A 72,089-nucleotide genomic window follows, 5' to 3' on the forward strand; every position below is an offset into this window, starting at 1 on the left:
CCCTTCAAAACGGCTTAACAGAAGTTAAATATCGACTAAACTAAGTTATAAGTCGAATCCCCCCTCCTGGTTAGCTGAAAATCGACTTTTATAGCCTTTGTAGCCGACTTACGTACGCTGGGCGTACGTAGGATTACGCGGGGCGTACTAAGGATAATTACGCGATTGAACATATCCGAGGCAAGTCTGTACGCGGGGCGTACCCTTAAGGTACGCGGGGCATACTTCAAATTGGTCGTTACACGGCGCGTAATCGCTATGGACGCGGGGCGTACTTGGTTTCTCAACATTCTTTTCTTTCTTTTAGCTTCTAAGCCCGGTTTCCGCTTCAGTCTTTTCTTTTGTGCTTTATCGACAACAAATAGCTGCAAAACATAATTCAAAGCATTATGAGTACTTTTTAGTTCTAAGAGAAAATAAATAAGGCCAAAATATTAAGATAAAGTGCATAAAAATACATATAAAAATACACATATCAAAATACCCCACACTTAGCCTTTGCTTGCCCCCAAGCAAATTTTAATTTTATTTTACCAATATCGCACTAAACAATCCATTTAAAACTCAGCCATTATGCCAAAACCTCAACGCATACATTTGTGTCTAAAATTTTCCTAAAGTACCCCCCCCCCCCCCCATATTTTAAATACTCACAATCTTCATAAACACTCGCCCACTTTTTCCGAACAATGCTCATTTTATGCAACCCTCCGAATCCATCCTCAGAAAACCTCCTAACCTCAAGGTATTTTTAGTTGAGCAACCTAAGCGTACATAATCTAGAATTATAATTTTTTTTTCGATACCACTGTGGAGCTTCTTTTGGAATTCTTCACTTCCTTGATAATTTGATCTTTGATTTCTTTGAATTCACCACCTTATTTGAATTGATTTATGGTATCTTCAACTTTTTGGATTTCTTCAGAATTTTGATCTTTTGATCTTCACTTTATTTGCTCCAAAATTCTTCAAACTTTTTTCGTAATTTTTTTTTTCACATGTAACTCACTTTTTTTTCACTCAAAATCTACATGCTTAAGCAGAAGCGCTCAACCTCAACCTTTATTGGTTAATGATAATAATTTTCCTGGATACATTTCAGGTTTAGGCTGCTAAACATATTGCATCCCTCAACCCAAGCGGGGTTATGTTTTTGTTCCATGATTTCACTAAAATAAGGGAAGCCACAAATGCATTATAACGTATATTGGCTCAACTAAACATTTGAGTTCTCATCTGATCATTTCATACAATATTAGAAAAATTTTAATTATCACTAGATTTTTCTAAATTAAACTATTATTTCAAGTTTTTAAATTTTTAAATTTTCCAAATTCTAGCAATTTCATTTTTTTTCTTTTAATTTTAATTTACTTTTACCGACCCCCTACCCCATACTTATTTCATACAATGCCCTCATTTTATGCTTAAAACTAATTAAGCTCATAAACATAATAAAAACGAAGAAAAAGGAACAGACTCCCCTGGGGTAGTAGTGACGAGATCGAATGGGGCTGCTAAAAGCTGCTCTAAAAATTGCTCGAAGACTGGAAACTGGAACTGTTGCTTCTGAATGTGCCGGAAAATACAAAAGAACATTGACTTCTGAAATGTGGTGCAAACGATTGCAAGCTAAAGCAATATATAGTGACCATGACGTGGGAAAGTGTCAACCACGTCGTGTCGTCGAGTGAGGAAAAATCCATATCGCGAATAATAGCATGGCCACGATGTAGTAAGTGGTGGTCACGTCGTGGTATGTAGAATAGCAGCCTCCTCTCGTGATGAAAAACTCCCCCACGACATAGGAAAGTGTCAACCATGTCATGGCAGCCGGGATGATACTTCTACATTGCGTCAAAATAAAACTCCATGGTGTGGGAACAGCTCATCCATGCCATGGGAATCAATGTATAATTAGAAACGCCACTCTTCGAAATAATAATCCCTCCAAATATCGACGCGCACCCCACACTTATTGAAAGTCATGGCTCTTAAGTGTCGACTTCAAACTCTCACACGGTTTTTTCTCTCGTGACAAATCAACATTCGACCTTAATTATTGAAATTTTTGAAAGTATCTGAAGGGTAAAAGTTTTGCAAAGATCTGAAACATCAAGAGCATCAACATGGAAAACAAAATTTAAACAAACTAAAAATAAAAATAAAAACTCACTAAAATAACAAAAAAAACAAAATAACTAAAAAGGATATCACAATCACTCGTCTTCGTCGAAATCAAGCTACAATTGTTGATTAAATCCCTTGCATGCAAGAGGTGGTTTGTGAAAACAAAAACTTTCAGGACCTGTCAGACTATTTCCTTTGTTTTCTTTGCACCATTAACTAAAAAGTAGAACAAAAGTCGACCCAACTAGTCAAGAGTAGCAAGAGTTCGGTCTTCCACTTAACCACCTCGATACGCCTTGCTATACTACGCCTCGTGGATTGAGTTGGACAAATCACCCAAAGTAGTAGACTAAACAAGTCAAGAATTCCCTAATCGCTTGCAATCTCGAAACCATGCAAAAAGTAAAACCAAACAATGTGTATGATCACGAATTCCTGCACATAGCAACAAAAACCTTCCCGACAAGTAAAATAATATCAACAAAAATAAAACTAAAAAAATAAAATAAAAAACTAACTAAAAACAAATAACGAATAATCAAATAAACTAAATTAATTGAAAGCCGTTCCCCGGCAACGGCGACAAAAACTTGATGTGCACAAAAGTACCCACTAATTTTAATATTTATAACCTAACAAACTTAGACTATCTATGCACTTATAGGCAGTGTACCTAGTCAGATTACAATATAGCTTAGGTAAGTCGGGTGTCGATCACAGGGAACGGTTGATTAATTTAATATATTTAATTATAGGTTATAGGTCACCCGAAAAGAATAAAGAAATAAATTTCAAACTAACAATTAATTAACTACTCTCGATAAACTAACAGGAAAACAAATCTCTTCAGGTACTTTGGTTTAGACAAATTACACCTTAAAAACATAGACAATTGCATATATAAATTCATTTATTCATATTCACCGATTCCTAAAATGATTAGATTCGCGTTCACTATAACTAATCCTTTAGCAAACAAGTCAATTTAAACAGTGATCAGTTGATTAAACTAACATGCTTCCTAGTGTTCAGTTCGTATCAAGCAAGACTTGTAAATATAGTCAATCAAATTAATCATTCAATTAACCTCTTGTTAATGGTCATCAAACAAGGCTCACACATTAACTTTCTTATTCTCAAGTTAATCCTAGTTTCACATTCGTTATTTCTAGACTTATAATCTCGATGGTCATCAAAAATTATAAGAGACAAGCAAATCAAGCAGATGTTCATACAACTTAATTCACTTGACAATTAACAGAAAATAATCATCATTAACACATAAGGATCTTTTAACAAGCTTGGCAAGATAAATTAAACATAAATAAACAATTCAATATAGCAATTAGTCTAATAATCAAAGCTTCATTCAATCATAAACACAAAGTAAAAGGTTTTTACACCCAAATCAGAAATTGAATACAGAAAAGTACCACAATGGAATGCTAAACATGGTCACGTTAGCAACCCATATGATTACCGACATGTATCCGCTCTCCAATCCTTCCGATCTCCACTCCCGTTAGCTTAACGGCCTTCCGGCTGCCTTCTAAACCCTTCAAAACGGCTTAACAGAAATTAAATATCGACTAAACTAAGTTGTAAGTCGAATCCCCCCTCCTGGTTAGCTGAAAATCGACTTTTATAGCCTTTGTAGCCGACTTACGTACGTTGGGCGTACGTAGGATTACACGGGGCGTACTAAGGATAATTACGCGATTGAACATATCCGAGGCAAGTCTGTATGCGGGGCGTACCCTTAAGGTACGTGGGGCGTACTTCAAATTGGTCGTTACGCGGCGCGTAATCGCTATGGACGCGGGGCGTACTTGGTTTCTCAACATTCTTTTCTTTCTTTTAGCTTCTAAGCTCGGTTTCCGCTTCAGTCTTTTCTTTTGTGCTTTATCGACAACAAATAGCTGCAAAACATAATTCAAAGCATTATGAGTACTTTTTAGTTCTAAGAGAAAATAAATAAGGCCAAAATATTAAGATAAAGTGCATAAAAATACATATAAAAATACACATATCATTTATTATATGCATGTAATAACCATGATATCATATGTTTTTAAACTAGAATTATAAAACATATAAAGACCCTTTTTACAAACCTCAAATCTATGCAATCCTTTTGAAGAACACTCGCACATCTTTTGTATGCACTAGTGGGATAAAGGATATCTAACCACTTAGTGTTATCTTTTGATGGTGGGGTGTCTTCGCGATTTCTATTACCAAATTATAGGCCGATTACACAAGTTTTTTAAATTGGACGATTTGATCGTAAATCTTTTGTGATAAAGGATACCTAAGAAAGAGAGTTCTGATGCATAGATGAAATCAAACATGTATAATTAAATTTGTTATTAGTGATCCCATAAATCTAGGAATTTTATAGTGCGATATAATTGATAATCGATATCTACCGGGTTGAATTCAAATTGATGGGATAAAAGATATCTAACCATTTATTTGTTTTGCAACTTGGATCCTAAACTTTGATAATTAATGTTTTTTGAAACTAAAAGGGTATTAATTATTGAAGATTAAATATTGAAAATACTAAAAGAATTTTTAAAAATTTTGTAGTTAAATAATTCATTCTCATTATCATGAATTGTCATTTTCCTTAATGACTAAATGAAACAATAACTTTCAATAGATGCGACTTCAATGAATGGGTTCATGTCTTAAGAGACAATCTCATGAGAATATGAAATTGTATACACCTAAAGGTCCAAGTCCTAAACCATTTGCTTTGAGCAATAAGCCTAAAAAATGATACCTAGTAAAGGCATCACTATGATGCTAAAGATGCTTCTAACATCATACTAGGAATAGTTATTAATGACTTCTAGGAAGTTTTGGATAATTTAAACATATATCTGATGATATAATAGGTCAAGCAATATTCCAATAAATATAGTGATATTTTATTTAAAGCTAGTTTAAACATTGGAATAATGTAAGGCTAAAAGAATCACTTTGTGTGATCCATGAGGCCCATGTTTTATGGACTGAACACATTTAAGCCCAAGAAACCTACTAAAGCCCACATAGATGGATCTTGTTTCTTTTGTGAAGAAACTGGACACTAGAAGAGAAATTACTCCTTTTATTTGGAAAGAAAGTTCGGAAGAGGCTAGTAATTCTTGTATCTAGTAGATAGAACTCATACTTTTCATATAACACTTAGGTACTTGGTACTTAAATGTAAATATAATATTTGTAAATGGCTTACAGATATTTATTGAAGATTAAGGTCAAGAAAGATTTCTGAGGATATATTTGGAGGGACACATAAAATGAATGTTGTTAAAAAGAAGTGGGGAAGTGTTTATGAAGATTTTGATTATTTAGGATTGCGGAAGTTCTTAGGAAAATGTAGACACAAATACATGCATTGCGTTCTTAATGTAATGGAGAGGCTCAAAATGAATTGTCTTGTGCGATGTTGGTAACTAGGGCTTTGATGTGATAATAATAAAACCAGTTTTGCTTAAGGGTAAGCAAAAGATAAGTGTGGGGTATTTTAATATAACCATATTTAACTATATATTTTAGGTCATTATCTTAATATATTCGATTATAATGCTATATTTTTAGATATATGATACTTAATATGCTTGAAAATGTTCAATTATAGTTAAAATGGGAGATGGGATGCAAAAGGAGGTGAACAGAGCTGAAAAAGACACAAAAAAAGGATGTTGCTGGTAGCTTGACCCCTCGTTGGTGTTTTCGCCATATCTCATGACTCGTAACTTCGATTGACGAGATTCAAAATTTTCTGAAAACTACAAACAACTTTGGTGTTTTGAGAAAATGCTGATTCTCGATAACCACGACGTGGTGAATGGAATCTTCACGATTCTTGACGCGGATGTGGAGAATACAAGATATACTCGAGTACCATGTCGCGGTGGAGGTCAACCATGATGTGGTGGCCAGATTTTGGTAATTATATATATATATATATATATATATATATATATATATATATATATATATATATATCGTACATTAGGTTGATTCTAGAAGGTAGAGGCCTTTGGGGTGCGACTTTTACTTCGTTTTGAAGTCTAGAAACCCTTTAAGTGTCGATTTTGAAGCTAGAAAGCTAATTGGAGCAAAGATTTGAACAATCAAGCGTTATTGTATCGAGATTTCACTTCGGGTTTGCTTGATGATCGCGTCTTGCATTCTTTTGGTGATGTTTTCATTTTTAGTTTACTGAATATGATGTAAGAACCTTTACTTTCACTAGTTCTTGATGAACCATTGTTGATATGCTTTGATTTCCTTAGTATGATTAATTGAATTTGCTTTTTTACTTGTGTTCGATTGATTGCTTTACCTTTTTTGTTAAAGTTGTGATTTTTATTGTTTATTGTTGAGTATTATTATGATTGGATGATCATTCTATCTTGATGTATTTGAATCATATAAATTTTTGATTATTAGGATTGTATGACTAGGACTTTGATCATAAGCCTAGGGTTAGATAATATTAATTTGTGGATTTGATTATGTTAGAGAGCTTTGGATATTCATGTTATGTTTAAATTGATTGTCATGATCATTGACAAGAAATCACTAGATCATATCGTTAATAGATCGAATATATTTAATGAATTATTTGTTTACTAATTTCATGATTATTGTGTTAATTGTTAATTAATTATTAGTACTAGAAAATCCGATCAAGATAAATAGTCATACTACAATTCGATAATCAATTTATTAATCCATTGCATTTGTAATAAATCAAACATAAAAATTTGGAAGATTCATATTCTAGTGGAAATACTTCTTATTTATCGTTTCTATTTAGTTCTTTAGTTTCGTTGATTAATTAAGCGTTAAAATTAGTTTAATTTAGTTGACACAAAAATCATCTTTTATTTTAATGTTATTAATTTAATTAACATTTGAATTATTTGATATAAAATCATCACGTTCTCTGTGTTCGACACCCTTTATTACTTTAAACTATGTTACTTCACGGCTAGATACATTGTCTATTTGTGTTTAAAACTGGTTGACATTAGATAAGACCAATATAAATTTAAAACTAATGTATAAATAAACACACCACTTTTAGACATTAGTTGAGAAAGTGTAACATATTTGAATACTTTGATCAACAAGGCTTGTTTGAATTAGTCAGTAACTAACCCCTAAAAATTTGTATACGACAAAGGAAAGTATACAAATTCTATCAATAGATACATGTCAAATAATAATAATAATAATAATAATAATAATAATAATAATAACAACGTCAAAAAAAAACTGTTGTAATAGTTTATGTATATGTGATTTTAAACTTTAATGTAACAAGAAGATAGCCCAAAGAGTTTTCATGGAAAAAATTAGCCTGATGGTATATATATACTAAATGGGCCTATTTGATGCTTAATGGGAAATGAAATTCTGCGTTAGGATAGAAAATAATATAGATGCACAAAGAAAGCCCAAGTTAACGAACAAAAGAGAGACTATTAATTTATCAAATTTTAAACCCAATTAAAAATGAAAGAGCATTACAAAATAAAATGCGATTTATGGCGTGTTTGACAAAAGTAGCTGTTAGCTGGTAGCCGGTAGCGGTTAGCTGGTAACGGGTAGCTGGTAGCATGTAGCAGATAGCTGGTAGCAGGAAGCTGTAACTTTTATTTGTTATATGAATTTTGGCAAAAGTAGTTGGAAGCTTTTGAAATATATAAAATTACATAAAAGGACAACTGATTAAAAATAAATAAATATATTTTTAAGGGTAATTATGGAAATTGATTTCAAAAGCTCAGGAGCGTTTTGTTAAACGCTACATGAAGTAGCTTTTAGAATCAGAGCGTTTTGTTAAAACTAAAAGCTAAACGCTCGTACTGTCAAACGAAGTTTTTTGTTTAAATTAGAGTGTTTTATTAAAAGCTAAAACCTAGAAGCTCCTAAACGCTTCTAAAAGCTTCGTGCCAAAAATGCCCTTAAACGTACAAATTTAACAAATATGAATTAAGTTTTAATATTTAAATAAGAAACCATGATAAATGAAGTTTTATATATATATATATATATATATATATATATATATATATATATATATATATATATATATATATATATATATATATATATATATATATATATATATCCTCCTTAATAAATGAATTTTTTTTTTGCTAAATATCAATCTCTCATGAGTTTTGACACTTGTCATTTTATGGTATTTTTGAAATAAATATTATCCACTTGTCAATTTTTGGCTTGTTTCAATTTTTAAAATTAAAGTCATATACTTATATATGCAAAGTATTAAATATCATATATATGATATTAAATTTGCAATAAATACGTTTCTTCTTTTCTTATTTTAAAGTTGTACATTAAAAAATATTTTTTGTTTACACTTTAATGTTTAATTTTTTTTAAATCAACCCGTGTAATACACGGGTTTTAGACAAAGTAATTTCGTAAAAATTAATGTGTTTCTTATATTTATTGTGTGCTAGAATGCACCAATAGTAATTTCGTAAAAATTAAAAAATTATTTAATTAAATAAAGATAAATATTAAATAATTTCCATAATTGTATGTATATTAAATGATATCCATAATTATAATTCTCTTTTTATGGAAACTAATTAAATTCGTTATTAGTGTCAGCAATAACATTCTTTTAGAATGAATTATTATCTAGGTTTTTGTGTATGGGTTCGTTTTTTGTTTCACTACTCACTCACTTAAAATACAATAAAGTTGCATATAATATGAAGAATAAGAGTGTATTCTACTAGAATACACTCTCATTCTTCTAGATACGAATTCATTCTGAAAGAATATTGTTGTTGACATTAATGACGAATTTAATTAGTTTTCATAAAAAGGAATTATAAATATGGATATGTTACTATAAATATAATTTTTACTAAATTTTTATTGGTGCATTCTAGCACACAATAAATGTGATACACATTTGAACCTACCTCCCTCTCTCTCTCTCCATATATATATATATATATATATATATATATATATATATATATATATATATATATATATATATATATATATACATATATGTCTAATTTCAATAATCTATTAAAGGAAATGACCACCAAAATTCAAATCCGAAATAAACATTTTGAAGAGTATTCAATTCATTGTAAAGAATTCTCGGGGATCAAATACAGGCACGATATGGTGATGAATGTTTTGGTCGACATATTTAAACGTGTTGGGGTTTCTGCCAAGAAAGAGGCTCCTATGAATTTCTTGATTGACCTGACAGAAGGAATGTCAACCTTTAGACTGACCGACGTTTTGATTTTTGGATGGGCTTGTGGGAAACACGTATGTGTAGACCTTAGAGGGTATCCTCTTTTTTTAGGCTTAAGGGTCGAGCGTTTCATGGCAGGACAGAATGCATTTAAAGTTGTTACATGCAAGGTCACCAAACATGAAAAATCGTGCATCAAAAATCAACTCATGTTCATACCATTTGCATTTGATACGTTTGGTTTCTTTGCACCGGATGCGATAAAACTTCTTAATAGAGTACAACGGATCATGCGTAACAATGTTATATCCCCTAAATCTATGGATGTAGTCTTCATAAGAATTGACTTTATCATACAAAAAAGTTTAGCTGCTCAATTTATTGTCTGTTTACCTTTTCATTCGTTGTATGATGATAACTAAGATTTATATATTAAATTTGGTTTTAAAAAATTGTGTAGTAATTAGCTAATCGACCATCCGCAACTTTGCTGCAGAAAACGTTTCATATAAAAATTTCGGGGAGAAATAGGTGTTGGAACTTTTCTCTATAAAATTACAATATAGGACTTATCTCACATTGGTGGAAGAGGAAACCTTTCCCCACCTTATAAAGCTTGTCCCAGTCATTTATTCAAATGGACCAAGTAATGGGTTAAGCAAAGTGGGTTTGGGCTGTGGTGTTGGACTAGTCTAATTGGGCTAGTAGTAGGCTTGGATTATTAAATATTAATGGTCAAAGATAGGGCCTTGGGCCTTGGGGCTCTTCTTAACTAAATAATATTTTTTAATATATAATCTGAAATTAATAAGTCCTTAATTAATCTTTTTATTAATTCAGTGAAAAACGAATTCTGTTAAATAAAGGATTAACTGCAGACAGTTTTTGACAGTTAATTTCGGTTGGTGGTTTACAACCACCATTAGAAGCCTATAAATGAAAGGATCTAGACAGAATTTGAAGGCTAATAAACACACAATCTTTCTCTCAAAAATCGTCTATATTTCCAAAGGGATCATGGTGAATTTCGACAGATTCAAGATCTGTTCTTGAATTGGATTGTTGTATCCTCAAGACAGACCCATCCCAGGGAAATTTCTGTCTTATGACACTGCTAAAGCAGGCCTCAATCTCTCCATTTTCATAGTTATATTTCTGTGTAATCATCAAACAAGTATGTTTTCTGTAAATTTGATTCTTGTATATTGAATATATCTGAATTTAGTTTGTTTTATTTCATTACTTTGTTGATTGTGTACTTCTGTATTAACATTCTAAGACAGAAATCAAAGAGTGAAGAATGGATCGAAATTCCATCATCAAAACACATGTGGAAAAGCCTGATAAATTCAAAGGCTCAGATTTTCGGAGATGGCAACAGAAGATGTTGTTTTATCTAACAACTCTTCATGTTTCCAATGTTCTCACTGATGACTCCCCCTCTCCTCCTGTTGGTATAACCACTGCAGAAGGAACAACACCACCCAGTGAAGCCTAATTGACAGAACATCAAAGGGCAGTGGAAACTTGGAACATAAATGAATATAATTGCAGAAATTATATTCTGAATGCTCTGGATGATTCTCTCTATGATATGTACTCTACCATGACTACTGCAAGAGAGATATGGGAATCACTGGAAAAGAAATACAAAACAGAAGTGGCATGTTCCAAGAAATTCGTGATTGGAAAATTCATGAATTTCAAGATGGTGGATACCAAATCTGTCCTCAAACAAGTGGAGGAAATTCAAGTCATTGCACATGATCTTGAAGTTGAAGGTATGGGTATAAACTCTAACTTTCTTGTTGGTTCAATCATTGAAAAACTTCCTCCTTCTTGGAAGAATTTCAAACTATATCTTAAACACTTAACTGATGACATGAGTTTTGAGCAACTTGTGTTGAGAATTCGTGTGGAAAAGATAACAGATTGAATGAGAAGGCAGATGCAAATTCCTTGGAACCAAGTGCAAACTTTGTTGGAGAAACAAGTACTTCAAGGACAAAGCACAACAACAAGAAAGGGAAGCAAGGCTCCAAAAACTCTTCCAAAGATGGCAAAAATCATGGCCCTAAAAAGAAGAATTTCAAGAAGAATTCTGGTCCATGTTATGTTTGTGGCAAAATGGGACACAAGCCCAAAGATTGCAGATTCAGGAGGGGTCAAGGAGGAAATAATGGAGGGAACAATGGAGGGAACAATGGAAACAATGGTGGCAATTCTGGTGGAGGAAATTCTGGTCAAGCCAACATGGTTGAATCACCAAATCAGTTTGTTGCTGTGATTCAAACCAACATGGTTAGCAATTGTGTGGATTGGTGGATTGATACTGGAGCCACAAGGCACATTTGCAACTCCCGTACCATGTTTTCCACATACCATAAAGTCTCGGATTCTGAACCAATGTTTATGGGGAATGGCTCTACTGCAAAAGTTGAAGGAAAGGGAAAAGTGAAGCTACAACTGACTTCTAAAAAAGAACTTGTTTTAAGTGATGTCTTGCATGTTCCTGAAATTACTAAGAATTTGATTTCTGGTCCTATTCTTAGTAACAAAGGTTTCAAACTTGTATTTGAGTCTGATAAGTTTGTTCTCACCAAGGGTGGGGTGTATGTTGGAAAGGGATACCTTAGTGAGGGTCTCTTCAAAGTTAGTGTCTTACCTTTGTACTATGGTGTTGAAACACCAAACAATGATGTAACCAATAATAATGTTAATGCAATAATGGGCACTACTATCCCATCTTCTATGTATATGCATGATCCTTCAGTTTTGTGGCATTCTCGTTTGGGACATGTCAATTTTCGTTCTATTCAAAGAATGGCAAAACTTGGCATGTTACCAAAATGTTCATTAGATAAAAATTTAAAATGTGAGGTTTGTGTAGAATCAAAATTTTCACAACATCCTCATAAATCAGTTGAAAAATCTAATGAAATACTTGGCTTAATCCACTCTGATTTATGTGATTTTAGAGCAACACCTACAAGAGGAGGAAAGAATTATTATATATCCTTTATTGATGATTGTAGCAAGTATTGTTATATTTATTTGTTAAATACCAAAGATGAAGCCTTGAATTATTTTAAGAATTACAAGGCTGAAGTTGAAAATCAACTTAACAAAAAGATCAAAATTCTAAGGTCTGATCGAGGAGGAGAATATGAATCCAAAGACTTTGCTGAGTTTTGTTCTTTAAATGGTATTATACATCAAACAACTGCTCCGTATACTCCCCAACAAAATGGAGTGGCAGAAAGAAAGAATAGAACATTGAAAAACATGATTAATTCAATATTAATTACTTCTGGAGCACCATATAATCCGTGGGGAGAAGCATGTCTTGCAGCAAATTCAATACTTAATAGAATTCCTCATAAAAGGAGTGATAAATCACCCTATCATCTATGGAAAGGGAGGTTACCCTCTTATAAAAGGATGAAAGTGCGGGGTTGCCTTGCTAAGGTACAAGTACCTCTTCCTAAGAGGACTAAACTTGGACCAAAAACCATAGATTGCATCTATCTTGGCCCTGCCATGAATAGTGCAGCCTATAGGTTTCTTTTGTTTAAGTCACAAGTTGATGATATCCATAACCAAACCATCATGGAATCAGCAGAGGCTGAATTCTTTGAAAATATTTTTCCTTTTAAGGATAAAGAGAAAGAGGTTACCTGCTCTAGGAAAAGACCTCTGGATGATGGACTAAATGATACCATTTCATACAAAAGTTTACATCAAATGAAGAGAGCTCTTCTAAGGTTCAAGAAGAGAACTTAGAACCCAGAAGAAGCAAACGGGGCAAAATAGCCAAAGATTTTGGACCTGATTACATAACTTATGTAGTGAATAAGGAACCACAAACCGACAAGGACGCTATGGATTCGTCTGAAGCTCCCTTTTGGAAAGAGGAAATCAAAAGTGAGATTGATTCCATTGTGCAGAATAACACTTGGAAATTGGTAGATTTGCCACCTGGGCAAAAACCAATTGGGCACAAATGGATATTCAAGAAGAAGTTTAGACCTGATGGTACCATTGAGAAGTACAAAGCTCGTTTAGTGGCTAAAGGGTATCGTCAAAAAGAGGGTCAAGACTTCTTTGACACTTATTCACCTGTTACAAGAATTACATCAATTTGCACATTAGTATCAATTGCAGCCATTCACAATTTGGAAATACACCAAATGGATGTGAAAACTGCCTTCTTGTATGGTGAACTAGATGAAGAGATATATATGAACCAACCTAAAGGGTTTGTGGTTAAAGGTCAAGAAAACAAAGTTTGTAAGTTAGTTAGATCACTTTATGGCCTAAAACAGGCTCCAAAGCAATGGCATGAGAAGTTTGACAACACATTACATGAATGTGATAAATATGTTTATGTCAAACAATACAAGAATGCTTGTGTCATCATATGCTTGTATGTGGATGATATGCTTATAATGGGTACTAATTTGGATGTGATCAATGAAACCAAGAAAATGCTAAACTCCTCCTTTTCCATGAAGGACTTGGGAGTAGTAGATGTGATCCTTGGTGTAAGAGTTCAAAAAAGATCTGATGGTTATACTCTAACTCAGTCCCATTATATTGAAAGTGTACTTAAGAAGTTTGGACACTATGATGACAAGCCGGTAGTCACCCCTTTTGATCCTTCAAGTCATCTTAAGAAGAATAAAGGTGATAGTGTAGCTCAGTTAGAATATACTCAAGTTCTTGGTAGCTTAATGTATATTATGAATTGTACTAGACCGGACTTGGCTTATAGTGTAAGTAGATTGATTCGTTACTCCCACAATCCTGGAAAAGATCATTGGTATGCATTAGTGAGAGTGCTTAGATATTTAAAGCATACAATGAATTATGGACTGCATTACACGAAATATCCTCCTGTTCTTGAAGGGTATTGTGATGCAAATTGGATTTCCAATACTTCAGAGGCAAAATCTACAAGTGGATATGTGTTCACTCTTGGTGGAGCTGCTATCTCTTGGAAATCATCTAAGCAAACTGTGAATACTCGTTCTACAATGGAAGCAGAGTTCATTGCTTTAGACAAAGCTGCTGAAGAAGCTGAATGGCTTAAAAGCTTCCTAGAGGGTATTCCTCTGTGGCCTCAACCTGTTACTGCCATTGCCATACATTGTGACAGTATGGCTGCTCTTACTAGAGCACAAAGTCATATATATAATGGCAAGTCGAGACACATTAGGCGCAGACATATTACAATAAGAGACTTGCTGAAGAATGGAATTATTTCCATTAGTTACACGAAGTCAAAGGAAAATATAGTTGATCCCTTGACAAAAGGCCTTAGTAGAGAGCAAGTTCTCTTCACATCGAGGGGAATGGGCTTAAAGCCAACACAATGAGTCACCACCTGGCGGAAACCTAACCTAGCAACATTGGAGATCCCATGGTCTAGGTTCAATAGGACAACAAGTTGGGGAAGACTCAAAGAACAACCAACACCAAGGTATGCTCGCTCCTATGATATTTATTTTGTATTTTTCCATTGATGATATAGGGATGAATTCTTTATTCTTAATAATGCTGATAGCTTCTATAGTGGAATAGTACGGATTGTTCCAGATTAGCATTACCTATGTGAGATGGATGTGAGGTCGCATCTTTGGGAGCTGATATGGCTAAGCTCTCTAAAAGTCTCATGAAGAAAGGATTGTTCACGACCGAAAAGAACACAATGGTAAGAAATGAACCATGCTTAGATATGATATGTGTGATACTTCTTGTTTTTGATTCTACTATAAAAAGTGGTTAGTTCGAGACTCTAGTTCACTACCCACAAAGTAGATCCAAGTAGTACTCACTATGAAAGGTTCAAGTTTTCCAACACCTATTCAGATGCATGTCATATCTTACTTCCCTTATTTGAATATCAAAGTTCACTTATTTTCTATTCAAATGTGGGGTATTCGTGGAGTTTGAATAGAAAATGTGGGGTATTGTTGGAACTTTTCTCTATAAAATTACAATATAGGACTTATCCCACATTGGTGGAAGAGGAAACCTTTCCCCACCTTATAAAGCTTATCCCACTCATTTATTCAAATGGACCAAGTAATGGGTTAAGCAAAGTGGGTTTGGGCTGTGGTGTTGGACTAGTCTAATTGGGCTAGTAGTAGGCTTGGATTATTAAATATTAACGGTCAAAGATAGGGCCTTGGGCCTTGGGGCTCTTGGGATCTTCTTGACTAAATAATATTTTTTAATATATAATCTGAAATTAATTAGTCCTTAATTAATCTTTTTATTAATTCAGTGAAAAACGAATTCTGCTAAATAAAGGATTAACTGCAGACAGTTTTTGACAGTTAATTTCGGTTGGTGGTTTACAACCACCATTAGAAGCCTATAAATGAAAGGATGTGGACAGAATTTGAAGGCTAATAAACACACAATCTTTCTCTCAAAAATCGTCTATCTTTCCAAAGGGATCATGGTGAATTTCGACAGATTCAAGATCTGTTCTTGAATTGGATTGTTGTATCCTCAAGACAGACCCATCCCAGGGAAATTTCTGTCTTATGACACTGCTAAAGCAGGCCTCAATCTCTCGATTTTCGTACTTATATTTCTGTGTAATCATCAAACAAGTATGTTTTCTGTAAATTTGATTCTTGTATATTAAATATATCTGAATTTAGTTTGTTTTATTTCATTACTTTGTTGATTGTGTACTTTTGTATTAACATTCTAAGACAGAAATCAAAGAGTGAAGAATGGATCGAAATTCCATCATCAAAACACATGTGGAAAAGCCTGATAAATTCAAAGGCTCAGATTTCCGGAGATGGCAACAGAAGATGTTGTTTTATCTAACAACTCTTCATGTTTCCAATGTTCTCACTGATGACTCCCCCTATCCTCCTGTTGGTATAACCACTACAGAAGGAACAACACCACCCAGTGAAGCCTAATTGACAGAACATCAAAGGGCAGTGGAAACTTGGAACATAAATGAATATAATTGCAGAAATTATATTCTGAATGCTCTGGATGATTCTCTCTATGATATGTACTCTACCATGACTACTGCAAGAGAGATATGGGAATCACTGGAAAAGAAATACAAAACAGAAGTGGCATGTTCCAAGAAATTCGTGATTGGAAAATTCATGAATTTCAAGATGGTGGATACCAAATCTGTCCTCAAACAAGTGGAGGAAATTCAAGTCATTGCACATGATCTTGAAGTTGAAGGTATGGGTATAAACTCTAACTTTCTTGTTGGTTCAATCATTGAAAAACTTCCTCCTTCTTGGAAGAATTTCAAACTATATCTTAAACACTTAACTGATGACATGAGTTTTGAGCAACTTGTGTTGAGAATTCGTGTGGAAAAGATAACAGATTGAATGAGAAGGCAGATGCAAATTCCTTGGAACCAAGTGCAAACTTTGTTGGAGAAACAAGTACTTCAAGGACAAAGCACAACAACAAGAAAGGGAAGCAAGGCTCCAAAAACTCTTCCAAAGATGGCAAAAATCATGGCCCTAAAAAGAAGAATTTCAAGAAGAATTCTGGTCCATGTTATGTTTGTGGCAAAATGGGACACAAGCCCAAAGATTGCAGATTCAGGAGGGGTCAAGGAGGAAATAATGGAGGGAACAATGGAGGGAACAATGGAAACAATGGTGGCAATTCTGGTGGAGGAAATTCTGGTCAAGCCAACATGGTTGAATCACCAAATCAGTTTGTTGCTGTGATTCAAACCAACATGGTTAGCAATTGTGTGGATTGGTGGATTGATACTGGAGCCACAAGGCACATTTGCAACTCCCGTACCATGTTTTCCACATACCATAAAGTCTCGGATTCTGAACCAATGTTTATGGGGAATGGCTCTACTGCAAAAGTTGAAGGAAAGGGAAAAGTGAAGCTACAACTGACTTCTAAAAAAGAACTTGTTTTAAGTGATGTCTTGCATGTTCCTGAAATTACTAAGAATTTGATTTCTGGTCCTATTCTTAGTAACAAAGGTTTCAAACTTGTATTTGAGTCTGATAAGTTTGTTCTCACCAAGGGTGGGGTGTATGTTGGAAAGGGATACCTTAGTGAGGGTCTCTTCAAAGTTAGTGTCTTACCTTTGTACTATGGTGTTGAAACACCAAACAATGATGTAACCAATAATAATGTTAATGCAATAATGGGCACTACTATCCCATCTTCTATGTATATGCATGATCCTTCAGTTTTGTGGCATTCTCGTTTGGGACATGTCAATTTTCGTTCTATTCAAAGAATGGCAAAACTTGGCATGTTACCAAAATGTTCATTAGATAAAAATTTAAAATGTGAGGTTTGTGTAGAATCAAAATTTTCACAACATCCTCATAAATCAGTTGAAAAATCTAATGAAATACTTGGCTTAATCCACTCTGATTTATGTGATTTTAGAGCAACACCTACAAGAGGAGGAAAGAATTATTATATATCCTTTATTGATGATTGTAGCAAGTATTGTTATATTTATTTGTTAAATACCAAAGATGAAGCCTTGAATTATTTTAAGAATTACAAGGCTGAAGTTGAAAATCAACTTAACAAAAAGATCAAAATTCTAAGGTCTGATCGAGGAGGAGAATATGAATCCAAAGACTTTGCTGAGTTTTGTTCTTTAAATGGTATTATACATCAAACAACTGCTCCGTATACTCCCCAACAAAATGGAGTGGCAGAAAGAAAGAATAGAACATTGAAAAACATGATTAATTCAATATTAATTACTTCTGGAGCACCATATAATCCGTGGGGAGAAGCATGTCTTGCAGCAAATTCAATACTTAATAGAATTCCTCATAAAAGGAGTGATAAATCACCCTATCATCTATGGAAAGGGAGGTTACCCTCTTATAAAAGGATGAAAGTGCGGGGTTGCCTTGCTAAGGTACAAGTACCTCTTCCTAAGAGGACTAAACTTGGACCAAAAACCATAGATTGCATCTATCTTGGCCCTGCCATGAATAGTGCAGCCTATAGGTTTCTTTTGTTTAAGTCACAAGTTGATGATATCCATAACCAAACCATCATGGAATCAGCAGAGGCTGAATTCTTTGAAAATATTTTTCCTTTTAAGGATAAAGAGAAAGAGGTTACCTGCTCTAGGAAAAGACCTCTGGATGATGGACTAAATGATACCATTTCATACAAAAGTTTACATCAAATGAAGAGAGCTCTTCTAAGGTTCAAGAAGAGAACTTAGAACCCAGAAGAAGCAAACGAGGCAAAATAGCCAAAGATTTTGGACCTGATTACATAACTTATGTAGTGAATAAGGAACCACAAACCGACAAGGACGCTATGGATTCGTCTGAAGCTCCCTTTTGGAAAGAGGAAATCAAAAGTGAGATTGATTCCATTGTGCAGAATAACACTTGGAAATTGGTAGATTTGCCACCTGGGCAAAAACCAATTGGGCACAAATGGATATTCAAGAAGAAGTTTAGACCTGATGGTACCATTGAGAAGTACAAAGCTCGTTTAGTGGCTAAAGGGTATCGTCAAAAAGAGGGTCAAGACTTCTTTGACACTTATTCACCTGTTACAAGAATTACATCAATTTGCACATTAGTATCAATTGCAGCCATTCACAATTTGGAAATACACCAAATGGATGTGAAAACTGCCTTCTTGTATGGTTAACTAGATGAAGAGATATATATGTACCAACCTGAAGGGTTTGTGGTTAAAGGTCAAGATAACAAAGTTTATAAGTTAGTTAGATCAATTTATGGACTAAAACAGGCTCCAAAGCAATGGCATGAGAAGTTTGACAACACATTACTCTCTAATGGATTTAGAATTAATGAATGTGATAAATGTGTTTATGTCAAACAATACAAGAATGCTTGTGTCATCATATGCTTGTATGTGGATGATATGCTTATAATGGGTACTAATTTGGACGTGATCAATCAAAACAAGAAAATGCTAAACTCCGCCTTTTCCATGAAGGACTTGGGAGTAGTAGATGTGATCCTTGGTGTAAGAGTTCAAAGAAGATCTGATGGTTATACTCTAACTCAGTCCCATTATATTGAAAGTGTACTTAAGAAGTTTGGACACTATGATGACAAGCCGGTAGTCACCCCTTTTGATCCTTCAAGTCATCTTAAGAAGAATAAAGGTGATAGTGTAGCTCAGTTAGAATATACTCAAGTTCTTGGTAGCTTAATGTATATTATGAATTGTACTAGACCGGACTTGGCTTATAGTGTAAGTAGATTGAGTCGTTACTCCCACAATCCTGGAAAAGATCATTGGTATGCATAAGTGAGAGTACTTAGATATTTAAAGCATACAATGAATTATGGACTGCATTACACGAAATATCCTCCTGTTCTTGAAGGGTATTGTGATGCAAATTGGATTTCCATTACTTCAGAGGCAAAATCTACAAGTGGATATGTGTTCACTCTTGGTGGAGCTGCTATCTCTTGGAAATCATCTAAGCAAACTGTGAATACTCGTTCTATAATGGAAGCAGAGTTCGTTGCTTTAGACAAAGCTGCTGAAGAAGCTGAATGGCTTAAAAGCTTCCTAGAGGGTATTCCTATGTGGCCTCAACCTGTTACTGCCATTGCCATACATTGTGACAGTATGGCTGCTCTTACTAGAGCACAAAGTCATATATATAATGGCAAGTCGAGACACATTAGGCGCAGACATATTACAATAAGAGACTTGCTGAAGAATGGAATTATTTCCATTAGTTACATAAAGTCAAAGGAAAAGATAGTTGATCCCTTGACAAAAGGCCTTAGTAGAGAGCAAGTTCTCTTCACATCGAGGGGAATGGGCTTAAAGCCAACACAATGAGTCACCACCTGGCGGAAACCTAACCTAGCAACATTGGAGATCCCATGGTCTAGGTTCAATAGGACAACAAGTTGGGGAAGACTCAAAGAACCACCAACACCAAGGTATGCTCTCTCCTATGATATTTATTTTGTGTTTTTCCATTGATGATATAGGGATGAATTATTTATTCTTAATAATGTTGATAGCTTCTATAGTGGAAACGTACGGATTGTTCCAGATTAGCATTACCTATGTGAGATGGATGTGAGGTCGCATCTTTGGGAGCTGATATGGCTAAGCTCTCTAAAAGTCTCATGAAGAAAGGATTGTTCACGACCGAAAAGAACACAACGATAAGAAATGAACCATGCTTAGATATGATATGTGTGATATTTCTTATTTTTGATTCTACTATAAAAAGTGGTTAGTTCGAGACTCTAGTTCACTACCCACAAAGTAGATCCAAGTAGTACTCACTATGAAAGGTTCAAGTTTTCCAACACCTATTCAGATGCATGTCATATCTTACTTCCCTTATTTGAATATCAAAGTTCACTTATTTTCTATTCAAATGTGGGGTATTCGTGGAGTTTGAATAGAAAATGTGGGGTATTGTTGGAACTTTTCTCTATAAAATTACAATATAGGACTTATCCCACATTGGTGGAAGAGGAAACCTTTCCCCACCTTATAAAGCTTGTCCCACTCATTTATTCAAATGGACCAAGTAATGGGTTAAGCAAAGTGGGTTTGGGCTGTGGTGTTGGACTGGTCTAATTGGGCTTGTAGTAGGCTTGGATTATTAAAAATTAATGGTCAAAGATAGGGCCTTGGGGCTCTTGGGCTCTTCTTGACTAAATAATATTTTTTAATATATAATCTGAAATTAATTAGTCCTTAATTAATCTTTTTATTAATTCAGTGAAAAACGAATTCTGCTAAATAAAGGATTAACTGCAGACAGTTTTTGACAGTTAATTTCGGTTGGTGGTTTACAACCACCATTAGAAGCCTATAAATGAAAGGATCTGGACAGAATTTGAAAGCTAATAAACACACAATCTTTCTCTCAAAAATCGTCTATATTTCCAAAGGGATCATGGTGAATTTCGACAGATTCAAGATCTGTTCTTGAATTGGATTGTTGTATCCTCAAGACAGACCCATCCCGGGGAAATTTCTGTCTTAGGACACTGCTAAAGCACGCCTCAATCTCTCCATTTTCGTAGTTATATTTCTGTGTAATCATCAAACAAGTATGTTTTCTGTAAATTTGATTCTTGTATATTGAATATATCTGAATTTAGTTTGTTTTATTTCATTACTTTGTTGATTGTGTACTTCTGTATTAACATTCTAAGACATAAATCAAAGAGTGAAGAATGGATCGAAATTCCATCATCAAAACACATGTGGAAAAGCCTGATAAATTCAAAGGCTCAGATTTCCGGAGATGGCAACAGAAGATGTTGTTTTATCTAACAACTCCTCATGTTTCCAATGTTCTCACTGATGACCCCCCCCTCCTCCTGTTGGTATAACCACTGCAGAAGGAACAACACCACCCAGTGAAGCCCAATTGACAGAACATCAAAGGGCAGTGGAAACTTGGAACATAAATGAATATAATTGCAGAAATTATATTCTGAATGCTCTGGATGATTCTCTCTATGATATGTACTCTACCATGACTACTGCAAGAGAGATATGGGAATCACTGGAAAAGAAATACAAAACAGAAGTGTCATGTTCCAAAAAATTCGTGATTGGAAAATTCATGAATTTCAAGATGGTGGATACCAAATCTGTCCTCAAACAAGTGGAGGAAATTCAAGTCACTGCACATGATCTTGAAGTTGAAGGTATGGGTATAAACTCTAACTTTCTTGTTGGTTCAATCATTGAAAAACTTCCTCCTTCTTGGAAGAATTTCAAACTATATCTTAAACACTTAACTGATGACATGAGTTTTGAGCAACTTGTGTTGAGAATTCGTGTGGAAGAAGATAACAGATTGAATGAGAAGGCAGATGCAAATTCCTTGGAACCAAGTTCAAACTTTGTTGGAGAAACAAGTACTTCAAGGACAAAGCACAAAAACAAGAAAGGGAAGCAAGGCTCCAAAAACTCTTCCAAAGATGGCAAAAATCATGGCCCTAACAAGAAGAATTTTAAGAAGAATTCTGGTCCATGTTATGTTTGTGGCAAAATGGGACACAAGGCCAAAGATTGCAGATTCAGGAGGGGTCAATGAGGAAATAATGGAGGGAACAATGGAAACAATGGTGGCAATTCTGGTGGAGGAAATTCTGGTCAAGCCAACATGGTTGAATCACCAAATCAGTTTGTTGCTGTGATTCAAACCAACATGGTTAGCAATTGTGTGGATTGGTGGATTGATACTGGAGCCACAAGGCACATTTGCAACTCCCGTACCATGTTTTCCACATACCAGAAAGTCTCGGATTTTGAACCAATGTTTATGGGGAATGGCTCTACTGCAAAAGTTGAAGGAAAGGGAAAAGTGAAGCTACAATTGACTTCTGAAAAAGAACTTGTTTTAAGTGATGTCTTGCATGTTCCTGAAATTACCAAGAATTTGATTTTTGGTCCTATTCTTAGTAACAAAGGTTTCAAACTTGTATTTGAGTCTGATAAGTTTGTTCTCACCAAGGGTGGGGTGTATGTTGGAAAGGCATACCTTAGTGAGGGTCTCTTCAAAGTCTGTGTCTTACCTTTGTACTATGGTGTTGAAACACCATACAATGATGTAACCAATAATAATGTTAATGCAATAATGAGCACTACTAGCCCATCTTCTATGTATATGCATGATCCTTCAATTTTGTGGCATTCTCGTTTGGGACATGTCAATTTTCGTTCTATTCAAAGAATGGAAAAACTTGGCATGTTACCAAAATGTTCATTAGATAAAAATTTAAAATGTGAGGTTTGTGTAGAATCAAAATTTTCACAACATCCTCATAAATCAGTTGAAAAATCTAATGAAATATTTGGCTTAGTCCACTCTGATTTATGTGATTTTAGAGCAACACCTACAAGAGGAGGAAAGAATTATTATATATCCTTTATTGATGATTGTAGCAAGTATTGTTATATTTATTTGTTAAATACCAAAGATGAAGCCTTGAATTATTTTAAGAATTACAAGGCTGAAGTTGAAAATCAACTTAACAAAAAGATCAAAAATTCTAAGGTCTGATCGAGGAGGAGAATATGAATCCAAAGACTTTGCTGAGTTTTGTTCTTTAAATGGTATTATACATCAAACAACTACTCCATATACTCCCCAACAAAATGGAGTGGCAGAGAGAAAGAATAGAACATTGAAAAACATGATTAATTCAATGTTAATTACTTCTGGAGCACCATATAATCTGTGGGGAGAAGCATGTCTTGCAGCAAATTCAATACTTAATAGAATTCCTCATAAAAGGAGTGATAAATCACCTTATCATCTATGGAAAGGGAGGTTACCCTCTTATAAAAGGATGAAAGTGCGGGGTTGCCTTGCTAAGGTACAAGTACCTCTTCCTAAGAGACTAAACTTGGACCAAAAACCATAGATTGCATCTATCTTGGCCCTGCCATGAATAGTGGAGCCTATAGGTTTCTTTTGTTTAAATCACAAGTTGATGATATCCATAACCAAACCATCATGGAATCAGCAGAGGCTGAATTCTTTGAAAATATTTTTCCTTTTAAGGATAAAGAGAAAGAGGTTACCTGCTCTAGGAAAAGACCTCTGGATGATGGACTAAATAATACCATTTCAGACAAAAGTTTACAATCAAATGAAGAGAGCTCTTCTAAGGTTCAAGAAGAGAACTTAGAACCCAGAAGAAGCAAACGGGGCAAAATAGCCAAAGATTTTGGACCTGATTACATGACTTATGTAGTGAATAAGGAACCACAAACCTACAAGGATGCTATGGATTCGTCTGAAGCTCCCTTTTGGAAAGAGGCAATCAAAAGTGAGATTGATTCCATTGTGCAGAATAACACTTGGAAATTGGTAGATTTGCCACCTGGGCAAAAACCAATTGGGCACAAATGGATATTCAAGAAGAAGTTTAGACCTGATGGTACCATTGAGAAGTACAAAGCCCGTTTAGTGGCTATAGGGTATCGTTTAATGGCTTAAAAGCTTCCTAGAGGGTATTCCTCTGTGGCCTCAACCTGTTACTGCCATTTCCATACATTGTTACAGTATGGCTGCTCTTACTAGAGCACAAAGTCATATATATAATGGCAAGTCGAGACACATTAGGCGCAGACATATTACAATAAGAGACTTGCTGAAGAATGGAATTATTTCCATTAGTTACATAAAGTCAAAGGAAAATATAGCTGATCCCTTGACAAAAGGCCTTAGTAGAGAGCAAGTTCTCTTCACATCGAGGGGAATGGGCTTAAAGCCAACACAATGAGTCACCACCTGGCGAAAACCTAACCTAGCAACATTGGAGATCCCATGGTCTAGGTTCAATAGGACAACAAGTTGGGGAAGACTCAAAGAACCACCAACACCAAGGTATGCTCACTCCTATGATATTTATTTTGTGTTTTTCCGTTGATGATATTGGGATGAATTCTTTATTCTTAATAATGCTGATAGCTTCTATAGTGGAATAGTACAGATTATTCCAGATTAGCATTACTTATGTGAGATGGATGTGAGGTCGCATCTTTCGGAGCTGATATGGCTAAGCTCTCTAAAAGTCTCATGAAGAAAGGATTGTTCACGACCGAAAAGACCACAACGGTAAGAAATGAACCATGCTTAGATATGATATTTGTGATACTTCTTGTTTTTGATTCTACTATAAAAAGTGGTTAGTTCGAGACTCTAGTTCACTACCCACAAAGTAGATCCAAGTAGTACTCACTATGAAAGGTTCAAGTTTTCCAACACCTATTCAGATGCATGTCATATCTTACTTCCCTTATTTGAATATCAAAGTTCACTTATTTTATATTCAAATGTGGGGTATTCGTGGAGTTTGAATAGAAAATGTGGGGTATTGTTGGAACTTTTCTCTATAAAATTACAATATAGGACTTATCCCACATTGATGGAAGAGGAAACCTTTCCCCACCTTATAAAGCTTGTCCCACTCATTTATTCAAATGGACCAAGTAATGGGTTAAGCAAAGTGGGTTTGGGCTATGGTGTTGGACTGGTCTAATTGGGCTAGTAGTAGGCTTGGATTATTAAATATTAATGGTCAAAGATAGGGCCTTGGGGCTCTTGGGCTCTTCTTGACTAAATAATATTTTTTAATATATAATCTGAAATTAATTAGTCCTTAATTAATCTTTTTATTAATTCAGTGAAAAACGAATTCTGTTAAATAAAGGATTAACTGCAGACAGTTTTTGACAGTTAATTTCGGTTGGTGGTTTACAACCACCATTAGAAGCCTATAAATGAAAGGATCTGGATAGAATTTGAAGGCTAATAAACACACAATCTTTCTCTCAAAAATCGTCTATATTTCCAAAGGGATCATGGTGAATTTCGACAGATTCAAGATCTGTTCTTGAATTGGATTGTTGTATCCTCAAGACAGACCCATCCCAGGGAAATTTCTGTCTTAGGACACTGCTAAAGCAGGCCTCAATCTCTCCATTTTCGTAGTTATATTTCTGTGTAATCATCAAACAAGTATGTTTTCTGTAAATTTGATTCTTGTATATTGAATATATCTGAATTTAGTTTGTTTTATTTCATTACTTTGTTGATTGTGTACTTCTGTATTAACATTCTAAGACAGAAATCAAAGAGTGAAGAATAGATCGAAATTCCATCATCAAAACACATGTGGAAAAGCCTGATAAATTCAAAGGCTCAGATTTTCGGAGATGGCAACAGAAGATGTTGCTTTATCTAACAACTCCTCATGTTTCCAATGTTCTCACTGATGACCCCCCCTCCTCCTGTTGGTATCACCACTGTAGAAGGAACAACACCACCCAGTGAAGCCCAATTGACAGAACATCAAAGGGCAGTGGAAACTTGGAACATAAATGAATATAATTGCAGAAATTATATTCTGAATGCTCTGGATGATTCTCTCTATGATATATACTCTACCATGACTACTGCAAGAGAGATATGGGAATCACTGGAAAAGAAATACAAAACAGAAGTGTCATGTTCCAAGAAATTCGTGATTGGAAAATTCATGAATTTCAAGATGGTGGATACCAAATCTGTCCTCAAACAAGTGGAGGAAATTCAAGTCACTGCACATGATCTTGAAGTTGAAGGTATGGGTATAAACTCTAACTTTCTTGTTGGTTCAATCATTGAAAAACTTGCTCCTTCTTGGAAGAATTTCAAACTATATCTTAAACACTTAACTGATGACATGAGTTTTGAGCAACTTGTGTTGAGAATTCATGTGGAAGAAGATAACAGATTGAATGAGAAGGCAGATGCAAATTCCTTGGAACCAAGTTCAAACTTTGTTGGAGAAACAAGTACTTCAAGGACAAAGCACAAAAACAAGAAAGGGAAGCAAGGCTCCAAAAACTCTTCCAAAGATGGAAAAAATCATGGCGCTAACAATAAGAATTTCAAGAAGAATTCTGGTCCATGTTATGTTTGTGGCAAAATGGGACACAAGGCCAAAGATTGCAGATTCAGGAGGGGTCAAGGAGGAAATAATGGAGGGAACAATGGAAACAATGGTGGCAATTTTGGTGGAGGAAATTCTGGTCAAGCCAACATGGTTGAATCACCAAATCAGTTTGTTGCTGTGATTCAAACCAACATGGTTAGCAATTGTGTGGATTGGTGGATTGATACTGGAGCCACAAGGCACATTTGCAACTCCTGTACCATGTTTTCCACATAGCAGAAAGTCTCGGATTTTGAACCAATGTTTATGGCGAATGGCTCTACTGCAAAAGTTGAAGGAAAGGGAAAAGTGAAGCTACAACTGACTTCTGAAAAAAAACTTGTATTAAGTGATGTCTTGCATGTTCCTGAAATTACTAAGAATTTGATTTCTGGTCCTATTCTTAGTAACAAAGGTTTCAAACTTGTATTTGAGTCTGATAAGTTTGTTCTCACCAAGGGTGGGGTGTATGTTGGAAAGGGATACCCTAGTGAGGGTCTCTTCAAAGTCAGTGTCTTACCTTTGTACTATGGTGTTGAAACACCAAACAATGATGTAACCAATAATAATGTTAATGCAATAATGGGCACTACTAGCCCATCTTCTATGTATATGCATGATCCTTCAATTTTGTGGCATTCTCGTTTGGGACATGTCAATTTTCGTTCTATTCAAAGAATGGAAAAACTTGGCATGTTACCAAAATGTTCATTAGATAAAAATTTAAAATGTGAGGTTTGTGTAGAATCAAAATTTTCACAACATCCTCATAAATCAGTTGAAAAATCTAATGAAATACTTGGCTTAATCCACTCTGATTTATGTGATTTTAGAGCAACACCTACAAGAGGAAGAAAGAATTATTATATATCCGTTATTGATGATTGTAGCAAGTATTGTTATATTTATTTGTTAAATACCAAAGATGAAGCCTTGAATTATTTTAAGAATTACAAGGCTGAAGTTGAAAATCAACTTGACAAAAAGATCAAAATTCTAAGGTCTGATCGAGGAGGAGAATATGAATCCAAAGACTTTGTTGAATTTTGTTCTTTAAATGGTATTATACATCAAACAACTACTCCATATACTCCCCAACAAAATGGAGTGGCAGAAAGAAAGAATAGAACATTGAAAAACATGATTAATTCAATGTTAATTACTTCTGGAGCACCATATAATCTGTGGGGAGAAGCATGTCTTGCAGCAAATTCAATACTTAATATAATTCCTCATAAAAGGAGTGATAAATCACCCTATCATCTATGGAAAGGGAGGTTACCCTCTTATAAAAGGATGAAAGTGCGGGGTTGCCTTGCTAAGGTACAAGTACCTCTTCCTAAGAGGACTAAACTTGGACCAAAAACCATAGATTGCATCTATCTTGGCCCTGCCATGAATAGTGCAGCCTATAGGTTTCTTGTGTTTAAATCACATGTTGATGATATCCATAACCAAACCATTATGGAATCAGCAGAGGCTGAATTCTTTGAAAATATTTTTCCTTTTAAGGATAAATAGAAAGAGGTTACCTGCTCTAGGAAAAGACCTCTGGATGATGGACTAAATAATACCATTTCAGACAAAAGTTACAATCAAATGAAGAGAGCTCTTCTAAGGTTCAAGAAGAGAACTTAGAACCCAGAAGAAGCAAACGGGGCAAAATAGCCAAAGATTTTGGACCTGATTACATGACTTATGTAGTGAATAAGGAACCACAAACCTACAAGGATGCTATGGATTCGTATGAAGCTCCCTTTTGGAAAGAGGCAATCAAAAGAGAGATTGATTGCATTGTGCGTAATAACACTTGGAAATTGGTAGATTTGCCACCTGGGCAAAAACCAATTGGGCACAAATGGATATTCAAGAAGAATTTTAGACCTGATGGTACCATTGAGAAGTACAAAGCTCGTTTAGTGGCTAAAGGGTATCGTCAAAAAGAGGGTCAAGACTTCTTTGACACTTATTCACCTGTTACAAGAATTACATCAATTTGCACATTAGTAGTAATTGCAGCCATTCACAATTTGGAAATACACCAAATGGATGTGAAAATTGCCTTCTTGTATGGTGAACTAGATGAAGAGATATATATGAACCAACCTAAAGGGTTTGTGGTTAAAGGTCAAGAAAACAAAGTTTGTAAGTTAGTTAGATCACTTTATGGACTAAAACAGGATCCAAAGCAATGGCATGAGAAGTTTGACAACACATTACTCTCTAATGGATTTAGAATTAATGAATGTGATAAATGTGTTTATGTCAAACAATACAAGAATGCTTGTGTCATCATATGCTTGTATGTGGATGATATGCTTATAATGGGTACTAATTTGGATGTGATCAATCAAACCAAGAAAATGCTAAACTCCTCCTTTTCCATGAAGGACTTGGGAGTAGTAGATGTGATCCTTGGTGTAAGAGTTCAAAGAAGATCTGATGGTTATACTCTAACTCAGTCCCATTATATTGAAAGTGTACTTAAGAAGTTTGGACACTATGATGACAAGCTGGTAGTCACCCCTTTTGATCCTTCAAGTCATCTTAAGAAGAATAAAGGTGATAGTGTAGCTCAGTTAGAATATACTCAAGTTCTTGGTAGCTTAATGTATATTATGAATTGTACTAGACCGGACTTGGCTTATAGTGTAAGTAGATTGAGTCGTTACTCCCACAATCCTGGAAAAGATCATTGCTATGCATTAGTGAGAGTGCTTAGATATTTAAAGCATACAATGAATTATGGACTACATTACACGAAATATCCTCCTGTTCTTGAAGGGTATTGTGATGCAAATTGGATTTCCAATACTTCAGAGGCAAAATCTACAAGTGGATATGTGTTCACTCTTGGTGGAGCTGCTATCTCTTGGAAATCATCTAAGCAAACTGTGAATACTCATTCTACAATGGAAGCAGAGTTCGTTGCTTTAGACAAAGCTGTTGAAGAAGCTGAATGGCTTAAAAGCTTCCTAGAGTGTATTCCTCTGTGGCCTCAACCTGTTACTGCCATTGCCATACATTGTGACAGTATGGCTGCTCTTACTAGAGCACAAAGTCATATATATAATGGCAAGTCGAGACACATTAGGCGCAGACATATTACAATAAGAGACTTGCTGAAGAATGGAATTATTTCCATTAGTTACATAAAGTCAAAGGAAAATATAGCTGATCCCTTGACAAAAGGCCTTAGTAGAGAGCAAGTTCTCTTCACATCGAGGGGAATGGGCTTAAAGCCAACACAATGAGTCACCACCTGGCGGAAACCTAACCTAGCAACATTGGAGATCCCATGGTCTAGGTTCAATAGGACAACAAGTTGGGGAAGACTCAAAGAACCACCAACACCAAGGTATGCTCGCTCCTATGATATTTATTTTGTGTTTTTCCGTTGATGATATAGGGATGAATTCTTTATTCTTAATAATGCTGATAGCTTCTATAGTGGAATAGTACGGATTGTTCCAGATTAGCATTACCTATGTGAGATGGATGTGAGGTCGCATCTTTGGGAGCTGATATGGCTAAGCTCTCTAAAAGTCTCATGAAGAAAGGATTGTTCACGACCGAAAAGAACACAACGATAAGAAATGAACCATGCTTATATATGATATGTGTGATATTTCTTATTTTTGATTCTACTATAAAAAGTGGTTAGTTCGAGACTCTAGTTCACTACCCACAAAGTAGATCCAAGTAGTACTCACTATGAAAGGTTCAAGTTTTCCAACACCTATTCAGATGCATGTCATATCTTACTTCCCTTATTTGAATATCAAAGTTCACTTATTTTATATTCAAATGTGGGGTATTCGTGGAGTTTGAATAGAAAATGTGGGGTATTGTTGGAACTTTTCTCTATAAAATTACAATATAGGACTTATCCCACATTGATGGAAGAGGAAACCTTTCCCCACCTTATAAAGCTTGTCCCACTCATTTATTCAAATGGACCAAGTAATGGGTTAAGCAAAGTGGGTTTGGGCTATGGTGTTGGACTGGTCTAATTGGGCTAGTAGTAGGCTTGGATTATTAAATATTAATGGTCAAAGATAGGGCCTTGGGGCTCTTGGGCTCTTCTTGACTAAATAATATTTTTTAATATATAATCTGAAATTAATTAGTCCTTAATTAATCTTTTTATTAATTCAGTGAAAAACGAATTCTGTTAAATAAAGGATTAACTGCAGACAGTTTTTGACAGTTAATTTCGGTTGGTGGTTTACAACCACCATTAGAAGCCTATAAATGAAAGGATCTGGACAGAATTTGAAGGCTAATAAACACACAATCTTTCTCTCAAAAATCGTCTATCTTTCCAAAGGGATCATGGTGAATTTCGACAGATTCAAGATCTGTTCTTGAATTGGATTGTTGTATCCTCAAGACAGACCCATCCCAGAGAAATTTCTGTCTTAGGACACTGCTATAGTAAGTCTCAATCTCTCCAATTTCGTAGTTATATTTCTGTGTAATCATCAAACAAGTATGTTTTCTGTAAATTTGATTCTTGTATATTGAATATATCTGAATTTAGTTTGTTTTATTTCATTACTTTGTTGATTGTGTACTTCTGTATTAACAATAGGATGTCAGTTTGTAAGCAAAAAAAAAAAAAAGAAAAAAAAATGGACACATAGTGGGAGAGATTCGAACCCTGCCAAACTTTATAAAGAACACATCAAATCTATTAAACTGCATCCCAATTGGTGTTCTTCTTGAAATACTTAATTTAAAGACTTGGCAGTATTAAATATAATAAAAGCCGCAATTCATACTTTCACAGTGGTTAGTAATAGATAATGTATAGTATTTGCTAGTTTGTAATTAATTTAAGTTCGAAATTTTTAGTTTTAACATTTTCAACTAATTGATTTTGTTTATCCCTTTGTAACGTAATCGTTTTAACTATATTCGGAATTGTTTTCTGGATTTTTTTTGAAATTTTGGAACATATATTTTTCTGTTTGGAATATGAATGTTGAAATGTATCTTTTTCTGTCAAGGAAAAATAGTAATTTTGATGCGACGTAAAATTAGTATGAAATAAATCTAAAATAATCCAATTTTAAATACGAAAGTTCATGTTGAACATGTAACTAGTTATGTTTAATAAAAAAAAGTTCCAATACCATAATAATTGTTATATTTCTAAACGCATATGGTAATTGGAAAACATTTTACATGAAATTTAAAATCTCAAACCATGAGCACATACATTTAATAAAATTTGTAATGCGCAACTCAACCTTTTTTATAAAAAAATTGATGATTTTTTCATTAAATATATTTTATCTCAATACATACTAATAAAATCAAATTAAAATATATATTTTTGAAATTTAATAATAAAATCATATGTTTAATAGTATTTTATTTTATTTTATGCAGTAATAATAACATGAAATTAGTTATTTTTATAATTAATAAATAACATATAAAAAAAAGGAACACCATAGAAATAAACTAGGTATTTTTAACTTTCTTAGACTCATGCTTACATGCTTGTATCTTTCTTTCTCCCTATCTATTTCTTCATCCTCACTACACTCTAAAAACTTCTTAAAGCAAGTTTGTTTAACCCTAACTTAAGGATTGATCTCCTCGTCCTACTTGGCCTTACGAAACTCCATCCTAACTTTATCTTTAGTTGCGGCTCTAACAAATCATCATGTCACACTATTTCATGACAGGTATGTGTTTCTTGTATGATTAATTATATTATCCGTTTCAAATGTCATTCTAACCCCAACCAGGGGCGGTTTTAGGGTGGGTCACTAGTGGCACCGGCAAGCCCTGACTTTTCCCAGACCCAGTGGAAAAGTTTTCGAAATTTTTCGAAAATTTTATTTTTTCTACTATTGTGCAACCCCTGACTTTTCTGTGATACCCATATTATGAAATCTTACATCCGTCTTGACCCCAACACACCAGTTGTACCCTCTCATTTTTAACACCTTGATCACAAGTTTTAACAATGAAAAGAAAAAAAAATGGAAATATAACAAAGAGAAAGAAAAAAAATTATATTTTATATTCTTGAGTTGGAAAGAAATAAAAGAAAACAAACATTTTCTTCATTTTTCTTCAAATCCTTTCAAATTAGAAGAAAATTTTGGAGGGAAAATTATCCTCTCATTTCCTTCCAAAATTTTTATTAAAAAACTCAAAAAAACCAAATTGTTTCCTTTCTTTTTATTTACATCGACTTCCTTTCTCACCATTTATTAAATTATACTTAGGAACATGATGTAAATTTTTCAAAATAATCATTAGTATGTGCTCCTAGGTCCTTTGTTCCTCCTCATAAGGAAGTCTATAAACATCAATCTTTATTATGAAGTAAATACATCACTTGTTATGACCTTGCAATCTTTGCATCCCCAAGGTCTTACCTATAAAACTAAAGGTAAACAATTTGCATATTACTCTCCCATTTTGAAATGTAACAAAATTAGCATATTTTTCTTAAAAAGGAGTACGTGACCATCGAATCATGTGCCATAGTAAACTCAAATACTATATATATATATATATATATATATATATATATATATATATATATATATATATATATATATATATATATATATATATATATATATATATATATATAAAAGTTCAATAGAGAACTATTATTAATTAAGAAACCAAGGAACCAATCCAAAGCGTCGAAATTTAAAGCGATCAACAAAAAATGGTTGTAGACTTTTACAATGGACGCAGATGAACCAGATTATAAAAAAACTCACTTCCTTTTTTTCGTTTAAAAATTTTCTTTAGGCCATGTTTTTATAAGAAAAAAAACCGAATATACCGTTGTTCTTGATTTTTCGTTCTTTTTTCATAGAGATCCATGATGATATATAAAAAACGAACTTTTTTATTTCGAAAAAAATTCACTTCATTTTCTTTGTTGAAAAGTTAAGATCTATTCTTTTATATAAAAAAATTAATAAATATATCAAAATTCATATTTTTTGGTACTTTTTAAACATAGATTCATAATAATGTTAAAAAAAAACGATATTTCAGTTCAGATTCACATTGTGAACCTTCTCAGATTCACAGTGTTCATAATAGTAAGTCAGATTCACAATATGAATCTGAACTGATCGAGCTTTTTCACATTGTGAATGTTAAAAATTGAAATATTACAGTATAGATTCACAGTGTAAATCTACATTAATCGAGTTTTTTTTTCTTAGTCGGTGTTGAGGTTCATTAATAGAGTACAAAAAATTATTTTCTTTTTGGTATAATTAGTGTTATTTTGATAAAAATAAACTAAAATATTGAAAAACTAACAAACTTAAGTGAGTTTTTTTTCGGAAAAAAAGTTTGTTTTTTATATATCAACATGGATCTCTATGGAAAGAGGACGAAAAATCGAGAACAACGGTATATTCGGTTTTTTTTCGATAAAAAATATGGCCTAAAAAATTTAAACGAAAAAAAGATGTGCGTTTTTTTGGTAAGGATGTGATTTTTTTTGTATAATCTGGTGTGTGTGCGTCCAATGTACAAATGTACATCTATTTCTTTGACCGCTGATCATTATGATTTCCGAAGCACACAATTGGTTACTTGGTTCCTTGTTAATTATGGTTCTTTATTGAACCTCGCCCTATATATATATATATATATATATATATATATATATATATATATATATATATATATATATATATATATATATATATATATATATATATATATATATAGAGAGAGAGAGAGAGAGAGAAAGAGAGTTAGGTTCATATAAACTCTAAGTATTGTGTGAACGTGTGACCAATTGTAGACCAATCAATGTATAGGGCTAATTTTGTAATTTTAATAGTTCCATTCAAATCGGTTTTAAAAAACATGTTTATTACAATACCAAATATATATATATATATATATATATATATATATATATATATATATATATATATATATATATATATATATATATATATATATATATATATATGGAAGAAGTTATGATACTTTTAATAACCAATCTTCATCTAATCTTCATTTTCCCTTTTCACACCAAGAATTGCAAATCGAGAAGAGACCTAAGCCCTTGTTCTTGGGGCAAATTTGGAGGTAACATTATCTTTGTGTAATTCGTGTTTTCCCAATTCATAATTATAGTGATCCCCTTTATTTTTCTTTGTAACTTGTTTACCTAATTACTGGCTTTTGTAACACTAATTGTAGTTTGAAGAAACAAGTTTGACGCATGAAAAATGAGATGAGAAGGAGTTGGATCTTTCCTCTCCTGAAGTTGTAACCAAATACAAATCAACGGCCTAGATTGTTAACATTAAATATCGGTTCACCGCTTAAATTTCATATGAATGATTTTGATTATGCCATTTATCTTGATTTTATACTCTACAAGGTAAGTGTGATTTTTTTATGTCTATGTAGTTTTTAATTTATTTTGAGGGAGTTGAGAAATGTTCAAGAATGCATGTAACTTATCTTTACTTCAGTCGTTTTTTTAATTGCTTATTAAGATTAGTAAAGGATCAAATTTACGATGCAATTAGGGAAATATACTGTTATAGGGTTGAAACAATCAAATTGGGTATTTAGGGTCTACAATTAAATTTTGTAAACCATGTCAGTAAGGTCTATTCTTAAGAAAATGTTATCTACATAAATTGGGTTTTAATCAACTAATTATATGTTTTTTTTTTGTTTTTTTTTTTTTTTTTATAAAAGTAGCACAATCCCTTTTTTTTATAATAGTTGAGAAGTTATTTGTTGCTTTTTTTAAGTATGAATTTGGCACTGAACATTCTTTAAGAATTATGATATATGAATAGAGAATTTAATACATTTTTAGAAGTTTACACTTCATGCTACAAATTCTGAGAGAATAACGTATATTCATCCTTTTCGTGTTGTTTATCTAACTTTGTGTACATACCTATTAGATAAGAATTTCTTCAGTTTACTTAATTATCACTACTAGAAAAAGAGCCTTTTACGACGCTCATTGCGTGTCATAAAAGGCTCAGACGACGCGCAAATGCGCGTCAAGGAAGACCCTGTCATAAAGAGAGACGACGCGCATTTACGACGCTCATTTACGACGCGCGTTTACAACACGCAATGCGTATCAAGGAAGGCCCTGTCATAAAGTAAGACGACACGCATTTGCATGTCGTAACCTTACGTCGTGCGTGTTAATGACACGTAATGCGTATCAAGAAAGCCCTATCAAGAAAGACCATGTCATTAATGAAGATGACACATATTTTTGCGTATCATAATTTTAAATTTTTAAAAAAATATATTATTTATGGATTTACTAATTTTCAATTAAATTTGTATTTAATGTCTCATAATAGAAAATAAAATATCATATACAAAAAATACAATCCATTGCATAAAATTTAATGTCATACAAATAATCGTTCCATGGAAAGATAAAACAAATCAATAGTTGTAACAAAAATTTACAAACTAATTAGATACAAGAAATATCAAAAAATATACCCTCAAATGTTTTTCAAAGTCTAATCTCCATGTCAGCTCTTCAACTCACTTCTCCAGTTTGTTCTTAGGTCCTCTAAGGGCTCTAGCATCTCTTGCAGTTTCAAAGGCAGAAAGAAGAACAGAACGTGATATTATTTTGCCATTGGAAAGCTATGTTAACTTTTTTTTTTTTTAATTTAGAAAAAGAATCTGCTTCTTTAAGATATTATCCAAGAACAATGCTAAAACGTGTTTAAAAGTTAAATGCAAAAAAGAGAACCTGTTCTGTGACAATTCCATTAACAGGCCTAGAAAGAATTGCACGTGACTTTATACCCCTTTCAGATTGTGGAGCTTTTTCAGACTCAACTCCATCCTACAAAATACAACATCAATCAAGAAAAATATATAAGTAAACATGCAAAACCACAAAACTTACAATAAAACATAATATTATAGCTATTAACGATATATTAACCACACCTTTTGCCTCGACATTGTTGTTGCAAGCTTAGAAGATTTCACTTGCTGCAAGGTAACCTCCACAACTTTACTCCCACACACAAAATTCGGGTGTGATGTGTTTATGTAATCCATCTACCCAAAAAAGCAATATTTTCAGCCATGTCATGATAAAAATAAAAAATAGAGATAATGATACGTACCTCCATTTCAACTATGTGCCCAATCATGGTTTCAGAAGGCTGAAGACCATCACTTAAAAAATTCCCTATGACATCATCCATTCTCTTTCTGAGAACAGGAAATCTTTGTAACTCATTCACCATACATCGATGACCCATCTAAAATATGAACAAATCTGTCAGCTCAGTGTCCAGTTATATGAATCTTGCACATTGAAGGCTTGGATCTAGTAAACAAGCAATATGTCGTCTAATTAGAACTTCAAATGGAACCTGTGTAACAAAATATTAAGTTATAAAAAGTATGTAGATGTGACTTGTGAGTGAGGGGCTATAAAAATAAGACCTACTTCAGGTACAAACAATGTAGATCTAGGGCCTGTTACATTTTGTATGGCAGTTCTGATGTCATCATCAATCAAGTCCTCACAAGGGTCAACTTCCTACAACAGTAACTCGATTGATTAAATATATTTATTGCAAACTAAGGGATTTGGGCATTAAATATTAATAGGTGAAAATGTGTATTCTTGCTCCTCCTGACATCTCCTCCTGTGTGTACGGAAAAAACATGTGATTAACAGCAAAACCTGTACAACTCCTCACAGCAACAGGCGCTTCTTTTTATGACTTTTCCAACTGCCATTAGGTTAAGAATCACTTATGCAGATGTATTTTCTGTTCTAACTATCTCCAGTAGTGGCATCACATGAGCTGGATTGTAATCATTTCATTTAATAAAATAAAAAAAGAAATTATTAATTGAAAATGTTAAATAATCTTAAGATAAAGATGTGGATTATTTTGTTTAACCTGAAGAAATTTGCCTCGATAACTCAATCTTGAGATTTGATTTTTTATCCAATTAAATTGAGGTCAATGGTGGATGTGTTGGTTGCTAAAATGCATTGAGGAGGACAGATGTTTTCAATTTCACTGAAGATTTTTTTGCTTCAATGGAATGTTCTCAATTACAGCCTGCATTCACAAATAGAGTTGTCAAATTATGTGTTCATATTTTATGTTTTTTATTAATTTAGCCACTTGACTATTTTCTCTAGTGATTAAACTATTAGGACATAAAACAAATAGTATTGATTTTTTTAAAAGATCATACCTCTATAACCATATCTACATCTTTGAATTGTGAGTAATCCAATACCCCACTAACCAATGAGCTTGTGCTAACTTCTTCCTTGCTACCAATCCATTAATATTTCCTGAAAAAGTCATAAAATATATAACCAATAAGTCACATAATAAATTGGCTAAAAAATTGTCCTGTAACCTAACAACACAGAAAGAAAAGAAGCCATGTTAAAGAGATGAACTTTCATTCTATTTCTAGTTTTTCTACCAAAATCACTCAATGAAATCAGTGCCTACCATCAGGATATGCATTTCCAGCGATTTGAAGTGCATCTGAGTTGGCAAGGTCAACATTTGCGAGTGTGACAGCTAGGATTAAACAGCTGGGAAGCCTAATGTATGACATTGTCATTGTCCTAATACGAGCTTCAATGCTTGATGGCTAATCTCCAACAGGAACTTTTGTTGTACCAGGTAAATCCACAAGGGTAATGTCAAGTACATTAGGTGAAAAAATCTTTAAACGAATTTGTTTATCAGAGACACCCTTGTTTCCTCCTGCTTCCCTATCTGTCTCAGCCTACAGTATTCAGACACCCAACTAAGGTGTTAGTGATCAGACTTTGTGTTGGTTGACATAAAATAAAGTTTAGCTTTTTCATAGAGGCTTAAAGAATCAACACTTATCAGAGCTCTAACATTTTTTCCTCTTAATGAATCCTTATACACAAACACACAATTGATTCAGATGAGCTATACCAAAGACACTCTCTCTAGCCCTGAAGAATCTAATCACCTAGCTGATGTGCAGCTTATGAGTATATACAAAAATTACTTGAACATGAGAGCATATAGATGCATTGCTGGCCTGAAAGACAAAGACTCGTTTTTCTAGGTTTAACAGGCAGTTAGATAAATTCTGAATCATTATCCATATCAATTAAAATGTCACGTCTTTTAAGCTCCAGTAAAATACACTCAGGGTTCTATCAGACATGTAGTTTTGAGTTTTCTGAAGTTAATGAATTTAGGCAGTGTGTTATTAATCTTGGTAGGTAAAAAAAACTGCTTTTGGTCTAAGTATTCAAAGCCCTTTATTTAAAAGACAAAAGATCTCAAATATACATGATAAGGTTTCTCACAAAGTGTGATCTTATGCTTGTTTCTATATATAATCCAAAGAAACACAGCCATTAATTTAACCAAAAGAAACTCAACACAATTTAGATATCATGATTTGTTACTTACTCCTTTTCTGTCGGAAAGACGAGGTGCTAATTCCTTCTTGGTGACAACATGCCCTTTGTTTAGACCCACAAAGAGTCCTGTGTTTGGCTGTTTTGGAGCCATTGGAACCTGAAAACATAAACATATATTAGTGTAAAGCAACATACACTTCACAACAGATCATCAACTTAGCCTATGCAGTTTTGATTCAATATGACCTGAAAACCTTACAAGCCTCAGACTACAATCAAAATGCGCAATATATATTCTTATTAAACATGAAGTTGATTACAAGATATAAATGAGTTTATGTGTGTCAATAATTTTGTAAACACCAGCAAGCTTATAAGCACATGGAAAGCATCTCAGAACTATAAGAAGATGCGGGAAAACTAAAAGTACAACGAGGGCAGGAAAACAACCTGGGCAAGAAGAATTTGAGACCAGGTAAACTTTAGTTGATGTACATTGTACTTGCTTCTTGAAAGAAACCCCCAAATATCTTGCTTTAATTGTTGTACATTCAGAGACTAGGATACAGTCAGGAACAACATCTCCTCGTTCATGTTATTCATCGCCTCCTCCAACCATCATCCTTCACCACCTCCTCCGATTTTCATGGACCCGATCCGCTACTCCAGCCTCTGAGCGGAACCCTCAAGTCGATCAAACCTCGGTGGTCTGGAATATCACGTGATGTACGTCAACGAGGATGTGAGCCTGAAGTGGGCCCTCAATTCTTAACTCCACACCGGAGTACTTGATATGAGATACGAGCTTGGTTGCGTTATTCCTTTAGGATAAACAAAAGGGATTCGGTAGTAATGGAGGCGGATTAGGGTTTACAGAGAAAAGGAGAAGGAGAGAGTGAAGGTTCTCGGCTGGTGGAGAGGATGAATTCGTTATTCCTTACCAAACAGCAACAAATCATTCAAAACTAGAAAAAGATATGTGAAGAAATGAAAAATAAATTGATTACCTGGGTCTCTAACGCAGAAGTTTCAAAGGTGATGACGAGATGCAATCGGGAAGCTAATGGAGCAAAGTTACGGTTCTTCGTCTGTGTGTTTTTCGATTTATTTGTGGGGAATCTGAAACAAACGAGAATCAAGATTTACATTCCTAATATTGAGACTAGAGAATATAATTAGGGCTTTTTCTAACAATTTCAACATCGAGTGGGAGATATGGTGGTTCTAGTGGGTAGAAGTAAGTGGGGGAAGAAGTAAGCGGCAGTAAGGAAGGAGCGTTCATAATTTGGGCAAGAAGGAAAGGAGAAAAAAGGAAGGCAGGGTTTTTAATTTTTTCATAATTTCATTTCCCCCTTTCCCCAACTATGGAATGCGCGTTCCATTAAAAAATATAAAGCGACATCCTTAGACGACGCGCATTTTATTATAGGTTCCCTCCGTGTTTTTTTAAACACTAATTTAAGGGCATGCAATAATACGTATCTTCTATCCTTCAATTTTTGAAGAGATAACATTTTTTTAATGTCACTCTCCTTTGCGTAACATAAATCAACGAGTGTCGTGGTTTGCGCGTCGTAAAAGGGTCTTTTTCTTGTAGTGTATGTTTGTATTGTTAAAGAATATGAAAATGCAATGTATTATGTATTCAACAGCTTTTGTCAAGAACCAATAACACATTGAAAAGTTTTAAGGTTTTTTTTTTATTATTTTTTTGTAGTTGTCAGTTTTTACCAAAACATGCTCACAAAATATTAAATGCTATTTTATTTCATTTTAGTAATTTGACTTTTATATATATTGCAGTGTATTATTCTATTGAAGGGGATGAAAGTCATACTTCAAGAATGTAGGTAGTGTTGGTTGTTTCGAAGACGATCGAGGTGATGAAAACCGATGAACACCAGAGAAAAGTGTAGGGTTTTTGTATTTCGGATTAACCTTTTAACAAACAAATTCTTAAAGAATGCGGTATATATTACAATTTTTGTTATTCTTCAAGAATGTTGTATATTATACAAAGAATGTAATATATATTACAAACAAATTCTTAAAAAATATAGTATAGAAGGTTGTGTAAAATGTTGTATATATTATTTTTTGTGTTATAAGAGCTATTGTTTTAGAATATAAGAATGGTTCTTATTAGTATGGTATATATTGATTTTATTACAATATATTTTTATCAAAAAATGATATGTTATTATATAATACATGCACACGTATTCCTTAAGAATGCTTTATTTTTTGGCAAATTGTTATTATTGAGTAAAAATCCAGTCATAATATTTAATAATAATTAATTCTCAAAATAATCTCTTGAAAAAACTCATATTCTTTAAGAATGAACCTATATTTTTCTTCTTTAATTATTTGAATAATCCTTCTAATCTTCTGTATGATTCGTATCCTATCCTTTCTTATATATCCAGAGAATTAAAGTTAATTTTGATAACTAAATATTATTTTTGAAAGATAAGTTTTCTCCTTAATTCTCTCAACTTCCTTAATGGAAATTAATCAAATGTCATATATGCCTTTATAAATATGATTTCTAATTTTTCTTTTATTAAAAAGAAATGTTTATGTGTATTGTGTTCCATTGTAACTATTATACACCACATAATCTCGGCCATATACAAATCTAATCAAATGGTCCAAAATTTGACATACATTCACACAATATATACAATTCACATTTAATCATAACCCTATGTATATATATATAACTAAATCAAAACACAAAATATAATGAGAATGTAAGAAGAATTCTTAATCAATCATTTTATTTTAGTTAATATAATTAATCCTTCTATTTTCTCTAATAACCAATAGTTTCCATAATTATCTCATATTGCAATGGGAAGTGATTCGTGAACATTATTTTTTCTTCATACACATCAATTTATGTTTTATAGAGTTGTACAATGTAACGCCTGCAACATAGGGCTAGATGATTAAAGAATAAAAGGATAATTATTCTTCATGATGATAAATAGATGTTTCTAATAGAATATTACTTAGGATAAATAACTTTAACAAAAGTTATAGTATATGTGACAAGGATTCCATACCTATAAAGAACTTTGAAATCCAATTTTGTATGAAGAAGCTATGTTACTTTGAAGTTTCGCGATTTAAACCGGCATGACTCTATGTATCGTAAAACGTGAAACTTTGGTAAATTACTTTTTAGCCTAAGTAATCTAAACAAAAGTTGTAGTGGTCGTAAAACCGAGGGCGTGCATATAAAGAACACTTAAACTTGACTTCGTGAGAGGAAGTTATCATTTTTCGAGTTTCAATGCAGCGGTGTTAGCACAAAAATCGAATTTTAGATCATTTGATTTTTACCCAAACCAATTGAAATGACAGTTGAAGATATCTTTAATACCTATATGTCGATATAAGGACAGTCGAGACAGATATCGTACGATAGAGTTATGAATTTTTAATGGTCTTTAACAGTCTAAGTCTGTTACAAATATAACTTTAAAAATAAAGTCAAAATTAGTCAACTGAGTCTAAATGAAAGTTGTAGATCTCATCGATAGCTACGTGTGGATATAAAATGTGTCGAAAACGGAGCTCGTATGAAGAAGATATGAATTTTTGAAGTTTTATAAAAGAAATCCGCACATAGGAGCACAGGCCGACAAGGTTAGCACCCCGACCAAGTGTGTGACCCGCCCCCAACCAGGTGTGCGGCGCACATCCCGAATTTACCTATAAAATGTTGCAAATTCTCCTCATTTCATCACACCTTTCTTCCAAATTATCTCTGAAATACTTTCCACCCTTAAGCCCTTTTACTCTTTAGTTTCCGACTACTTTAGCGAGGCCCTGCGGTGTCACATAGTCGGCGATTAGAAGCACTCGGGTCAAAGTTCTTCCCGCATAATTCTTAGTTTTCATCAGAATACTCTTTAAGTTGAGCTACACTTACTCTGTTTTAAGTGTAACTTATAATTATAGTCATAGTCATTATTATGAACCTATAATTAAGATTTATCAATGATCTTAAAGTTATTATACTGATTGATCTACTTACATGAGTGATGTTTAGGCTGAATTTAGTGGGGTATTTCAAGTGGGGTTTCCAAATAGTATACTATGTATACCAAACGGACCCTACCTCCGATAAGATCCTACCTGGTTGTTCCTTACTTGATAGTTCCTGATGTAGACATTGTGATTAGTGAGGAATCTAGACTACCATTAGTCGACAGGAGTATATAAGACTAAGACTTAGTAATATGAACCAAGGTCACATAAAAAAGAAAAGCCAAGTACCAAAGCAAACCGATGCTCGACTTTTTAGTCATCCACTTTAACAAATGAGTGCACAGTTACTTTCATCTTACACATATATATGAAGTATTTAGATAATTGAATGTTACATGTGCTTGGTACAAAAATGTTATGTGATAGATGAAATATTATATAGATAAATTTTATATGACTTATGTCGTATATGTATTTTCATGAATATAATACATTGGGTAATGAGAAGATTAAGGAGAGTTAAGATGCCATAGTATGGTGAGAGATGAAGCTGATAAGATGTCATAGTACGACCAATGATGAAAATGACAATACAATGTCATGACTTTAATAATACTAGTGTACTAATGAGGTAGAAATGGTACTAGTGTACTAACGATGTAGGAATGGTACTAGTGTACCAATGATGTAGTTACCTAACAGAGTATAGGTGATGACCACCAGACTATTTGATGACAGTCCCGTGGAACATAGGCAGGTTTATAACCTGTAGGTGATGGACTTCGTGCCCATTTGATGTACTCTACCCCTACTGACACATGTTGTGGAATAATCCATGTATGTCAGCAACGATGATTAAGATGATCCTTAGGAATGAAAACCTAGTAACACGTATTATAGAGAAATCCATGTAACAATACTGTCAGCAAAGATGAGTAAGATGATCCTTAGGAATGAAAATCTACTGACACGTACAATGGAAAAATCACTGTAACAATACTATTAGAAACGATGACTATGATGAACCTTGGGATAGATCCTTAGGGAAGAATAAAGAAGAAAATGAGGATGGGTAATTGGGTTAATTGTTTAAACATATTAATTATAATATTATGGGATGAAAACTCTATGTACTCACCAAGTTTCCTAACTCGACCCACTCAACTTTTATGTATTACAGGTAGCGGTACAAATACATGAATTATGAGAGATTCAAGGAGATGTAGACTGATACTCTAAGATACTGTAAGACTTTTTATGCTTATGTTTTGTATCAGTGATGACATCCCAAACCTTATAAATTGATGAAAAATATTTATTTGGAAAGACTTTCACGCGACCAAAATCCGCATTTAGAAATAAACTCTGTTTTAAATAAGCATAAATAAAAAGTTTTAAAATGGCTGTAAAAATGGGGATGTCACATACAATACAATATTTTATATATTTAAGTTTCTTAGCCTCAAAAATGGATAATTAGACTTTATTTAAATAAAATGTTTGGCTAACAATCATGCATATATTCTCATTTTATTTACTATTCTCATTTGAACACGAACTCACACACACACACACATGTGTGTGTATATATATATATATATATATATATATATATATATATATATATATATATATATATATATATATATATATATATATTAGACGTATGCCCGCGTAAAGCAGAGACGATAAATATTTCTTTTGGCAAATAGTTTCTTACGAGGAAATAATTATTAAATTTTATTATTAATTATTAGGTAATAAAAAAATTACAACTTTTAAATAAAATATTTATATTTATACCTTATATTTATATTTTCTGTTTATACATCTGATGTAAATTAATTAAAATTGGAATCTAGTTTGTAAATTAATTTATATAAACTAATTTAATATTTTAAAATTTTCATTTTGCTCCATGTTGAATTTCTTAATAACTTCTTTGATTCAAGTTTTCTAACTTTTGGCAAGTATTATTGAATTATTTATATATAATTGATCTGTACAAAAAGCTTTGTAACTTATACCTCCTAAATTTCATGATATGAATAATATGCTTTATATTATAGTTTATATATATATATATATATATATATATATATATATATATATATACACACACACACACAATCTTATGGTTTAAAGCTCAAATTCGGCTTGTTAAGAATTATATAGACTCAAGTTCGGCTTGGGCTTGGCTCAACTATGGTATACAAGAACTTCCACCAAAGACTAGATCCACAACATATGATGCTCTTCAGACTTAGGAGAGCCATACATGTAAGATCCCAAAAATTCATAGTAAAATTTTCATTTTTAAAACATTAAAAAATACAAAAGAGTTGTTCCAAAACTAATTAAAGAGAGTATATCCATTAAACATTAGAGGAAACATCACAATTTGCCAGTGCGGAAAACTATGGGGGATGTTGTGCAATCACGCCAGGCTCTTCCCTTTCGAACCAGAAGTATCTGAAACTATAAACATAAAATTGTAAGCACAAAGCTTAGTGAGTTCCCAAAACACCTCATACCATACATACAATGGGACTTGCCTGACAACCATCGGGCCCTGCCCGGAACAAATCTGTCAGAAACATGTGATGGGCCACACCCAACACATTCATCAGGCCCCGACCGGTATACATACAAACACATAAAATCCATTCAAGAGTCACAAAGATAGCTAGCATACTATATCATAATCCAATGGGCCGACATTGGTGCCTTCGACCCACAAGTACTGTGAGGGCACTCACCTGAATCTCAAAGCTGACTAAGACTCAGCTCAAAACTGTGCTGACCACAGCTAACTACTCTCCTGATAAATGATGGGTGCTTAACACCTCCTATCAATCCACACAAGGTAAACCCTAAGTCTACCTTTCAAAAATAGAATTTGGCCAAAAGTCAACGGTCAAAGTCAAAAGTCAACCCATCTAGTCACCACGTCATGGCTGCAAACCGAGAAAACAGGAGCGTCTTGACCAAGTCACCACATCGTGACGACCTCAAATATGTCATGGTGATGCTTGTGAACAACCTAATCCATTAAGTCCTTCTTCTCCAACTACAAAAATCCAAGGCTCAGATCTAGACCATCCTATGGTCTTGATGGATAAAGTTTCCAAATCCTTAGAGTTGTACTTGTAAAGTTTCTTATTAAGCACTAATGGTGACTTAATGCATCAAGATTCTTATTAAGCACCAAATCCTTAGAGTTGTACCTGTAAAGTTTCCAGAAATGATTCACACTCCAAAGTGAACATAAAAATAGTGGCTTTATGGGCTCAAATGTCCAAAACATCCCCTTCCTAAATTAGGGCAAAATAGGGTTTAATTACTAAAATCCCATGCATGACATCAAAACTTGATTATAATCTAGATCCAATGCACTACTTTCTCATTTTGACATGGATCTCATAAAGTTACAAACTTTATGATATCCCATCACTTAAGTCCATCTAACTCATCGAAAAAGGGGAAAAAACAAGTGATCTAGCAACATGGCAAGAAAAGGTTGAGTCATGGGCACTCACTAGGGTCTAACAGATAAGCTTAGCTGAAGAAATGATGCATGCCAAGTAACCATCTCACCAAGAGCTTCATTTTCATTAAAAAAAATCACCAAAAGTACCAAGAATGAGCTCACAAATTCAATGAAGGCTAGGGTTAGGGTTTCTGTGGTTGGGAGGAAGATGGGGGTTGAATCCCTAGCCTTAATGTTCCTTATATAGGGTCCTAAACCCGAAAATTAGGGTTATTTCACTTAAAACGCCTGCCAAGTCGTGGTGCTCCAAGATCATGCAGTGGTGAGACATTTAAAACTCGCAATCCAAAATGATACGCCACATTTTGGTGATGCTCCACCACGTCGTGGCCATCCCTTTCTAAGTAGATACAAGAAGATGATTCATCTTGGAAAATGGGTGTTACAACTCTCCCCCACCTAAATTAGATTTCGTCGTCGAAATCACTCCTTACTTCCTTCCAGATACACCAAACAACCTGGATAACACTCCCACAACCTTGATACAGACTGAAAAGTTGACTCGTACATACTACGACCTTCCAAAAATATCACCGAACCCAAACTTAGCACGAATCTCATACCTTGATGGCGAATGGATCCTTGCCCAACTAGTTTTAACCATTGAAGAATAACCATCACTACTCTTCCTAAAATCTGAAGTCCTAAAACCTTATCTGACTCCCCGACAAACAAACCATTTTGAATCACTGCAATTTGGATTATCTTCACAATCCAAACTGAGCATAAACCCTTCCAACCCTGGATTATCTTGTTGTTTCCACTGGGAAACAAAATCCCTGACCATTCATTGCTACCAAAAACCTTTCACTCGATAACAAGGCGACTCATAAAACGAGTCCCAATCATTGGCACCATCTCAGACTCACCTTGTTGTCCAATAACTACATATTTGATGTAACTGAGACCTCCCTGGTCTCTTACTTACCTACCAATTAACCGTTATACTGGATTTCCAATCGGTTGTTGAGACTGATAGTCTTACACAATCACACTAGGCAATTCCTGAATGAGGGTTTATCTGGAAAAAGCTATCCTAGCTTGCTTGACATAATGGCTCCAACAACCCTCCTGATCCAACTAATGGATAAATAACCAACCATTACACCAATGCAATACAATCCACCTTTCTATAAATGAATGTTACATGCCCATCTGTAGTATTATATTACAACCAGCCTCACACGACCCACAACCTTACTTAATTCCATGAATGTTGTGGCCTTCCCATAGTCTCACTATCAGTCCTTCGATGTTATAATCCTACCTAAAGGACACTTCGAGCCAAATCATAGATTCGCCATGATGGGTTTTGAGCACTATAACAATCCAATGGTGCACATACAACCCTAGATGCTTTGGATCTCAGTTTTCTCAAGTTATACATGCAATTTCATTTTATCCAAAGCATATACCCTCGCTAGCATGCAACTAGAGATACACAACATAAAAACTAGTTAGATGAATACCTCTTTGTTGTAGCTTATAATCCTTGGCCTTTCAAGAGCTTAGTACCTCACGTGTGATACCTCTAATAAGTTACAAACACCAAAAAGAAAATGGAGGATAATGAGAGTGAGGCTAGGAGGCACTAAAAACGGCTAGGGTTCCACCTTGGAGTACAAGTGCCGATTTTGGGAGTGCAAGGGTTCAATTTATAGTGTGGAATCCTTAGGGTTTCATACATAAAACCCTAATTTACCTAAGCCTTTAGGTAATACAATGATCCATATGATAATCCCTTTGGATTAACTCTCCATGGACTCTCACATGGATTTAGTCTGTCACTAATCAACATGGATCATTGGCCTAAACTATAAGTATTACTAATTTACTTAATCAGTCTCTGTAAATTTAATCAGTCTCTTTTGATAACTAAGTTAATTCCAAATTAATTCTTGATGAATACTAATTAAATAATATGATTTATCAATTATATTATTCATATAATATATTAATAAATCAAAAATAACCTCTTTCTCAAATATCCATCCTATCAAATTGCTTCGGTGAAGGCAACCCAAAAGGACCATGCTACTATCGGGTCAAGTACATATCAATTATAGTTATGGGCTTAGACACCTTATCCAACAGTCTCCTACTTGGATAAGTCTAATACAACATCAGACATACCTGGTAATGTCTATTATTGACACACTCTATTAGGTAGTCTACGAAGTTCCCTCAACTACTTCGTGAAAGTAAACGCCAACACACAAAGCTCATCAAAAGAAAAAGTATGGGGAAATACTAATAAAGTACTCAGGTACGCTCCCCTACCCTGATACACAAAAGTGTCAAAAAAGGACTTTGTACATGATATTACTTCTGGCACATTATAGTACCCTGGTATGAGTAGGACTCATACCCTAAAAGATAATAATACCTTGGCACAAGCAACACCTAAGATACGGAGCTTTGAAAAAGATTGGGTACATAGAACGTACTTTCTACTCTCTATTCCGATCACATACGCACCCTTAATAAGATACTACCCATCATCCAAACTTAATTGAACTTAACATCTTTTTTAAGTCTTATTTCATCACTGGGCAAGCCTATAGTTCTTATAATCAGCTTTCAATACTAACTATGTTTAAGCAACACTATCCTACTTTAGTGTAATCTTTTATACAGAGTATTAAGTATTAACATACATTTATCTTCTCATTTATAATACTTCTATTATTATTATCATGTAAATACATCTTAACACATATAGAACTATGTTTGGTTCGTATAGCGTATATCATATATATATATATATATATATATATATATATATATATATATATATATAACACATATTTCCAGATAAAAAACATATAACTCACATATAAAATTTCAACATATATTTAGTACTTTTATTAATACTTGTATTAAAATCATGTTCATGAAAGGGATGACGACTTGAAATTTGGGCAGCGCTTCGCTTCTAGCAACTGTCTTTTCCTTTGTCGTAGCCTAGAATTATTATCGCTAAGTTTTAGTCTAATATTTATTGCGACTAATTATTAGTCTAAATTCATCATTAACTTAAAGTCTACTTCAAGGTCTATCAAGTAAGGAACAACCATGTATGATCATATCGGAGGTACGGTCTGTTTGGTATACGAAGTATACTGTTTGGAAATCCCTCTTTAAACACCTAACTAAATCATAGCCTAGACATCATCCTCATAAGTATATCAATCATTATAATGAATTTGAATCACTGATAAATCTTATTTATAGGTTCATAATAACAGATTATAACTATAAATATAAGTTACACTGAAAACATAATAGTGTAGCTTAACTTACCGGGCTTTTAACTAAAACTGGGAAATTACGTGGGCAGAACTCCGACTCTAAAAACTTATTTCTTCGGCTTTTTAACGACTCGGAGTTTCTCTATCACACCCTAAAACTAGGAGAAATCGAACAATAAAGAAAGAAAGATTCTAGAGAGAGTTTAGAGGAATGGAGTAAGGAAATATGAAGAAATCATCCTCTATTTATAAGGGTTTGATCATAGAGTAGGCCCTAAGTTTTGTCCGTATCTTTCACGTACAAGCTCCATTTTCTACGTTATTTATATCCACGCGTTGGTATTTACGAGTACTACAACTTTAATTTATACCCCGCCGGCTAATTCTCATTTTATCTCATATTTACAAAATTGTATCGAATTTATCGCGTTCAAATAGTATGGGCTAAGTTTTATCCATATATTTAACATATGAGCTCGATTCTCGACATTCTTTGTAACATCCGGAATTTCAGGTATTATCTTTATTCATTTTATTTTGAGTTTTGTGGAAGAACTCGGCGAGTTGGTGCGTAGACTCGCCGAGTAGAGACACGATTTCTCACCCGGATTAATGACCGGACTCGACGAGTCGCATTGGTGGACTCGGCGAGTCTGTGCTGTTTAATGAAACCCTAATTTCTCGGGTTTGGGGCCTATTTAAAGGGACTTATAGCCGTCATTTGTGCTCACCAGTCCCCAGAGCGAAACCTTAGTGAGCTTGAGCGTTTGGGGTGAGAGAATGAGCCATTGTTGACCTTCGAGGTGTTGTCTAGCAAGGGAAAGGAAGCTATAGCCAAGGGGAAGCAAGAGGATCAACTTCCTGAAGATCTGAGGTCCAGAACATCACGTTTGAGCCCTTTTGTGGTTAGATCTAGTGCTACCTTGGTCCCTTAAGCGAGTTAGGTTCTGGATCTGGACCCTTGGAGGTCCAGAGTGTCCCTTTGTCCAAGCTTTTTATGAATCCATGGAGGTTTTGGTTTGGGATCTTTGTGCTTGAGGTCAAAACACCATTTATGAGTCATTAGGCGTGTTATGAGCGCCAAGACATGAATTTTACGTGATAAATAAGCTTGGAAGGACTTGATCTATGAGTTAGTGGAACAGATCTGACCTTAGATGGTCGTTTGGGGTTGTGCATGGAATGCACTCGCCGAGTCCATTGCCAGAATCGACGAGTTGGTGCGGGTTGTTCAGTGATTTCGAACCAGGGGTTGAGTAACCGAGCCAGGTGAGTGACTCGGTGAGTCGGAAGGGACTCAAAGGAATCGGGTCCCCGTAGAGACTCGGCGAGTCCACGCCGAACTCAGCGAGTTGAGTTGACCGTTGACCATTGACCAGAGTTGACCAATGTTGACTTGATAGGGTTAGTCAACCCTAGTTGGGAAAGTGTTAATTAGAGATGTATTGTGTTATAGGAGGACTATAGCTCGAGAGATCGAGCACTAGTGATTTCAGGGATTTACGAGTTACCGAGATACGCGAGGTGAGTCTTCTCACTATACTTTACCTTGAGTAGGTAATCAGAGCTATGTGACAGAGTATTTGTATGCTATATGCATGTTATGTGTTGTACTGCGTTATTTCTATGTGATTTATGATGTGCATGTTTATAGAGTTGGAACCGGAAGGTTCACAGAGTTAGAACCAGAGGGTTCACAGAGTAGGATCCACGGACCCATAGAGTTATAGCCTCGAGTGGCTAATATGTGCTATGTGTGGTATTTTGGGGAACTCACTAAGCTTTGTGCTTACAGTGTTTGGTGTTATTTGTTTCAGGTACTAGTGAGGATCGCGGGAAGGCGTCGGCCTGATCAGTACACACACGGGATTTTTTATGTTATGAGATCTTGGGATTTTTATATGTTATGGATTTGAGTTTCAAACAATGATGTTTTATGAATACTAAATGAATTATGCTTTTATAAAATGCGAAAAATTGTTTTGAAATTTACGGTGTTACAAGTTGGTATCAGAGCCTTGGTTTGAGGGATTCGAGTACACCTTCGGGCGTATTTGAACTCAAACTGAGGATTTGAGAAAAAAAATTCAGGAGTAAGAGATTTTTGGAAAACGCAGAGCAGAGTCGTGTGTACGATCAGTTAGCGCCCGAACGGTGATTTCCCAAGATACCTTTATGTTATATGCTTATGATATTGATATGATGTATTCTCGTGCTAGAGTGGGCTAGGTACTCCTATTAGGACTAGAATGGCCTGATTTGTGATGCCTTAGCCTAGGGAGAGGTGAGCTGCTATGAGATGCTTGGGAGTGAGTAGGTAGCAGCGAGGAGCTTATGAGAGATCTGTTAGAGAAAGGATTTTGCATAATAGAGTACCGGGGACTTGGGATCCTAGGAGGAGGACTTGGTTGTATACTGACGCGGTGTGGAAGGTAGTATAGGGCCCGTACTACTGGAAACACCGGGACAGTATACAGTTCGAGTAAGAATCTTCGGGATGCCGGGAAACAAGGAGGGATGAGTTATCGAGTGCAAGTATGCTCGAGAGAGTTTCTAATATATCGTATGTTGTTTTTTAGAGGTAGATCATGGTGAGGACACGTCTTATGCCAGAGAGCAGCGGGGCTAGTGATGAGGAGATCCGCCGGATCATCCATGAGGAGGTGGCTGCGGCCATCAGAGCAGAGATACCAGAGATGTTCGGGTCTATTAAGACCACGTTGATTGAGACTTTTGATGAGCGTTATGCCGCTCTTTCTGAGGCTGTTGTTGCAGCGGCCACCACAGCCATTGCTGCTGCTAGGACGCAAGGGGGTGACTCGTTGTTGTTCAGGGAGTTCAACAACACGAAGCCACCAGAGTTTGACGGGACGCAGGACCCGATTACAGCGATGAGAAGGGTATCTGACATTGAGGGTTGCTTCTACACATGCTCGTGCCCGGAGCACTTGAGGGTTCGGTTTGTGCTGAACCAGCTTCGCCTGGGGGCGAAGGACTGGTGGAAGTTCACGACAACACACTATTCTCTAGCAGATCTTGCTGCGGTGACCTGGGAGAGGTTCACCACCATGTTTCGTGATGAGTACGTTCCTCCGGTGGAACGGGATCGGTTGGCACAGGATTTTTTGACCCTCAAGCAGGGTACAGAGTCCGTTACAGTTATCACCAGGATGTTTCATGAGAGGGTGATGTTCTGCCCTGAGCACGTGTCTACTGAGCAGGCACGTATGAGCCAATATTTGAGTATTTTGAGGAGAGACATTCGGGAGTTCGTGGCTAACTCCTCGTACCGGACATTTGCCGAGCTTCAGGCAAATGCCCGGAAGAGGGAGATCGAGCTAGAGACTCAGGCTAGGGAGGAGGCGGAGTCTCAGGGGAGGGATCGACGACCGACACAGTCCCAGCCGGCAGCCAAGCGGGCCAAGCCCGCTGATCCCAAATCAGGGAGCCAGAAGGGCCGCACTTGTGGAAAGTGAGGCAAGGGTCATGATGGAATTTGTAGATCTGGATCTTGCTACAAGTATGGCAAGGAGGGGCATATGGCCAAGGACTGCCCCAAGGGGTTTGCAGTGTGTTTTCACTGCAACCAGACCGGACACCGGAAGGCAGAGCGTCCGCAGTTGCGGGGATTAGCTCAGGGAGCACCTCAGGGATCTGCCCCTGCCGCCATCAGAGCTACCGAGAGTCGGCCAGTGAAGGCCGAGGTGCCGAGGGCACGAGGGAGAGCCTTTCAGTTGACCACGGAGGAGGTCCGTGCAGCGCCCGTTGTCGTGGCTGGTATGTATTCTTTCGTGTATTTATTTTGATGTTGAGATATTATTCTTATATTATGTTATGCGTAGGTACTTTTCTTGTGAATTCTGTACCTGCTTTGGTGTTATTTGACTCGGGTGCGAGTCGGTCTTTTATATCTTTGGCTTTTAGTCAGCATATCAGTGTTAGTCGTGAGGCGTTGAGTCGGCCTCTGAGAGTTTCCATAGCTGACGAGAGGGTGATATATGCCACGGAGGTGATCCGTGGGTGCGTATTTGACATTTTCGGTGTTGAGTTCCCGATTGATTTGGTTCCTATTGCGATGGGTGATGTATGTGTCATTGTGGGCAAGGACTGGTTGAGTAGATTCGGTGCGGTTATCGACTGCGAGCGACAGCTAGTGACCATACGAGACCCTAGTGGGGGATTTCTTATGGTGTACGGCGAGTGTACACGTTCTGGGTCAGCGTTTTGTTCGGCCGCTAGGGTGAGGCAGTGTCTATAGCGGGGCTGTAAGGGCTTTGTGGCGTATGTGATGGATACGCGGGTTGATTTAGAGGGGCCGAGGTTAGTTGAGGAGGTTCCGATAGTGCGTGAGTTCCCAGATGTATTTCCAGAGGAGTTGTCGGGTGTGCCTCCCGTGAGGCAAGTGGAGTTCAATATCGATTTGGTTCCGGGGGCCGCTCCTATCGCCAAGGTGCCTTATCGCCTTGTGTTGGATTAGTGTCTAAGTCCATAACTATTTTGGTATGTACTTGACCCGATGGTGCATGGTCCTTTTGGGTTGCCTTCACCAAAGCAACTTGATATGATGAATTATGGAGAGAAAGGATTAAATATGATTTATTAATATATTATGAGAATAATATATTAAAGGAGAAATCATATTGTTTAATTAATATTAGTCAATAATTAACTGGTAATTAGTTTTGTGACTAAAAGAGATTAATTAAACTTAAGGGACTGGAATTGTAATTATAAGATAATTGCAATTGGGCCATGGATTGCCTTATATTAAGGAGTGGACGAATTCTATGGGGAAACCCAAGAAGAAATCGTCCAAGGCCTTAGGAAAGGGATCCATGGGTTGCTTAGGGCTTAAGCATCCAATTTAGGGTTTCCTTGTTAGATAACCCTAATAGCCTCCTATATATATAGATCCCTTATGACCCAAAAACGTGGCTAAGCATCCTTCTAGGGTTTCACACGTTTTAGGGCAGCCTCCTTCCTCTCTCCTTCTCATCCTCTTGCTCTTGGTGTTTGTGAACCATTAGAGAAGTGACATTTGTGACTCTAAGCTTTCTAAAGTCAATACAAGAAGGATTTAGGATTGTTATTGCTATATAACAATCAAGGTAATATCTTAAACCCATTCTTATGTTAAGATGATTACTTGTATGCTAGAATTAGGGTTTATAGTCTTGGATAACTTGCATGTACAATAGAGAAACCTAGATCCAAGCATTAGGGTTTGTATGAGCACATAGGATGTTCTTATGACCAAAACCCATCAGTGGTATCAGAGCCTAGATTGGTTTCTATTGTATTGATGCCTTGTATGTTGAAAAACTCCGTTTTTTGTGGTTCTGCTTGCTGAACTCGCCGAGTCTCTAGATGAACTCGCCGAGTTCATGCTAACTCGACGAGTCCATGCCTGACTCGACGAGTCGGCTGGTCAGATGGAGGGAAAACCGGGATTTCTTGCTGTTTTTGCTTAAAAATAGTTGCCTTATCATATTAGATCAATATAAATCCGATTTTTTTTGATATATATGACTATATTCTTGATCTAATTGAAGATATTTATCAATTAATAAAATATTTGTTTCCTTATGTGATAATTGATTAATTATTTTGATTAAATTGGTAAATTGTTTTGCAAGAAATCATTAAATAAATCAAATATGGATAATTATGTGATTAATTGTTAATTAAGATTATTTGTTATTTGATCATTGTTGTTATGAAAAGTTTCATATTTTCCCCTTTAGGTTTTATAGTTTAAATTTGACCTCAAAAGTATTGTTGTTTTGAAATTTAAATAGTTGAAACCCTAATGTTTAGAAAAAGGTTTCAAAACTTGCCCTCAAGTTTTGGAATTTAAATTTTGATTAATAGTTTAATTTTGATTCATGTTTAAATTCTAAACCCTAATGTTTTGAAATGTTTCAAAACTTGCCCTCAAGTTTTGGAATTTAAAATTTGATTAAAAGTTTAATTAGGAATGTTAAATTCTAAAACCCTAGTATTGTTTTGAAAAGTTCAAATCACACCCTTATGGTTTTATTAATTAATTAAGGAGTATAATTAAAAGAGGTTTAATAAATCCATAAAAGTTTTGGTTTACAATTTAATTGAATTAAAAGTATAATTGTTAAATTTAACCACCTAATATTTTAAAAGTGTAAAATACACCCTATACTATATATGACATTAAAACTCTAACATTATATGTATGAGTAAAAGTCAGTCTTACCATTAGTAGGCCTCATTCACGAAGCTGGTCTATAAGGGGTGTTTAAGGAAATTGCCTATAAAATGGCGATTGAATGGGTATCCACTCTTACCCACCGCACTCTTGACTAGTGGAGGGTCGTTAGCCGAACGGGTAGGATAGGACGAAACCTTCCATTATAAGTATAATGAATTACAAAAGTAACTAAATGTTTTACAAATTCTCAATCTTAGTTACTTAGGCAAAAGTGAATTGATGCAATTCCATGAAATTACACTTTGTGCCCTTGCGAAGACGTTAGTGGACCGTGTGTGGTTTACCGGCACACTAAATGGTTCTAAGCAAAGGTAGAAAAGGGTGACTCAATGTTTGTCATAGTTCGGTGGAGCGTGTGTGGTTTACCGGCACATCGAATAGGTGACTGTAACATGTGGGGGCACCATGTAGTTTGCATGGTTATTCACACGCGCTTTGTGATCCTCGGCATCCCAGTCACAAACAAGAGGGGCATATCAAGATTTAAACATGTCATTGAAATGTTCTCATAGGATCTAGGAGTTTTCATAAATTTAAAACTTAATTTTTTTTTCGTTTTTCATGGTGGAAATTAGTGAATCGTCATTCACTTACCTTCAAATGTTCTGCAATTTGGGTTACGACATCCCTCTCCTGAGTTGTAGGATATTGTGTTGGGTCCTAGCCTTAGTATCTCATTTGGGTGATTTACTAAGGACTCAATCAATCAACTAACTTGAATTCGTTTTCTCCCGTTTTGTAGATGTCAAAGTTTGACAACTATGGTCTTCCCAAATCCCGTGGAACAAGCATTCCACATGAAGATGGTATTCCACGATTCGATCGAGGAACAAGAAATCATGCTTCACTTCCTCCACCTCCTCCAATTGTTCTCCCTAACCCACAAGTTCGAAGGCTTGAAAAGTTCAAACTCACTCAAGCCCTTTTGGCAAGTAAACATAAAGAAGGAAAGTCGGTGTGTGCACACGTCCTAGGGATAAAGTCACACATTGATAGGTTAAGAATGTTGGGATCCGTTGTCTGTGAGGAAATGGTTGTTGATTGGGTTCTTCAGTCACTTCCTAACTCATATAGTGAGTTCGTAAGAGAGTACTATATGATGAACCGCAACGTGACCCTTATAGATCTCACCTATATGCTTATTGCTGCTGAATCAGCAAATGTTTGGCACAATAGAAAAGCAAAGTTGATTGGTGAATCTGCCTTCAAGACCTCTATGGATATAGACAATGGCAACGAAAGACATGCTATGATCGAAAAGTTTGATCATAAGAGAAAGTCAATGTCTGAAGTAGTTCCATGTCATGTTCCAAAAGAGTCAATTTGCTTTTATTGCCAAGAGAAAAAGGCATTGGAGACGAAGCTGTCCCATTTACCTAAGAGATCTAAGAGATGGGAGAGTCGAAACGTATGGCTCTAATATAGGTAAAATCCATTAACTAACTCTTTTAAGCTTCTATTCTAGATTCTTAATACATAATGTGATAAGATTACAATTGATGTTTTGTAGGATCGAAGAAAAGAAAGGAAGCTTAAGGGAAGAAGTGAGCAGAATCTAACCGTGAAGGAATGGATTTCGATCGCATTTCTCGAAGATTAGATTCTTGAGCTACTACTTAGAGTTAGAATAAGATTGCTAAGAAAGATGTATTAGCATAGTTTTTCAATGAATTGCATTGTAAGGACAAATTTTTTCCGTAATAAAATAAATTTTGATTTTATATTATTTATTTATCCTTGCAATGGCATGCATGAAAATTGATGTTTGGAGGTTTCTAATATTAGCAATAATGGATTTGATTCTTAATTATGTTGTTTGTGGAAATGTCGAGAATTTACCAAATAGGGAGAGTTTCTCATCGCCCAAGTTTCAATTGGACAGAAACTTGGAATCATGCAACTTGGTTGCACGATGAATGAGAAATTTCATATTTGGAAATTAGACTAATTCATTGACAAAGTGTCAAGTGAAGAACTAGGAGATCGTATACACAAAGTTGCGTGTTGATAAAGTCCACCATAAGAGTAACAAAGATATTAGTCATGATTTACTAAAGGTTTAGTAAATATGATTATACTTATAAGATTAAGTGTAATTCTGAATTGATTAAAAAAGGTTTAAATCAATAACAGGACAAATAAGAAGAATCAGGTAGGCAGAAAGATAAAAGTTTCTCTATTCTAAGAAGAAGGGAGAGTACCTTTTATGCTTTATAATAGGTCTTAATGATTAAGAACCATATCTCAATTGATCCTCTAAGTGAGTCTTAGTACAACTGTATGTTTAAAAAGAGGAATCAAGGATTGGAGAAATGGTTAAATCAAGAAGTCAATCATACTTCGTTCCAAATCAAGTCTTAGACTTAAGATTGTGACATTGAGTGATAAGTATTAAGAAGGTTTATAACATTCATCGAATGCGGAAAGTTGTGATGTCTTGGATAAGACAAAGACCAACTAGGACCAATTTATGAAGTGTTTTGATAAAAACTATACTAACTCTTGAATATTTGTTTGTCAAGAAATGTTTATTGACAAGAGAATCTTATATGTCAAGGAGTCAGTGGGAGTCTTAATGGTCTTGAAAGGTATCAAGAACAAATCAAATAAACCTTATCGATCATCACTAGCACACGAGTTGAGGTTTACAACCCATCGTGTTGACATTATTGTGTTTCTGTGTTGTTCCAATTGAGTTAATTATGCATGTGAGTCCTATGAGTTCTCATTTGAATGCATAAAAGGCAAGGACCTTGATCAATGAAAGGTACATTGATAGGAAAAGGTGAACTGCTTAACTGCTTGGAAGACATGGTGGGCAGCTGTACTACCATAAGGCAGGAAATCAAGATTAAGGAAGTTCGGTCCATATGAGTTTGAATTTGTCGTAAACTTTGGTTTTGACAAATTCACATGGATAGGAACACATACACCCTTAAAATATAAGTGTCATAAGATTTCCTCCTTCATGAAAATGATTGTGAGGAAATGCTTTCACTAAGAAAGATTTTAAGAAGATAGTGATTGTGAAAATTGTATTCTCAAATTCGATTATGGTTACAGTATCCCTTTCCATGATTCGAATTGTGAGATTTGGCAATTTGTCTGAATTGTTTAGACACACATATGAGCTATCTAAGGCAAATGTGTATAAGTTCAAGAGGCCTTGATAAAAGATTATCAAAGCACCAAGTATTAGAAACATGAACTTAAGAAATTCAATAAGTATTGTTTTTCTGAAAGTTAGGCTATTTCTGAATACATGTCAAAGCTAATGGGAGCATAAGTGTTATGTTTATAATAATCATCATGATAGTGGGAGCATAAATGTTATGATTGTATGATTATTAAGGAAAGTATTGCAAGTTGGCAATATTAATTATAGAAAACAAGAGTCATTCTTTGCAAAGTTGTAAGGATGGAATAGTTGTTTTGCTATAATTAAGGGAGAGAATATTATGCTTCATTTCAAATCTAAAGGCTTAGGTTGTGGAATGTTAATAAATTTAGTCAAAGGTATATAGTGTGTTCTTAAAATTTCGATTATGATTACGGCATTCCTCTTCACAATTCGAATTTTGAGAACATAGCAAATGAAATATTATGGCGGAAGATTGATAAAGTATCAAATCTTTATGTAAGACATTATGCATTGTGTCCCATACGCTTCGGGTATAGGATCGATTGCAAATGCTATAATATTTGACCATTCTAAAATTTTCCAAATGTCTAGCGCATTTAGAGGGAAAAAGGACAAGAATCGGTTTTGACTAAGATAATAAAACAACTATCAAAGGACAATCCAAAGTTCGCTGAGGATTGGTCGCTTGTTAGTAGTTGGAAGTATAGTATTGGAAAATATGTAAATGTTTCCATATTGGATGGACCATATCGACATTATTATGAATAGATAAGATTCTATTAAGAATGAGTTGTCATATGGAAAATATGGAAACGTGTCCATATTGGGAATTGAATATTGAAAATCTATGACTAGATTAGAAATGTTTATGAAAAAAAAAGGATGTTCAAAGAATGTACTTTGAGTGAGAGACATCACGTCTATGGAATTGTCTTGTAACAATCTCCGATAGAGGACTTTGTAATATCATTGACAATAGTCTTTGTGACTTTGGTGCAGTGACATTACGAAAGGATCATTGCATAAAATGTTAGAATCTAATATATTCTATAAGTGGCAAGAATTTGATATTCTTTTACTTATGGAAAGGGATTAGGAGTTGTGAAATGAGAATGATTGGAAATATGTTCAATTTGATCTATTTCACAAAGTAAGAACCATAGATAAACATTGTGTGCATGCTAGGATCATGGGACAAGTGTATTAATTCAAGTAATAAGTTGATTACCCGAAACAACAAATAATGAGTAATCGATATGGTGATAAATACAAGGTGTTTTATTTATGCTCAAAGGGTTGAGGCCATATGGGATTAGTATTATTCTTGTGTTTCACCTTGCATGTTTTGACTTCGTGAATAATTTAATTGGTTTAGAACAGTCAAATTATTCGAACGGGCCACAGTCATTCATATATTGGAAGTAGGTATGAATGAAGACTGTCATGAATTGGTGTGTGGAATGTCTAAAAGAGTATTAGACATAAGCAAAGTTTGCTGCAACGTTCATGAGTGCTTATGAATATGAATTTGAGCATTAGATGAAACCCACGCTCACTTGGATCACTCCATGGATTGTATCACGAGTGATTGATGAGACGATAACATCTTATATTCTTGAAACCGAGATGTGTGAGTTGTATCTTGCGAATCGGTTGCACATTGATAATATGTAAACGCACTAGTAACTTGGTGTCATAAAACATATTGTTGTGTGCGATTCGGTGAGTAAGTGCAAGCGAGCATTGAGTCAAAGTTTATCCGTTCCTTTTATCCAAAGTAGGATAAAAGCGATATCTTTGGGCCCCTCGATGATTTAGTGATGACAAACGTAAATGCTCGGCCGGGCTAGGGCTAATTTGATTTGTTCAATTAGTCAGTCGTCATAAATCGGAATTCGAGAAATAGTACAAAGAGAATGATTTGAAATCATGTCTCATATGATATCTAGAATGGAGGAATATATGATCCCTTATCTTAAGGACACGCGTATCTGATAGGATTAGAGTTGACAACGGCTTTGGAAAGCTACGATTGCAGATCAGGATCTGAAGTCATACGCATAATAGTTATTAGACTTATCCAAGTGGGAGACTGTTGGATTAGTGTCTAAGTCCATAACTATTTTGGTATGTACTTGACCCGATGGTGCATGGTCTTTTTGGGTTGCCTTCACCAAAGCAACTTGATAGGATGAATTATGGAGAGAAATGATTAAATATGATTTATTAATATATTATGAGAATAATATATTAAAGGAGAAATCATATTGTTTAATTAATATTAGTCAATAATTAATTGGTAATTAGTTTTGTGACTAAAAGAGATTAATTAAACTTAAGGGACTGGAATTGTAATTATAAGATAATTGCAATTGGGCCATGGATTGCCTTATATTAAGGAGTGGACGAATTCTATGGGGAAACCCAAGAAGAAATCGTCCAAGGCCTTAAGGAAAGGGATCCATGGGTTGCTTAGGGCTTAAGCATCCAATTTAGGGTTTCCTTGTTAGATAATCCTAATAGCCTCCTATGTATATAGATCCCTTATGATCCAAAAACATGGCTAAGCATCCTTCTAGGGTTTCACACGTTTTAGGGCAGCCTCCTTCCTCTCTCCTTCTCATCCTCTTGCTCTTGGTGTTTGTGAACCATTAGAGGAGTGACATTTGTGACTCTAAGCTTTCTAAAGTCAATACAAGAAGGATTTGGGGTTGTTATTGCTATATAACAATCAAGGTAATATCTTAAACCCATTCTTATGTTAATATGATTACTTGTATGCTAGAATTAGGGTTTATAGTCTTGGATAACTTGCATGTACAATAGAGAAACCTAGATCCAAGCATTAGGGTTTGTATGAGCACATAGGATGTTCTTATGACCAAAACCCATCACCTTGCACCTCCAGAGATGCAAGAGTTATCCTCGCAGCTTCAGGAGCTGCTGGGAAAGGGATTTATTCGGCTGAGCAACTCGCCGTGGGGAGCGCTTATCCTTTTTGTCAAGAAGAAGGATGGTTCACACCGGATGTGCATTGATTACCGGGAGTTGAAGAAGCTGACGGTCAAGAGCCGTTACCCATTGTCGAGGATCGATGATTTGTTCGACCAGTTACAGGGAGCATCTTGGTTCTCCAAGATTGATTTGAGGTCTGGATATCATCAGGTGAGGGTGCGAGATGAGGACATCCAGAAGACAGCGTTCAGGACGCGTTATGGGCATTACAGGTTTGTGGTGATGCCTTTCGGGCTCACCAATGCCCCGGCAGTGTTCATGGATCTCATGAACCGAGTGTGCAGGCCGATGTTGGATCGGTCGGTGATTGTATTCATCGATGACATTTTGGTATATTCGAGATCTAGAGAGCAGCATGAGGATAATTTGAGGGAGATCCTTGGAGTTCTGAGATCGGAGAGGCTTTATGCCAAATTCTCCATGTGTGATTTCTGGTTGCGAGAGGTCCAGTTCCTAGGGCATCTCGTTAACCAGAAAGGGATATTGGTCGACCCGGCCAAAGTTGAGGCAGTGATGAGTTGGGAGGTGCCGAGGTCACCCTCCGAGATCAGGAGTTTCTTAGGGTTGGCAGGTTACTATCGGAGATTTATCAAGGATATCTCTAAGATCGCAGTGCCACTCACCAGGTTGACCCGAAAGGGTGTCGCTTTTTCATGGGGCCCTGAGCAGCAGGCCTCCTTTGAGACGCTTCGCCAAAGGTTATGCGAAGCCCTGGTGTTAGCCCTCCCGGAAGGGATGGAGGACTTTGTGGTATACTGTGATGCGTCGATCTTGGGGTTGGGAGCGGTGCTGATGTAGAGAGGGCATGTGATAGCATACACATCGAGGCAGCTGAAGCCTCATGAGACGAGGTATCCCACCCATGATCTAGAGTTAGGGGCAGTGGTGTTCGCCCTCAAAATTTGGCGTCATTATCTGTATGGGGTTCGGTGTACGATATACACGGACCATAAGAGTCTGAAGTATTTGATGGATCAGCCTAACCTAAATATGTGGCAGAGGAGGTGGTTGGATGTGGTCAAGGATTATGATTGTGAGATCCTGTACCATCCGGGCAAGGCTAATGTGGTAGCCGACACCCTGAGTCGCAGGGCTCAGGGCGGAGAGCGCCCCATTGCGAGATGTATGTTTGCGATTGACCGTGATGGCTCCAGTGTTGGACACCATTCATGGAGCACAGGCTGAGGTTGTGAGATCGGAGAACCAGAAGAGAGAGCGAGTTGTTGGGCTGGTATCGGAGTTCGTTACTGATGGTCGGGGGCTTATGACATTTCAGGGGCGTATATGGGTACCGTTTGTGGGAGGGACGCGTACCATTTTGATGGAAGAGGCTCATCGGTCGAAATTCCCGATCCATCCTGGGGCCACTAAGATGTATTTAGACCTGAGGAGAGAGTATTGGTGGCCCTGTATGAAGAGGGATGTTGCGTGGTTTGTTGAGAGGTGCTTAACCTGCCGTAGGGTTAAGGCCGAGCACTAGAGACCACATGGTAAGTTGCAGCCGTTGGAGGTTCCCGAGTGGAAGTGGGAACCGATTACCATGGATTTTATCACCAAATTGTCAAGGACTGCTAGGGGAGTCGATGCAATTTGGGTGATTGTGGACATGTTGACAATGAGCGCTCACTTCCTTGCTATCAGTGAGAGTTCTTCCGCAGAGAAATTAGCAGAGATGTACGTGAGGGAAGTGGTATCACGAAATGGAGTGCCGATCTCGATTTTTTCAGACTGAGATTTGCGTTTCACTTCCAGATTCTGGAAGAGGTTTCACGGGGAGTTGGGAACTAGACTGCATTTTAGTACCGCATATTACCCCCAGACTGTCGGACAGAGTGAGTGGACGATTCAGACGCTCGAGGACATGCTCCGGGCATGCGTGTTGGACTTCAGGGGGAGTTGGGACACGTATTTTCCCTTGGCAGAGTTTTCCTACAACAACAGCCATCATTTGAGCATTGGTATGCCACCCTTTGAGTTGTTGTATGGGAGGAGGTGTCGGACTCCTATTTGTTGGGGAGAGGTGGGGCAACGAGTGATGGGTAGCATAGAGATTGTGCTTCAGACGACAGAGTAGATTCAGCGGGTCAGGCAGAGATTGTTGACCGCTTAGAGCCGCCAAAAGAGTTATGCGGATAGACGTCGATCCGAGCTCGAGTTCGAGGTCGGTGATTATGTTCTCCTGAAGGTATCTCCTTGGAAAGGAGTGATCCGATTCAGGAAGAGGGGCAAGCTAGGGCCCCGATATATTGGGCCGTTTAGAGTGATCGCGAGGGTGGTCAGGGTAGCATATCGCTTGGAGCTACATGCGGAATTGGAGCGGATTCATAATACCTTCCACGCATCTCAGTTGAGGAAGTGTATAGCCGACGAGTCGGTGGTAGTGCCGTTAGAGGACATTCAGGTGGATGCGAGCCTGAACTACGCAGAGATACCAGTTGTGATTGTGGATCAGAAGAGCAAGGTTCTGAAGAACAAGGAGGTGCCTCTGGTACAGGTTCAGTGGCAACATCGTAAGGGATCCTAGTTGACCTGGGAGCCAGAGCGTGAGATGCGGGAGCAGCATCCAGAGCTATTTCAGGAATGAGACTTCGAGGGCGAATTCAGATTCAAGTGGGGGAGAATTGTAACATCCGGAATTTCAGGTATTATATTTATTCATTTTATTTTGAGTTTTTTGGAAGAACTCGACGAGTTAGTGCGTAGACTCGCCGAGTAGAGACGCGATTTCTCACCCGAATTAATGACCGGACTCGACGAGTCGCATTGGTGGACTCGGCGAGTCTGCGCTGTTTAATGAAACCCTAATTTCTCGGGTTTGGGGCCTATTTAAAGGGCCTTATGGCCGTCATTTGTGCTCACCAGTCCCAGAGCGAAGCCCTAGTGAGCTTGAGCGTTTGGGGTGAGAGAAGGAGCCATTGTTGACCTTGGAGGTGTTGTCTAGCAAGGGAAAGGAAGCTATAGCCAAGGGGAAGCAAGAGGATCAACTTCCTGAAGATCTGAGGTCCAGAACATCACGTTTGAGGTACTATTTTCAAGCCATTTTCTGTTAAGGTGATGCTCATGTTGATTTAGAGCTTATTGAGCCCTTTTGTGGCTAGATCTAGTGCTTCCTTGGTCCCTTAAGCGAGTTAGGTTCTGGATCTGGACCCTTGGAGGTCCAGAGTGTCCCTTTGTCTAAGCTTTTTATGAATCCATGGAGGTTTTGGTTTGGGATCTTTGTGCTTGAGGTCAAAACACCATTTATGAGTCATTAGGCGTGTTATGAGCGCCAAGACATGAACTTTACATGATAAATAAGCTTGGAAGGACTGGATCTATGAGTAAGTGGAACAGATCTGACCTCAGAAGGTCGTTTGGGGTTGTGCATGGAATGCACTCGCCGAGTCCATTGCCAGAATCAACGAGTTGGTGCGGGTTGTTCAGTGATTTCGAACTAGGGGTTGAGTAACCGATTCGGGTGAGTGACTCGGTGAGTTGGAAGGGACTCAGAGGAATTGGGTCCCCGTAGAGACTCGGCGAGTCCACGCCGCACTCGGCGAGTTGAGTTGACCGTTGACCATTGACCAAAGTTGACCAGTGTTGACTTGATAGGGTTATTCAACCCTAGTTGGGAAAGTGTTAATTAGAGATGTATTGTGTTATAGGAGGACTATAGCTCGGGAGATCGAGCACTAGTGATTTCAGGGATTTACGAGTTACCGAGATACGCGAGGTGAGTCTTCTCACTATACTTTACCTTGAGTAGGTAATCAGAGCTATGTGACAGAGTATTTGTATGTTATATGTATGTTATGTGTTGTACTGCATTATATCTATGTGATTTATGATGTGCATGTTTATAGAGTTGGAACCGGAAGGTTCACAGAGTTAGAACCAGAGGGTTCACAGAGTAGGGTCCACAGACCCACAGAGTTATAGCCTCGAGTGGCTAATATGTGCTATGTGTGGTATTTTGGGGAACTCAATAAGCTTTATGCTTACAATGTTTGGTGTTATTTGTTTCAGGTACTAGTGAGGATCGCGAGAAGGCGCCGGCCTGATCAGTACACACACGGGATTTTTATGTTATGAGATCTTGGGATTTTTATATGTTATGGATTTGAGTTTCAAACAATGATGTTTTATGAATACTAAATGAATTATGCTTTTATAAAATGCGAAAATTGTTTTGAAATTTACGGTGTTACATTCTTTATATCCATGTGATGGTATTTATGAGTGCTACAACTTTAATTTAGACTCCATCGGCTAATTCTCAACCAATCTCAGATTTACAAATTTGTATCGAATTCGCCGTGCTCGAAGAATAGGGACTAAGTTTGTCCATATCTTTCGCATACAAGCTCCGTTTTCGACTGTCTTTTTATCGTTGAACTCCTATTAACGATATCTTCATTTCTCATTTAGATTATTTTGGCGAAAACTCGACCGATTTAAAATTCAAATTCCGAGCTGTACACCGCTACGATAAATCTTACAAAAATCATAACTTTCTCAAATGAATTCAAATTTTGACGTTCTCTATATGCACACGCTTAGTTTAACGGCTAGTATGAATTTCGTTTAGATTACTAAGGCTAAAAAGTAATTTCTCAAAAATTTACTTTTTACGATACGCAGAACCGTGCCGGTTTATCTGTAAAACTTCAACGAGTCATAACTTCTTCGTTATAAGTCGGATTTCAGCGTTCTTTATATGTATGAAATCCTTGTGACATATAATATAAACTTTGTTAATACTATTTATCTTAAATAATCTTCTATCAAAATTCATTTTTAATGCTTATTGTATCTAAATTGACTAACTCGAATTTGTGGACGTTACATCTTACAACACTTATATATTGTCATGGTCCCAACCCATGGTATTTTCGTTCATCTACCATAACAACCATTATCATCAAGAGTCGAACCCGCATCTGACTATATCACAAATAGGTGTTTAGGTTATGCTTCAAATTCCAAAGCCTTAATAAGACAAGAATAGGCAGAGAGGCTCTAACGCAATCCTTAACCTGTTTCTGATCACATACCCACCATGTATTACTACTGTTGTGCAATGAAACCTGAATATCAAATCTTGTGCAACCCTTAGTCTAAACGATTATCCCCCACTTGGATTCGACTGCGCTCTTCCAATCGACAAAAATTGATGGATTTCCAACTCATTTCACAACTTTACAATTCCAACTGTCGACAAGCTAAGCTTACAAGATCTTGAATTCCATTACTAGACAATCTTAGTGATCACACACATTCCAAAACCAGATGAATATTTCCTGAAATCCTAGCGAGCTCAATAATCCCAAGTACTTCCCATGATACAACTCCAAACCATTAAGCCACTTCAACTCGTGACAACGAACTATAACCCTTGACCGGAACGGACGAATCACCAATCCAACTAACCACTTATCGAAAAATAGATGGACTCTATACATCTATAACAAATTCCATTTAAATCCTCTAAAAATCCCAACATCCAAACAAACACATGTGATTAATTCGTCACCCAGACTCTAGAGTTATGGTTCACTATTGTTATTGTCCTACCAACAATAGTAATCGGTTCAAAGCTTGTCGACAATGAGCTAACATCCATTATGAGCAACACAAGCACTCTTGAATCCTGACTTTATTGTCCTAGATGAGGACACCCAACTTCCACGAGATCTTTTCCTAAGAGCTTCTGATGTGAGTACCACACTTACATTCCTGTAAGCATGAACCTGGCAGTAACTCACCCTGCACCCGCGTTCTAACCGATCTCTTACACCTCTCCATAATGACGGATCTTCACCAGCGAGAGTTCCAATGCTCTCATGAACTTACTGATAGATTAGGTGTCTAAGCCTATAACTATAATTGGTATGTACTTGACCCGATAGTAGCATGGTCCTTTTGGGTTACCTTCACCAGAGCAATTTGATTGAATGGATATTTGAGATAGAGGTTATTTACGATTTATTAATATATTATAAGAATAATATATTAATTGAGAAATCATATTATTTGATTGGTATTGGTCAAGAATCAATTTGGAATTAATTTGGTGATCAAAAGAAACTGATTAAATTAACGGGGACTGATTAAGTAAATTAGCAATACATATAGTTTGGGCTAATGATCCATGTTGATTAGGATGGACTAATTTTATGTGGGATTCCATGAAGAGTTAGTCCAAAGGTATTATCATATGGATTATTGTGTTAAAGTCCCAAGGAAGTGAATTAGGGTTTACAAGTGAAAGTGTAGGAATTCCACACTATAAATGTAACCCCTGACATCACCAAAAGGTCCCCTAAGAGTTCCAAGAAGAACCCTAGCCTTTTTATGTGCCTCCTAGCCTCTCTCTCATTATGCTCCATTTGCTTATGGTGTTTGTGACACATTAGAGGCATCACATTTGAGGTGATAAGCTCTTGAAATTTCAAGTTCTACAAGCTACAACAAAGAGGTAATCATCTAACTAGTTTTTTTGTTTCAAATATCAAAGTTGTATGCTAGTTGTAGGTTTCATGCTTTGGATAATTTTATTGCATGTATAACTTGAGAAAACTTAAATCCAAAGCATTTGGATTGTATGTGCACCATAGGGATGTTATAGCGCTAAAAACCCATCACTTACTCTACAACTCCTTCTGACCCATTATGCTGAAACCAACTCATGAATCTAGTTTCTGATCCTCCAAGCAGGATACTCAGTTCACTCAAAGGCCCACTCGAATGCTGGCTAATGACCTAAATCCAGCTCCACAAGATGTGTTTCTAATCATGACTCTCGGTATGTGAAATGACATATGACAACTTCTGGATAAAATAACTATATCACTCATATAGATGTTTCCATTCTTAGATAATCAGGGTATAACATTTCACATATATCAACACATGATCATATGCATAATGATTAAAGAATGAAAGAGAAGAATACGATACATACATGTAGTGTTTCAGGGATCTGCTCCCCCTTCGCATAGAAGCACTTGCAAAGGAACCTGAGCCGCCCCAATCACTAAATGTGGGCAACTTGCCCTAAGGTGAACAAGCTAATGAAAACATTGACATAATTCTACCTCCATGGTGCACTCTTGGTGAAGGTGGACCTTCCATCCGCACCTGCCTCATTTGGACATGTCGTGCACACGCTCATGGGTTCCTTCACCCTTAGCATAAAAGTCGTGGTCCCTCAGGCCTCTAGCACTAGGCATGGAAACATCAAACTACTTAGATGTTGCTAGAAGAGTCAAATCATGAGTCTGCTTCCTTTTCCCTAGATGTCCCTCCAAAACAAGCTTCTGTTCCCGAGTCACCTCGACTATCCCATCGATTGCCTGAACGGACGAGTCTGATCCTCGAAGTTTGCGACCAACCTGTCAGTGATAAGACCAATAATTCTGGGTAACTCCTCGTGTAATGTTCAAGAAATCTCAGTGGCAATCCAATCACAAAATTGATCCCCCTAAAGGCATAATGCATAACCCACCTTCGATCCCTCATGACAATAACTAGTAATAGGATCCTTCTCCCTGAAAAATTCTAAGGCTCCACAAGCATTGAGCTCCCGATGAGCCTCCAACTGTCCTGCTATAATCTCGGCCCGAAAAGCCCCGAGAAGATCATCCAAGAGTCCCATGATCCTTTCCTTGATGGTACCAAGCATCACAAGATTCCGATCCAAAATACCGCAGGTGATTTCTAACTAGATGAACTCTCGCATCCGCTTATCCATCGGTTCAATACCAACACCTAAGCCTAAACCAGAACCTAAACTTCCTCCATGTGTGCTCATCACCATTTAGAAAAGCAATCGTACAAATGATCAGAACATACCCAAGAATCCTCATCCCATAGGCTTCCTAGATTCTCCATGACGCCCCTCGATTTTAGTATGGTTCTTATGCTTTCAGTAGTATAGGCCCAATACTACTTTCCACACCTATCCATACTTTTCTTAAGAGTTATCCCGAATCCTCCAAGTCACCTTCTTAATCAGTACTCCAAGTGCTTGCTAACAACGCACAAATCTAGCTACAAAACTCCCTAAGCTCTCTTAGGTTCCTCACCCTGCCATCAGTTACTGAAGAACTCCTTCCAATTTCAAATAACTTCCTCCTGAATACAATCACATGCCGTAAATCTTAGATAATCCTTCAACTAAAAGACTCATCCCTACAATGGTTAGACTCATACAAGAGCTTCGTAGTAGAGCCAAATCAATCACTCTGATATTATTTAACTTATGAAGCATGTGACTTAATATATTCATTTAATAGTTAACTCACATCATCAAGAGTCCCGTGAACACAAAGCCAACAACATTCGTGTAGTGACACTCTAATCCATAGACCAATCAAAGGGAATTTTGAGCTCACTGGCTACCAATGTCTTCACTATACTAATATACTTCCTAGGCTCTCCTAGGATTCCTCACTCTACCCTACCTTCAGCCGCTGAAGATCTCCTACTAATGTCACTTAACTACTTCATGAATACAATTGCATACAACAAAGCTTAGATAATCCTTCGACTAAAGGACTCAACCCTAAAATGGTTAGACTCATACGAGAGTTGCCCCACAGGGTCAAATCAATCACTTTGAGATTATTTAACCTCTACAACATGCAACTTAACATATTCATGAAATAATTAGCTCACATCAATATGAGTCCCATAAAGCACCAATCAAGCAACATTCGGGCATCAAAAAGTCTAACCAGTGTACCACTATTCGGGCCATTCTATCCAATCATCTGAAATCCATACTAGCATGCAACTCTAAAAGCTCAAAAAATAGGAATACAAAGGCATCTCTCCGAACATGAAATCCAGAGCGGATCCTTAGCCCTAATCTAGCATGTAATTCTCATAACATATAACATAACAAACATGTAGGGGTATTATGGGAATCACTTACTTAAGCTCGGCTAAATGAACACATCACACCCCTTTCTTCTTTAAAATCTTTTTAGAAAATTCATTCTCTTTCAAAAAAAATTATCAATTCCTTATCTTGAGTTCAGACACAACTAGAAGTGTGCTCGAATCCCTCAAACCAAGGCTCTGATACCAACTTGTAACATCCCAAAAATTCATAGTAAAATTTTCATTTTTACAACATTAAACCATACAAAAGAGTTGTTCCAAAATTGATTAAAGATAGTAAATTAATTAAACATTAGAGTAAAGATCATAATTTACCAATGCGGAAAACTCTCGAAGATGACGTGCAGTCACGTCGGGCCCTTCCCTTTCGAACCAGATGTACCTGAAACCATAAACATAAAACAATAAGCACAAAAGTTAGTGAGTAACCCAAAACACCTCATACCATATATACAATGGGAATTTCCTAAAAACCATCTGGCCCTGCCCGAAACAGATCTGTTAATAACATACGATGGTCCCCGCCCAACACACTCATCGGGCCTCGCCTGACATCAGGCCCCGCCCGATATGCATATAAACACATAAAATCCATGTAAGAGTCACAAAGATAGCTAGCATACTATATCATAATCCAACGGGACGACATTGGTGCCTTCGACCAGCAAGTACTGTGAGGGGACTCATATGAATCA

At 35.9% G+C, this 72,089-nt stretch overlaps 3 protein-coding genes across 3 annotated transcripts; all 3 read left to right on the top strand.

Moving 5' to 3' along the window:
* The first annotated feature begins 16,467 nt into the window (after nucleotides 1–16,467).
* Nucleotides 16,468–19,714, top strand: LOC145051073 (uncharacterized). Its single transcript, XM_078999219.1, has 4 exons — nucleotides 16,468–16,642; nucleotides 16,756–17,741; nucleotides 18,596–19,057; nucleotides 19,187–19,714. The coding sequence occupies exons 1-4, from the start codon at nucleotides 16,468–16,470 to the stop codon at nucleotides 19,712–19,714; spliced, it is 2,151 nt and encodes a 716-aa protein (XP_078855345.1).
* Nucleotides 19,715–21,929: 2,215 nt separating this feature from the next.
* LOC145051074 (uncharacterized) lies at nucleotides 21,930–22,496 on the top strand. Its single transcript, XM_078999220.1, has one exon. The coding sequence runs from the start codon at nucleotides 21,930–21,932 to the stop codon at nucleotides 22,494–22,496; it is 567 nt and encodes a 188-aa protein (XP_078855346.1).
* A 3,691-nt stretch (nucleotides 22,497–26,187) lies between these two features.
* Nucleotides 26,188–30,143, top strand: LOC145051075 (uncharacterized). Its single transcript, XM_078999221.1, has 3 exons — nucleotides 26,188–27,045; nucleotides 27,130–27,782; nucleotides 28,472–30,143. Exons 1-3 carry the CDS (start codon nucleotides 26,188–26,190, stop codon nucleotides 30,141–30,143), a joined length of 3,183 nt encoding a protein of 1,060 aa, XP_078855347.1.
* Nucleotides 30,144–72,089: the final 41,946 nt, after the last annotated feature.

This window comes from Lactuca serriola, chromosome 5, assembly GCF_051521515.1.
Source record: "Lactuca serriola cultivar US96UC23 chromosome 5, Lser_US96UC23_V15, whole genome shotgun sequence".
Lineage (NCBI taxonomy): Eukaryota > Viridiplantae > Streptophyta > Magnoliopsida > Asterales > Asteraceae > Lactuca > Lactuca serriola.

What these genes read in the sequence shown, in the direction of transcription:
- LOC145051073 (XM_078999219.1), top strand. Translation starts at nt 16,468, where the DNA reads ATGACTACTGCAAGAGAGATATGGGAATCACTGGAAAAGAAATACAAA. An exon ending in ACATGATCTTGAAGTTGAAG is followed by an intron (nt 16,643 to 16,755) that starts GTATGGGTATAA and finishes ATGAGTTTTGAG; the next exon opens with CAACTTGTGTTGAGAATTCG. An exon ending in TGGAAATACACCAAATGGAT is followed by an intron (nt 19,058 to 19,186) that starts GTGAAAACTGCC and finishes GGACTAAAACAG; the next exon opens with GCTCCAAAGCAATGGCATGA.
- LOC145051074 (XM_078999220.1), top strand. Translation starts at nt 21,930, where the DNA reads ATGACTACTGCAAGAGAGATATGGGAATCACTGGAAAAGAAATACAAA.
- LOC145051075 (XM_078999221.1), top strand. Translation starts at nt 26,188, where the DNA reads ATGACCCCCCCTCCTCCTGTTGGTATCACCACTGTAGAAGGAACAACA. An exon ending in CTGTGATTCAAACCAACATG is followed by an intron (nt 27,046 to 27,129) that starts GTTAGCAATTGT and finishes TCCACATAGCAG; the next exon opens with AAAGTCTCGGATTTTGAACC. An exon ending in GTTATTGATGATTGTAGCAA is followed by an intron (nt 27,783 to 28,471) that starts GTATTGTTATAT and finishes ATACCATTTCAG; the next exon opens with ACAAAAGTTACAATCAAATG.